A 58,788-nucleotide genomic window follows, 5' to 3' on the forward strand; every position below is an offset into this window, starting at 1 on the left:
TTCAAAAATACATCCTTGGATTTTTGATTAACACAGAGAATCAGTATAATCCTTTTGCAGAAACAACAGCAGGAAGTACTCAATGATTCAACCACATATTTTATATTACTCGTGGGAATGACCTACAAAAAACGGGATCTGCGTTGCAGGTGGACTTAGGCATTTGTAAGATGTGTGTGTAGAAGTTCAATGAAAATTAATCCTTGACCAGTTAAGCACAAGGGATCTCGCAGATTTCGTGAGGCTCTGCAAGTGTGGGCAATGGCAGATAAGTTACTGAAGATGATCTGTGTGATCTAAGGCTACTGCAAACACACATTATTTATGTCACTACCCGTTTTTCTTGTGTTTTCAGGTATCTCAGACCCAATGTGAGCCTGGTACAAAGAGACCAAAGTATTGGTTGACAGAAGGATGTTTCTTAATATGAACCGTAGGAGGATTATCAGTTTCATTCCTCCCGTGTTGAGCTGAGATAACCCTCTGCGTGGGCTAAGGCAGGTTCCTTCCCACTCCTTTGTGCTGCCGTGGGTGTAAAGCGGAGCGTTTGCGGGACACGGATGGCCATACAGAGGTATTTGTGCCCTGGGCAGCTTTCAGATGTGCCCAGACAATGCTCTGGTGGTCGGAGCACGTTTACGTGTGTTAATTGCAGTGCAGTACGAAGGGTTTAGGCATAGATCGGGTGCCCATTGTGCCAGGCGGCGTGTGAACACAGAGTGGTTCCTGACCCAAAAAGCTGGTGCCGTAACGATAAGGAGATGGACAATACGTGGGATAGACTGACAGGTCCTGTGAAAGAGGGGGAGGAGGAAGTGCACCTGAAAGATAGGGATAAATCCTGCTGAATACAGGTGTGGGCTGAGCAGGGCTGTACAGAGGACAGAGATTACGTGATGAATAGACAACAAGAGAAAAAAAGCTTCAGAGAGGTAGTAAAGGGAATCTTTTCCACTGACTCTAGAAGAAATGAACCCCAGAGAAAGACACAAATTTCCTCCTGGACTTGTAAAATGCGTAAGCTTTCTGTAGAAATAACCTCTGTGAATGTAGAATTGCTTATAAAGGAAAATTTCCGTTTTGGTTATAACTAGATAAAGTAGAAAAAAAGAAGTGATGCAAGAGAGGAAAATTAATGGCCACTTTTTAAGTTTAATCAGATTTGTATATTTTTGTCAGTTAAATTTTTTTTTGCTGACATTGGGATTAAGCCCACCGTTCCTTCTGAAATCATAGGAAGCAGCTTTGGGTCCAAAACTGCCTGCAAAATGGCTATTACTAAAAGTTAAACTCACTTAAACACTGTCCCTTCTGTATTTAAGTGCAATTTTTCAAAAATGTTTTGGTCTCAGGTGGAATAAATGATCAAATATTGAACGCTTTTTATTTTAAAAATACGTTTCAATTTGGGAAAAACGTTGGCATTTTAGTGAGAATAAATTTGAACATTCAAAATTTGTATTTAGAATTGGAATTTCAGACATTTTTTGCACTATTAACAAGTTTTTCAAAACCAGTATGGAATTATAATAAAGTATGAATTTTAAATAAAAGGCATTTTTGCCTGAAAATTTACTTGAATTTGTTTGATTGTATGTTTTCCTTAGAGACATGCTGAGGGATTGTTTTAGCCATTTTGATGCTTTTTCTAGCCATTCTTTTACATAATGTTGTCTGAAACTGATTGTTTTTCACAAACACTTTGTTTCCTGCCATAGAAGGATTTTGGTGAAGCATCTACAAATGTCTTTACTGCCTGTTGCTGCCCTGTTAATCTGACTGTTCCAGGTTGTTCTCAGTGCTGGATTTCGCCTGCATCGTGTCCAACCACAGTTTTTAGGTTACTATTTTCTCGCTGCTCTGGCTTTGTTTTCCCTTATCCTTAGCTCCTGGGGCATTAAGCCTAGGCCACATCGGGCCCTGGTAATGTGCGTCTGGTTTTCGTGGTGGGAGTGGAGCCCGACCTGAGAGGCGGGTGGAGGAATGGGAAAGGGGAAGCCAACGTGTTCAGGGGTAGTGAAGGGGAACTTCAGACTGTAGGTGCACAGCAGTGGTGATTTGTGCCTGAGGAGTGATCTGTCACGGAGGGCAAGAAGGCCCAGCCGAAAAAAGGGTTAAGCTGGCTGGAAGCAAGAATGCCAGAGACCCAGCTACTCCCAGTAAGGGAGTGAAGTGTCCCTCAGTGATGAGATAAGACCCAGCACCGTGTGTCTTGTAGCCATGCTGCAATGTGAGCACTCAGGGGCCACCTTTGGGCAGCAGGGCTGAGCTGGGGGACGGACCCACAGCCGGGCTGAGGTGCCCACGCAGCCGCTCTCGGGTCGGTGCTGGTGCCAGTGTACATAAGGAATGGGCTCCTGGCGATCCTTGCAGACCCGTCATGGAACCGCTTACGGTGGTAGGACTCTGCCCAATGCATTGTTCATTAAATATCTTTTAATTTTATTTAAGCATGAACACATGTTTAATTCACCTCAAGGTGTACTGCAGAAGTTCCCCAACAGTTGCCACTGTTCTGATCAGTGAGAGATTGAAAATATGTTTACAGATCATTAGATAACCCAAAATAGGCCCCTTTCTTACTAAAAAAGTTTTTAGTTTTCTGCTAAAACCTGGTGGTGTTCAGTTCTCCTACATGGCTCTGCTTCGCTCTCCTGTCGTCAGCTGGTACCTGGTTCAGCAAGTAGCATCGTTGGTTTCCAGAGCCAGATTTGAGGCAAGCAGCCAGAACACGTTTAAGTATTCTCTTGTCTTCTTTTCACCCAATGTTGAGAACCCAGTTTTTTAGGAATAGAGCTTGTGTTCAGGTTACTGGTCAATAGCTGATGGTCAGTTATGATCTCCCATTCATCTTTCCTCAGTGAATTTCATTGTGCATCTTCTATCACAAGTTTTCTTGAGGAGCTCAGAGGGTATTATACTAACGGTTCTCTTTCCACTTTCTATCTAAATTCAATAATTGAAATTACAGTTTAATCTAATATCTTATATTTTCTCCCCAGATTTTTAAAAAATAGTGTCTCTTTATCTTGGGTGGAAAACCAGCATTTATTGCAGTTTTCCTCATGGAACATTATTTTGCTTTCATTTCCATTGCTGGATCTGACAAAATGCACAGCAATCTAATGTAATTTTCATATTGAGAAATCTGACAGCTCTTTTCCCCTCGATGTCAAAATGCAGCTGAACTAAGATAATGGTAACTGTATAGTACAATTGCTTCAGTAAGGAGTATTCATCAGTCAATCTGCATTAAAAGAATGTTGCCAAGGCTCTTTTTAACTGAGAAAATTACCATGCTTTTAAAATAACTTATACCCTCCAAAAAAGAGGAAAAAGGCATCTGGTCTTCTGAAAGCAAAGATGAAAGCAAATTTGAGAGAATACAACAGGGAACATTAAGTAAATACGTATTTAAGAGGAGATGGGTGAATGCTGGAGGTAGTTCCATGGCACTGTAATAAAGTGGATGAGGAAGAGATTAATCTCTGCTGCTCCATTTATTTTCTGTTAAATATTTATAGTTTTTAGAGTTGAAATGGAGAGCACAACGTGATCAGAGATCTGAAAGGCTGAAGATAATGGGATGCGATGCCTTTTTTCTCCAGGCTCGTGTTGGACGCACAGTCTAGATTGTCGTTCAGAGGCCTGCATGAAGCAAGTGTAGAGTGCTGGCCCAGGGCCAGCCAACAGGTGTCCAGATTATCTAAAACCACTACAAGATGCACTGATATCCTCTCAATATCCTCTATTTTGATTGTTCGAATTTATTCTCAAATATTGTCAGCAGGGAAGCCCACGTTACGATAGATTTTGAACAAGACTGCTTCTCAGGCTCAGAGGTGGTGGTGTGAGGAACCTGCACACCAGCTTCCTGCCCCGTACCTCCTGCCTGGCAACCCGAACCCTTCCATGTCGGCAGCACTGTGTACGGCAGCGCGTTTCCCCCTCGTAGTTTCTCGCTGCGAAGCATCTCTAGCCAAGCCGCTTGGCTGGCTCGCACTACTGTAAAGCTGGTTGTCATCCTCCGTGTCTCCTGGCAACTTCCCGGCTACACCTCTGAGCTGATGCTATACATTTGTGGCACGTTGGGCTTGGTCTTCAAACCATCCTTTCCTGTTGGCCTCCACTTGCTTGTATGCTGGACCTTTGCCAACTTAGCCGAGACTAAATTGACAAAACATGTTGCCTCTCTACTGCCTTTTCACTGCCTTTTCCCACTCGCCCTTCTTCTCATATCAAAAATACTGAGCTCCTGTCCTCTTGGGTCCCTTCATGCACTCCAGAGGCCCTGTGCTGGCCCGGGTTGCCTGTGGGGAGGTGCTGGAGCCAGCAGCCTTACGGCAAGGCTGCCGCAGCCCCGCACCCACGAGTCCAACCGGTGAGGCTGAGCACATGTACTCAGTAGCACGTACACGTGTGTAGACAGCACACATACGTGTTGTGGGGTGGGAGAGGGTGCTGGTCTGGGTTCCCTGTCTGCTGTTGTTCCTCTGCCTTCTTTGCGTGCATGGAGTCGGACTGCGTGTCACACAACCTGACATTGTCCCTTCCATTATCCCTCCCATGAACCATCCTCTCTCCCTGCTCTTTCCCTCCCAGGTAGCTGTGAAAGGGTGTCTGTGGCAGGGTTTGCCTGAAGGAAACGAAAATGCACCTAGCTGCTTTGTGCTCTTTCCCTGAGAGGCGGCTTCCAAGCAAGCCGTGCAAGCCCCGTGCCGTTTAGCCATTGAGCTCCCATCGGCTTCCCACGTACTTTCTTACCGACTGGCTTTGATCCCTGTCCGCGGTGGGCTGTGACACGGAGGTGGGTGCTGACAGCTCCAGTGGCTGCTGTGCCTGTGGCCCCGCAGGGAGCAGACAGAGCGCTGCAGAGTGCTTGAGAGGGCGTGGGGAAGGGTTGCTGTGCCAGGGTGTGTGGCTGGTGGTCTTGCAGCCAGGAGAGGGACATTAGCTGAAAAAGGTCACGATGGGAGAAGCAGAGAGAAGGAAAAAGAGAATGGATGGAGTGTCCTTAAATTGCTTCATCAGATTAGCAGGATGGCAAGAAAGTTTTTCCTGCTGTAATTCATGTCATACCAGTTCTGTGAATAAGAATAGGTCACTATTTTTCAGAGCTTTTAGTCTGGCATCCCCCACGAGATCGAATTTACTTGAAACTCAGTTCTGCTGCACTACTTTCCGTGATGAGTAGATCCCTGGATGGTGGAAAGAGTCCTGTTGTGATTAGCATGGGTACTCTGTGCCGAAGAATGACCCACAGTGCCTCTAGTGCTATCCAAAAACATCTCAAGTATCTAAAATGCTAAGGTTTGGGAATGCTTAGGAAAAAAGGTGGTTTTTTACAGGAAGAGAGCAATAATTCCTTATTTCTTTGGATTCAGCTAATGGAAGCCTTTTGGTGTATTTTACTTTGGTTTTATGTGAATTCTTCATTGCCACACAATGTTGCTACTGCACAGCTATTTGAAAGTAAGCCTCAATATGAACAGGAAATTGAGGCTAACCAGCCTTATTTCACTATTCTCTCACCACAGAAATTACAAACATCAAGCCAAAGTACAATAGAATTGCTTTAAAACTGGAATAGCTCTATAAAACCGAACCAGACTGATTGTTCCAGGTATTTCTACAAACAGGTTCTGCAATTTGTGTCCCTATGATGCCAATTCCAGGAGTAGCCAACTGTTGTGCCAATGCGGCTACCAAAATAGCAGGTCCTTGGTACCTGTAGAAGTTATGCACATACGAAAATTAACATTGTCTGCAGATTATTAGTTGCATGTAGAAATGTCTAAACGACGTGCTAAAGCCCCTTTTTGTGTATGCACAGGCATGCTTAAGAATTTGTTTTCCTAGCACGAATCACTCCAGACAGTTAAAATGTGTTGCCATTAAGTGCCATTGCATAGATGGCTGGATTATAGTTACTGCTTTAATGTTTGATCTTGGTTTTGAAATAATGATTTCTCTTTTTTGAAAAAGTTTGCAACTATGTGTCAGTTGACCACCTTTTAGAAAATATGTGTACCCATTTTAGAAGTAATTTTAAACTTAAGGTTTCTTTTATTTGCAGGTGCACAGAGCAAGATCTGCGCTTTGTTGAACAGCACCGGGAAACGGTTTGACAGCTAGAATGACCTGCTATTCAACTTTGTCCAACTGGAATCAGATACAAAACCTAAAACTTCACCAGAATTTGTTGTTGACCTAAATGACAATGTGGGAGACTTCAGGGTAAAATGAGCAGAACGGGAAACATTTTGCACGACACAAGAGTTATCCCTGTGAGGGTGGTTGCCCCATGTTGATTTCACCAGATTCTGGCTCTTCAAAAATCAGTGGTTTACTGCTTGAGAAGCTCAGAAAAGCGGAAGTATTGCCCTCGTTTGAGAAAACCCGCAGACACTTGCCTAACACAGAAGACAACATGGATGTAAAAAATGTATCTAAAACCCAGGAGAATATTTCCTGCCTAAGGGATTTGTCGGAGAATGGTGATGACCTAGTTCATTTTAACAGCATGGTCAGTGTCGCTGCTGGAACAGCAGAGAAATACTGCAGCAGACAGGTGCATTCCCACCCTACAAATGTAATCACTTGTCACACAGGCAACTGTTGCCTTAGCACGGAAGACTCTGTGTCTGGTCAGTCTCTGGCAGATATCCAGGCGTGTAAAAAGACTGGGCTCGTTCGACCTCTAACCATGAATACCCTGTTCAATGAGCAGGCAGATACTCCCATAGTAAATCACAATTGTCATGTGAAAGATGATTCTGAAAATTCTGCTGCTAATCTGGAGATTAATACAGAGAAGATTCCAAGAGTAAGTGATGACTTTTCTGATGATGACCTAGAGTATTTTGAATGTTCAGATGTGCTGACAGCGCATGAAAATGAAATCTGGCAAAAGAAATTACAATTTTTATTAGAAAGTGATGATGAAGATGATTTAAAACTGAGTAAGGATTGTGATGGGTGTGCTTACTTCCTCAGTGAAATGCCTTGTCTGTTCCAAGTGTCAGATGACACTACGCCTATGGATACCACCATTGGCTTCTGTGGTCATCAGTCAAAATTCAAAGGAGTAAATGTAAGGAGAGACCCCTCTAGGTACAGCCAGTCGACTTTGCAGAGAGAGATGACTCTCACTGTTGGACACCACCGAGATAAAAGTGCTGGTGGGAAAGACAAAGAAAAGCATAAAGCGCCTCTTGCATCTGCAGCCATCGAAAATGAGCATCCCAGAACTGAAGAAGGAAATCGTGGAAGTGGCCACTCGGCTGCAGGTTTCTCAACCGACAAATCAAAGAACAAGGATAATATACGTGCCAAGGCGGACGCCTCTACGAGTTGCATAGGTGCTTCTTTGACAAGTCAGGCTTCGGAGATGATGACGGAAAGCAGGACGGACAAGGACTGGCTGGGTGAAAGCTCGCTGCTGCTGGAGGAGGGGGAAGGAAAATTGCCGGAGGGAAATGCAAGGCCCGCTGTCTGTGCCTTAACGGAAAGTCTAAGAAGAAACCTTTTAAAGTTGTTAAACCCTAAAGAGCTTTGCAGATATGTAAGTACCATTGGACAGTCTTTTCAGCCTGCAGCAGAGGTTAGGGAATGCAGCGCTCTGTCTCCCAGTCAGGAAGGTCTCCCAGTCGTTTCAACACAAACCCCCGCGGAGGCAGAAAGCTTGCCAGGGCAGGCTGGTTTGTGTCCTGCAGAAGGGGCAGATAAGGACTGTCATTGGGAAAGGAAAAGGACTTGGGGCCTGGCTGAGCAAAATCGGATGCCAAATGAAAACGTCTCACCCTGGGTAAGTAAAGTGTTTGTCGTTTAATAGAAAGAGCTGCTCTGCTGATTTGAATGTGTTTTATTCTTGTTTGTCACACAATAATGTAAAATATAAAGTACTTTGAAAGATACTATTCATGTACTTCTGAATGACAGCTATGGCTGGGAAGGAAATCTGGTTTTGAAAAAGGCCCAAATAAACCATAAGCTGTTCTAATTATAGAGTGAGACTGATAATAGTCAGAGGCGCTAATGGGACTCTGGACAGCTGGATAGGGAAATCCAATATGTGGGCTGTTGCACAGGTCTTATCAAAGTAATGTTGCTTTCAACCCAGAAGGGTTCTGAGATTCCTATCGTGAGCAGAGAATGTCTTGATTTACTTTCTTTTCAGTTTGTATTCAAAGAACAAAATTGTCATCCCCTTACGGTGCTGGAAATCTGAAAAAAAATCAACAGGGGTTTGCTCTGAATTTATAACAAAGAGAGGAATTTAATCCACAGAGTTCACGTTGCAGAGGTGAATGGAGCCTTGCTTTTTAAAAATAAAGCAATGAAAGAGTCAGATATTCCAGTTGAAATGTAATAAACAGTTAAAAATAAAAAACCTGAGGTGGTGCTCTCTGTATACTTGCATATTTTATGCTGTTGGTAGGAAATCAGCTAGGGAAATCAGAATACTTGTGCAGACTGGTGTGATGCTCCATCAGTTTTCATTAGTGGGAGAATTGGATCATACTTTTCGCACAGTAAAGAATCAAGATGCATACCTGGGTATCCAATCATGAATAATCTTATTATCACCGACTTTACTGATTTGAAGGTGCATAGTTAATTACAGAGAAAAAAATATTTATGACAAATGAGCACCAGCTTTTTCCAGTTCCACATGCTTTTCTTCATCTATATTATTTAAGCAAAAATGTGTCTCAGTTCTGGGCAGTAGACAGATGTTAATCTCACCACTGGGGTGTCTTAAGCAGTCAAAAATCACTGAATTCTTCTGCCTGGAAAACATCCATTGGTTTCTCTGTTTTTATAGTACATAAAATTCCAATCCCATTTTAGCAGCACATAATGTTCTGATGGGGAATGCCCCCGCTATTGAAATTCACCCACTGAGAATTTCTTGACAGTGTGTATTGCTGTGGTTTGCCAGAGGCATTGTTTCCTTTTTTCCAAGGGCAGTACAATAATTTAAGTCCCAGAACCCTCTTAGCAAAGAGCGCCTGTTACGTTACTGTAAGTGCTGTGGCCAAATTTCCGATTTGCCAGTTAGCCTCTTGCTGCCCACGGTCACTCTGTATTTCTTCTCTTTGTGTGTCCATGACCAAAACTTTACATTAGATAAAAATTAAGTAGGAGAGAACTACTGATGTACAGAGAAGGGCTAGAGATGAGCACCAACCAAACCCCTGGCTTTAAACACGCGTGAATGAAGATGAAATTTAGGTGTTAGATGGTCAGGGTGGGAGGCTCCTCTCATGACCTCATGGTCTAGCCCCAGATGAAATTCTTTATTTATCTAACGCTTCAAAGCAGCTTAATTAGTACGAGGTCCTAGAAGCCAAGTGTGCCAGCTGTATGATATGGCAGACGTACAGAGAGCCAGGAGGCTCCACGTTTGCAGTGTGTCATTCAGAGCCAGTCTCTGTGCAGTGTTCAGCCTCAGCGCACGGTGCTGGTGTCACTCCTGAGCTACAGAGCCATGGCCACGGCCTGCCGAATGCCAGCGATGTTGGTGGAGCCCTGCTGGAAATGGCAGGTTCAGAGGGATTCCAGGGCACAGGCAAAACACTTAACGTGTACGCCGATACCCTGGGGAGAATGGCATGTGGTGTTTGTATGTTCCTAGAGCCTTTTTTTTTCTGCTGATTAGATCTACTATTCGTCCTGCTGTTATTTTGCTTTGGCTCATGTCATAACAGCCTCTTCTTATAAAATTTGAGAGATACTTGTTTTGACCTTCCTGGCATAAATTTACATCCCTTCTAGATAATTTTAAATTTTATTGTACAAAAAGGAGAGCAGCAGAACTGACACAGGACTTCCAAGTAATTGGGTAATCTTGTTGTGCACAGAGAGTATTTTGCCTAGCACGTCATACCTGTGCTTTGTTAGGTTCCAGGGTAGCCAAAATTGCAAGGACTGCACACGCCAAGGCAGCTGTTCCTGTGTTGGGCTGCTGGCCCTGGTGAGTACGAAGATGGGAGCTGTCTGCTGTTGCGTGTGATGTCCTAGAAGCCACCATGTGTAATGAAGAACGCTAATTTAGAGTGTTCCGTTGCTGCAGCACTCTTAAGTTTAGAGCTTCCTGCTCTGCAGTTAGTACAGAAATGCAGGTGCTAGTTGTGCTCCCTGTCACGAGGGAGAGGCTGTGTGCTGGGAGCAACATGCAGAAGATGTGAGAAAAAGGTAGAAAGGCAAGAAGGGAGGTAGGAGTTGGGTTACACAACAATGGAAGAGCAAAAGGAAACTGTTTGAAAGGGTGTCAGAACAGTTATGACCTCTGCCCATGAGGAGTTAGACTGAGACACAGCAAATGGTTTCACATAGGCCAGTAAACAGCTGTTGGATGGGAACTGGTTTAACAGCTGGCTTTGCATACAGAATGGGTGAGGACTTCTGTTCCAAAACAGGAATGAGTAAGAATTGCTGTGCATGCCCAATACATAATTTTCAATCAGCTTATAAGTTGTTTCATTTTTCATTCCAATGTTTTTAAAGTACATCTCTGCCTCTTGTCTCCTTTGAGTGAATAGTTGCTGGGAAAAAAAGGAAGGTTTTCTGGTTATCTGAGCTCAAAACCTAGTCAGTTATAATTTTTTATGAGACATGTATTCTTGCTCCCTCTTGGTGCAACTTGCCACCACTCACCATTCTTTTGCTGGAATTTTGAAAAAGCAGTTTGCCTAAATCTGTTTCCTGTGACAGACAAAGCTGGGATCCAAATCTCCTCCAGCTTGGAATCTTAGCAGAAAGATAACATCCGTTTTTGTCACCTGTGTTATAGTTGGCTCCAGTCTTTCCTGGGAGACACACAAAAAATCCATCCATTGGAAAATCCTTGCTGCTTCAGAGCACAGACTCATGACAGCTGTGCGTGTCAGCCTGTTGCTCTATGTTGTTGTCAAAGGCAGAGAACTTGCTTTCTGTCCTTTGAAATACTATAGCTCTTATTCAGCTTCCTCTTTTTCGACCTCTCCATGTCTGTAAGTGCTTGAGACAGATGCCAACATGGACAGACACAGGCAGTAGATAAAGGGTCCTTGAAATTACCAGCCCACTTTGCGGTGGGCATGGGAGATCTGTGTATTTCCAGTTTCGTACCAACAGCAGGCAGGGACTGACTGGTCATGTCTGACATACTTAGGGAGAATTCCGCAGTTTTAGCGGAAGCTGTGATCGAGGCTGCTGTGGCTCTGCTTTGCAGAGTTTTGAGGGGAAAGTGGAAGCAGCAGGAGGAACACTAGGCTCAGACCAAATGCTTAGAGCTGACTGAGGAGAGGACTGGAACTGACTGTAGAGACACATCCAGGCTCACATCCCCCTTGACTGGAGAGGAGAGAAGGTGTGTGTCTAAACTCAAAGTCCCAGGGCCTGGCACCTTCTCCTGCAGAGCAGACTTGAGCAGAAGACCAAGGGATTGGGAATCAGAGGGGACTGCAGTTGTGGAGCTGAGGTTCCTAGGCTCAGAGTTTCTAGGTAAGTATGCACTGGCCAAGGAGTTTTGAAGACAGTGTGGCAACTGCATGGTACTTGGGGTGGGAATGGCAGTTAAAGTCATTGACAACAATTTTCTATATCTCTTCCTTCCCCATTGTCCACAGCATGTAGTCAGCTCCACATCCTACTCAAGCTGAATGGCGAAACAGAAAGGATGAAAGGAATTGCAGCTGAAGTGGGTGGCTTTTGCAGCCCAGAAAAGGAAAGCAATATTTACTACAGCCGGTAATCCTTTTGCCATGAACTTGTGGAAACTAAGCACCTAGTGTCTGAGCAGCCCCTGCCGCCACCTGAGCACAGAGCAGCACGTGGGAAATCCTTCACTACATATCCTTCCCTCAGTAGCACCACTTGCTGCTTTTCAGAATCGCCTCTCTGGCCCATGTGTCTGCGTCCGTCGCACCTTTGCGGCGCTGTTGGAGCCTGGAGGACTCACCCGGAGGGTACACCGCTGTGTATCACGGGTGTTCGTTTCGGCCCTCCAGCGCGTCATTGCGAGTCAGCAAGTAGCGATGGATGGAGCTGGGGCTCAGGGAAAAAAACAACACACAACAGTTATGAAGTTGAGTTTGGGGCTGGATAAAAGCTAAAAAATGTCTGCAAATATCGGTGGTTTTTAAACTCATTCTGATGTTTTTTAGCATTTCTTCATTTCTGCTGGGAGTAGGTGCAAAGCTTCAGACAACTGCTAGAAAGACACATGGTCAAACGTACAGACTAGTTCATGAGGTCCGTGTTGTTATATCCTGTTAATGTCTATTTGAAAGTAAATATTTTTTTTCAAAGGTTGACTACTAAATTGCTCTCTACTTTTACAGATTGTTCTGGCAAATGAATGGTATCCAAAAGCATAAAGCATAATTCGTTTAGGAAACAATGTATTTTTGTCTGGTGGAAAATTGTAGGCTTCTCCATCTAGGATTTACTATATGGGTGAAACGTGCTCACCACCTCCACGGAACTGATTTAGTGCTGAAGAGGACTGGAGAAAATCCTGGAGAACAACAGCTTGGCAGGGACACTGGAAGAATAATTTCGGAGTGAAGGCTCAGTTCTGAGGGGAATGGTGAACACTTTAACAGATTTTGTACGCCAGGCAGATGGCAGCGCTTTCTGCACCCCGCGCAAGCCCAGACATCAGGCAGTTGTTCTCTTTAATAAGGTCTGAACTCCTCGCATAAATTCAGTTCAGTTTCCTCAGTTAGTTTAATTGAGGAATGGATTGTTTCTACATAAAGTGACAATGTGGAATATTTTGATGTAGAAGAATAAAGGAGATGCAGGAGGAATGTGGGTTTTTACTTCCTGCCCCAGTTTTCCCAGCAGTACCCCTAAGGTTGCAATGCATGTCTCATTGCTAGAGGAGGGCTGAATATGCCTTATACTGAGCAATTCCTTACTACTGGGACAGAGGCAAGAGCTGGAATGATCTCTGGCACTCTGTTTGAAGCGAGACTTGTTACCTCAAGGAGTCAAGAGCTGAGCAAAGACAGATTTCAAAGACGGCCTAAAACCGACCCAGAGATGTTAATTTTCTCTGAAATACCTAGTGTGGCAGAGGTGGGGTGCATTCTCTGCAACTTTTCAAGGTTGATACATAGTAAGAAAGCATCTTTGTGAAACTTAGCAATGCCCATGATGGAAGCAAAGGGAAAGGCAAGCTCCCAAAAAACTGGTCTGAGTAGCTCCAGAACTGCATCAGTTTGAATTATGTAATAATTACGTAAGTTTGGTGGGATGCTCCGGCTGTTAGCAAAAGGCATAGATAGGATTTGATTTGATTTGATTTGATGTTATCTGTTTTTAACTAGCTGGACTATATCAGTCATTGATCCTCATCTTGATTAAATTTTATATTTCTCACCATTTGGATCCAGATCTGAAACTTACAGAGTTCAAGACTGTTAAGACCCAGGAGTTTGATTTCAGTCCATGAGGTTGATAGCTACAAGTCAGAAACTTGACTGTTGACAAATACTGGGAGGAAAAAAAAAAAAAAAGTACATTTCAAGCCAGGACTCTAGTTCAGGTCTGTGTCAAGCAGCAATTCTATTTTTTAATTACATTTCTCTTTTTTTCTTCTTTGTAGAATCAAGCTGCTGATCTTAAAGTCTTTACCCAGAATTGTGACAGACTTTGTATGGAGCCTGAAATAGAAAAGGAAGGCATCTTCATGACTTCTGAGAGTGCAGGAACTATCCATCCCGCTTCAGATATGCTCTGTACTGAAAAGACATTACGAGCAAAAAATGCAAATTTACAGACCTATTCTCAAGACCATGCTCCTTGTGATAAGAGAGAAAGTTGTCACCAACAAGTGTTCTGTGAACAAGGAATTAATATTATTAGTGATGGAAACAAATCAAAGAATGACGTTTCACCTTTTCCTTTATGGGATATGGACTCTGTTCCTGACAAACAAGAAAGTTTATGTGCTGTTCTCTCTTCTGCAAAGCTGTGTGATGAGCCAAGGGAGGAAGAGCAAAAATATAGTTTTGACTTCCAGAAGAGCAACGACACAGATATTCCCTGCAGTCTATCATGTGATGAGTCTCAGTTTGAAGCTAATCCCAAGTCAGTCCTGGAATCTGGAGAACCCGAGTGCAAAGGAGATGCTGATGTATCTGCAGTGCATGACAAGCTCTGGAAACTTCTTCGTGAAGATGACTCAGACTATCAAATCCCACTTGAAAACTGGGGGATCACAAGTTCAGAAATTAGGCCGACAGGTACCAAAGTCACAGACCTGAACTTTGTGCAGGAGATCTGTTCTGATCGTCCTTTGCCAATAAATGTGATAGAAGAGCAGGAACCTATTACACAGCCAGACAGTATACAAAGAACAGAGAAAGAAGAGAGCAATATTTCTGATATTCTGCTTAAAACAGATGAAGCATGTAATAGTGCATCCATAGGAAACATTCGCCTTGCACAAGTGGTAGAAACAAGTGGTCTATGTCCAGATTCTAGCACTGGAAACGCAACAGAAACACCATCCACTTGTGTTTCAGTGGATGGTATCATCCTAAATACAGGGGAGTGCTTGGAGCAGAAGCCAAATCAAACGTTAACTGACAGCAATGGATCTATCCAAATGACTGTTCCTTGGGAAGGAAAGCTTACCGTTAATAGTGCCTCCCAAACGTGTGGGGCAGATTCTCCTCCAAGATTAAAAAGTGCACAGAGTAGTAATTTAGCATGTGACAAAGAAAACCCGGCTTACGTGTCAGATAAATCACATGGGACAACTGGACAATTACTTCATACTGAGCACAACATATCTGTGATAAATGAGCCCGTAACCGGTAAAGGATGTCATTTTAGGGACTGTTATCCAGCAAGAAAAGAACTGGCTTATTTCCCCAAAGAGAAAGATGCTTGCCCCAGTGAAAATACCACTCAGTTCACACATGAAGAACACTCTTCTGTTAACACCATACACAAAAGTTATGAAGAGAATTTACAAGAAAGAGGAAATCACTCAGACTTGAATGCACAAAATGACACTATTTCTGACAGTTGTCATCTTTCAAAAAATAATGACTGTCAAGATTTTCGAGTTGTTTCTAATGTACAGAAACACAGTTACCTAATGCAATTGCCTGGTTTAATTAAGACTCCTGAAACCATAACACATGAGAATCTACCCCAAAACGTAGACCAACTGACAGAAATAGAAAAACAAGAAGTGGCATTCACCCCCTCTTCTGAGGATCCATTTTTAAGAGATTTTTGTGTAGATGTGCCCAGATATCAGTCAAGTAAAACAGGAGAACAGAGAGAGACTTGCATAGGTGATGAACAAAGGGCTGAAACTTCCTGTGACTCAGGAGTTAGTCATGTTTCAGGGAGTCAGACTGCAATTTCCCCTCACAATACATCAGAACAACATGTATTTTTTGTTGACAGCACTTTCAAGTCTGATGAAGAGTTAAAAACAGATTCTTCAAAAAAGCACACGTATGCATCTGGAAGTGTAACATCACTTAGTGCCCCACTGCCTAGAGAGGCTCAAAATGGGTACCACAGCAGAGCAAACGAGGGTCATAGAGGCATCACCAATCAGCCAGATATCCAACAACAGGCTGTAAGAGAGACATTGCCGTTCTGCACACCGGTGAGCCAGTCAGAGGGCCTTCTTACCAGTGTATCAGCAGTGGGGAATCCTGGCCCAGTGCAAACTGCATCCACACAAACTGCAGTCAAGGTAGAGGAAAACTGGAGTAAGTTGGAAACTTTCTGCAAAGCATTGCAGGATCAGTTCCATAGGGTACCTGAAGAAAATAAGGAGGAAGCAGTCTTGTGTGAAAGTAAACAAGAGATTCAAAGAGCTGTTGAATATAACTCAGATGAAGCTGAAACAAAGTCTTCTTTGCACACTTTAACTGGCTCCAAGGCTCAGAGACAGATTATGAACATTAGCACTAAGCCGTCCTGTCCTGACTTGATCTCTCTCAGCAAGCTAACTGAGGCTGATAAGTCAGTTAAGTCTGCTGAGGATGGCAAAGATGAAGAAGTCATGACATCAGAGAGCGTAGTAAGTGGTTTAGTTAATATGCCACCAGTTGATTCGGGGAGCAACCAGTATTTTCAAGAGCAACCACCCTACAGCAGAACTCAGCCATCCTCCTTAGCGTTGACCACGTGTGATCCATTCCCGGTCAATGTGGAAAGGCCGAGAAACCAAGAAAGGCCAAAATCCTGCCAGACATCACCAGCGGTTGCTGAGCCTGAGCCCATCAAATGTAAAAAAGACACAGCAAAGAGTGGGCATTTAACTACTGGGGCTAAGAAGAAATTGCCGCCAGCAACACTGTCCAAAAAACCCCGCCTGGAGGAGAGAGGCAATGTCAGCAAGGAGCCTGGCTGTGTTAAAAAGCCTGGGAAGAGTGAGGCAGGCATGATTCATAAAGAAGATAGAAAAGAGCAAAGGAAACTGATTTTGAAAAAGGAGAGCAAAGGTAGGAGAAAACTGATTTTCATTTCTGTCCTTTCGCATCGTTCTGGCTACAGGATGAAATTCAAACTTGTTAAGCATGCTTACCCTCACTGGTGCTAATTCCCAGTTCTGTGAACTTAGTAACTGGTGCTGTCCCCGTGCCACAGAGCTGAACTCTCCCTAACATCCTCCCCCTAGCTGACAAACATATTAAATTTAGGGAGTTTTTAACCTGTTTGAAATAGTTACTTTTTCATTTGTCTCTTCGAGTAACTTTTCATGGATGTGTAGGCTAATGGTCCCACGTAGCCACGCACCACAGAGCTCCTGCAGGCCCGTGTTGTTACGTTCCTGCAGGGCTGTGTTCCCAGTTATGCTCCAACACCGTGGCTCCCAGAAGCCATTACCCTCTCCTGGTTACCAGATGGCTTTATTACTAGCCCAGTGTTATTGTTGCTAGTAGAGTGCCCCGATAAACATAGTGGTTTGGAGTCCTGCCTGATGAGGGATGGCTGGTTCCGCGTTCCTTTTCACTCTGACGAAATGAGCGGTATTCAACTGGCATGGAAAAGGTGATTGAAGTGGGGTTCAGGGTGCTTGTCAGAGTCCCTAGGAGGTTGTGAACAGGTAACCAAGATGCAGACTGGGTAACAGTTAGACAGATGAGGTATTTGTGGTTTCTATGGATGCTTTGCAAGGACCAAGGTCTTATTTTTACCTTTTGACATAACATTTCATGTTCACATCATAAAATAATTTAATAGATCAGAACAAGACTGAACAGTGACTAAAGGTAAGCTACAGAACTGTGAAGCTCTTCAGAGATGTAATTACAGTGAGAGTTCTGCTTTTTCAATCGCATTTTAAAAAACCCCAAGCTTCTCTCTGCTCAAAGATGCGTCCGTTGCCAGAGAACCACACGTGTGGGAGGAGAGACACATTCCTTCAAAGCAGAGCAGGCAAATGGCAGTTCTGAGAAATGCCTGATCTTTTTCCGTGCACCTGAGGCTGTGCTTGAAGAATGTTTTAAGCATTCAGGCTTGCATCACAGAAGACTGAGTTTTCTTAACCTGCTTCTGATCTGCTTTGGTCTAGATGGAAATGAATGTATGTTTGTACTTCGCAGAATTGTGTGGACCTTTGCCCAGCGTTGTGGGAAGGTTGGTGTGGTTAGTCTGGTGTATGCTCAGTGTTCTCTTTTGTATTATTTTCAGCTGCAGGAGGGACAACTTTGTGGTTAGGGCAGGGAATCTGGAGCCGTTAGTTCTATTTACAGTTCTGTCACATACTTTCTGTGTCATTTTAGCCCTGATTCAGCAAGATTCTTAGGCCTAAGGACTTAAGTGACTACAAGTTAAACATAGCAGTGAATCCCAGGTGCCTGACCCTTCGAGATGGATCCAGCATTCCTTCGGCATTAGATGGGGAAAGTTAGACTGCTGGAATGGGATTCCCGAGGGAGATGTGTCATGCCTGCTCATTCAGAGTGCAGCAGCTCAGAATTAACACAGTAGTTAAACATCTTGCATTTTACATCCCTTACCTCCAGCAGGAGTGTCTCATTGAGCCCAGGGATATGTCATGATCCCCAAACCGTTCCCTAAGTATATGTTGGTTCCCCTGTTTTTCCAAGTACCCTCCATCCTCCCGCTCACACCGTGCCCATGTGCAGAAGACACTGGAGTGTTTTATGAGCCAGAAAACAAGTCTTAGGAGAGAACCAAGTTATGAGGAGCTTCCCCAGACTGGGCAGAGTGCTCCCTTTCTGTAACCTGAGTGATTCTTGGATTTTTTCTGCATGATGGTCAATGTTTAGCAAAAGAACCATGTCCTATGGCTGGAAAGGTAGGGACTTTCTTTAAAGGCAGGAAATTAATCCTTTTAAACTGAAGAGGGAAGCAAAGATCACCGACATTACCAAATGTAAATATCTAACCACTAAGTGTGGATTCTTCCCTCCAACTGTATTTTAAAGGAAATGGTGCCATCACTGCATCTTGCAAAGAATCTCATTCTGGCAGTGTGCATTAGATATGTTCCAAGAAGACCCTCGAGATGGAGCATCTCATGGGACTTAAAGTCTTTTCTCCCAAAGGCTGTGATCAGTTAAAAAAATCTACTTGTTACAAGTATTCAAGTGATATGACTTCTCATTGGGTAACTGTATGGCATGCTGTACCTTTGTGGTGTCTTTTTTTACTGATAAAAGCAGCTGGTTCTTTAGTCAGAGAGAAGGTGTTTTGATTAAGTAATTATTTTATGTCGATGCTTTTCAGGCTAGAACTTCCCTTGGGTCCTGTTCCATAACTTCAAAAAGTCTTTGCACTGAAAACATTTCCATTGGCTGTGTGGGGCACCAAATCAGTCTTTTAAAACCTCCGTATCAGAAGAAATCTTATTTGTCAGTGTTGTCAGATTCATATTCTTAACATCTGCGAATCATTCTGAGATTCCTTTAAAATGCCAAAACAATATCATTATCTTCTGATCCTAAACTGTGGCTCTTCTGTTTCAAGCTCCCAAGCTGCTGAAGAAAATCCAAGCTGACTTGTTCCCTGACTGCTCTGGAAATATTAAGCTGTGCTGTCAGTTTGGTGACATTTATGGCGACTCCACCATTACATGGACTAAAGATTCCAAGTTACTAGCTCGACTGCAGAGAAGGTGAGTGAATGTTTCTGAAGAACTGGTAGTTTCTGAACAGCTTTTGGGAAAATATGCCAGTGATTCCCTCTTGTACCTGTTAAGAGGATTCTTATGATAGGTGCAAAAATAAGTTTAAACAGAGTAATTAAGAAGTGTTATTGTCATACAGTGCATTAATATTGGTCATAGTTTCCACTCCATCACCAGTAATTCCTCTCAGCCTGTTCATAACCAGTCTCATCCAACTTTCAAGTACTGTAAAAGATCAAATGAAGTTTGAACCTCCCCACCCAGCCGTACAACGTGAACTCGCGTGGTTAACGTGGGAGGCTGTCTGTCCACGTGTGGTGGAAGGGAATTGCCAGAACAACTCACATGCAATGTAGAGCTTGGCATGATTAATGCACGGTAGGAATACAGACTGGCAGATGAATGGATTGAGAGCAGCCCTGCAGAGAGCAACTCGGGATACTAGTGGACAAAAAACTGGACATGAGCTGGCAATGTGCACTTACAGCCCAGAAATCCAATCATGTCCTGGCCTGCATCAGAAGTGTGGCCAGCAGGTCAAGGGAAGTGATTCTCCTCCTCTACTCTGCACTCATGACACCCCACCTGGAGTACTGTGTCCGGTTCTGGGGTGCCAAGTGCAAGAAAGACATGGACCTATTAGAGGAGGTCCAGAGGAGGCCGTGAGAATGACCCAATGCCTGGAACACCTCTGCCATAGGAAAGGCTGAGCGAGTTGGGGTTGTTCAGCCTGGAGAAGCGATAGCTCAGGGGACACCTTCTTCTGGCCTTTCAACATATAAAGGAGGCTTACAAGAAAGATGGAGAGGGGCTTTTTACCAGGGTCTGTAGTGACAGGACAAGGGACAAGTTTGAAATTGAAGAGGGCAGGTTTAGATTGGACATAAGGAAGAAATTTATGACGAGGGGAGTGAGGCACTGGACCAGGCTGCCCAGAGAAGCTGTGGCTGCCCCATCCCTGGCAGTGTTCAAGGCCAGGTTGGATGAGGCTTTGAGCAACCTGGTGTAGTGGAGGGTGTCCCTGCCCGTGGCAGGGGGGTTGGAACTGGATGATCTTTGAAAGTCCTTTCCAGCCCAAACCACTCTGTGAGTCTATGGATATTTGGTATCAAGTGGAACTTGAAGCTGATTGGATTAAACGAGGGGAGGTGTATTTAAGAAAGAATGATCTCTCCCCTCAACCCAGCCAGTTAACCTGACTCTGCGTGGCTAGAGGCACTGCAATGAGAAGAGTGGAAATAAAAGCTTCTTAAGGCCTTTATCAGGATCTTTTCCAGCTTTTATTGAAACTCCATTTCTATGAAATGAGTTATTTTCTTCCGGAGCAGTAATGACATTCTTATCACATAGCTCTTAATATCTGTTTATAATGTTTCAAAAATAAAAAATTAAAATTAACCAAAGCAAAAAAAGAAACTTTTTCCATCAGAATGCATAATTCTGAAAAAATTGAAAAGTTTTGTAGGAAGGCATCTTCTAAGGTGTTCTTTTCAGGGGAGAGAAAAAGTTGCATGAGTTGGTTAAACTTCCCGTGTCATTCTGATTCTTGTTTAACTATACTGATTTTGGTTATTGTATTAAAATATCCATTGTAATATTAGTACATATCATTACCTGCTAAATAATTTTGCAGTGTTGTAACAAATAAACAGTGCAGAGAGATCAAATTTATCAGTTTTTGCAGTCATAACAAGTAAAATATGTGATAACATTAAAATACTTTCATTTTAACCAAATAGAATAGATATATTTCGAAATGTTGGCCTGAAAGTGAAATATATAATGGAGATTGAGAGTAAGAGAGGTTCCTAATTACAGTTTTCACTTCAGAAACATTCGGTAGAGTTCAGCAGAGGTCTCCTTTCCACCACCATCACAATCTCACTAGTTGTTTTGTGTGTACCCAAGCACTGTTTTTCCTTTTGGAAATATACATCAATCTACAGAAATACATAACCTGGTGTGGTACATCTTAGCTTTCACTTTCAATAGGGGATGTTTACAGGAAATTAGGCAACAAATCTTTGAATTTTTATTGCCTATCGACACGTGGAAACGCATTGAAGAATGCACAGTGCTAGTAATATTAATGCCAAGGAATTTAATTTACAAACTGTGGTTGGATAAATACGTTCTCCAGTGTGCCACAGTACCATGAAACTTCACGCTGCCAGCAAGACTGTGCACACCTTCACTGGTTCCCTTCACAAAAGCTTAACAGCACAATGGGCAGGTCTCCATAATCCCTGCATGGATTATCTGCTTTGCTCATAAATACTTCCACGGACCCCGCTGTGGTACGTGTGAAAACTTTGGTGGTCTCAGAGGAGTTCTTGCTCAGCACAGCACAGTTTCAGCGTGGTTTTGTAGCTGCCAGAGCCAGCTTGGGTCTGCAGGTACTGTCACTGGCTTCATGTGTCATTGCATCCTGCTAGGAACATCTCTTTGGGAACGTGCACACGCAGACGTGAGAGAGCAAGTAGCCGGCGTGAAAAACGGGAAGAGCAAAGGAAGCTGACTGAGGAAGAGCACACAACATTTTGGGCATACAACAAATGGGGACATTTATGTGTTCGTACTGTATCTGTTTGGCCATGATATTGCTAGGAATATTAGAATGCCTTTTGGTGTGATTTGATTATTTTTAGATGGGATTGGGGTACTTTTCTCTCAGAGTGTAGTAGAATCATTTACTGTGAAACACATAACAGGCTGAATGCTTCTAGGAAGGGTGAAATAAAATATTTTGCCTACTTGCATCATATTTGAATCAGTCTTTGCAGAGAGTGACAGAAATTCCAGGGACAGGAGGAGAGATACATGGAATAATCAGGAAAGGTCTTTTGAAAGTATTAATGTGGAAAATTAACATATTCTGTTCCAGTGCCCAGGATGACTCTCCCGTCTCTTTGGCAATAGCTAAAGCCAGCAACAAAGACCAGGGAATGTATTATTGCTGCTTGAGTAATGTGTATGGAAAGGTGACTGCTGAGTTTAATCTGACTTCTGAAGGTAAATCCTAGTTTATAAATCTAATAAATAATAATGACAATGGCTGTTTCCATTCATATTTTTTTACTGTGAAATCTGTTTCTTTGTTTCTGTGTAGTATTGGAACATCTCTCAAGTTTTCAGAATTGTGAAGGTAAGTACACGCATCTGCTTGAATGTGTGCTCAAATCTTTGTTCTTTCTGATTTCCGAATGGACTAAAGGCTGAAAAAATATAACCAGACTGAGACATTTGGACAGTTATCCCATGGGAAACTATGGGAATCCCTTGAAACCATTGATCAGTATTGTCTTTCCCGTTGCACACTCACCTTTGCTGTACCATCAAACATAAAATTAGCTTTAATTTGTGGGAGTTTTGGAGGTGAAATACCCTCAAGTCAGATGGAATGGTTTGTGCAGGGTGATGGAGTAGCTGCTGTGACAAACTATTGATTTGAACTTGACTGTGTAGCTTCTTGTGAGCGTGATGCACCTGCACTTGACATACAGTAAACAGTGAAGCAGCGCTGCGTCGCATCCTGCAGAGACACAGAGGCACACAGGGTGCTGAGAGCTCTTTTGGCAGGAAAACGTGCCAGTGGTGTTTGAACCCATGGTCTTTGCAAGTCACCTGCTATGTAACTTTACTCCAAGAGAAAGACAGGCATGAAGATTTGGAATGCTTTCCCCATATGTTAACTTGTGTTTAATCACACTCGGCATATGTCTTGCTGTGCTGCAGCTAAAGATAGACATTGCATTGCAAATTGGTTTATCATTTCTGAACACACTGTGCTAACCAGGTACTTCATTCGGCCAATTGATTCGTCTTTCTTTTTCTAGAAGAATAAAATTAAACATTTAGTTCCTTGTTGAAGTGAAGACAGGACTTTTCATGTAACAGCACTGTATAACTTTTGATCAACAGAGACTTTTAGGTGGAGTTAAGGAGCCTTCTAATTTTAGCTTTATATGTGCACTGTTTCCTCTGTGCGTCAAACTGTGCAAGAGTGTGCAGAGTCCAAACCAGAGGTAGCTACAAAGGGGAGCTGGAAGGACCTCATTTCTGCATAGTGTACCCTTTTGTTCTCCTATTTATCTTTTCCACTGGTGTTCCTTGAAATGTTGTGATGAGAGAGACTTGAAGTGCAGCTAGAATTTTTTAGTTTCTCTCAGTGCTTAACCTTAACCACTTCTTTTTCCCCCTGTATTTTTTTTTCCATTTGTATTCCAGTGATCATTTAAAAGGGTGAAAACCATAATCCAGCTTGATTTCAGCTGTATCAAACTTAGGCACACATTCTTATGCTACTGGTACCTTCAAAATCCACAGTTGGGGGCATAAGAGAAATATTATTGTACCAGTTTCTCTTGAATATAAAGATCACTGGAACTGATACATTTGCTTTTTGATTGAAGCTGACATGGTCATTTATAGAAACGTGGGTCTTATTCAAAATCACTTATGAGATAAAAATCTTGTTATTTTCTTCTACCTTTGCTAATGAACCTGTTTTTAAGCTGGTGCTTGCCAGAATGAAAAGAAATAAACATTTTAACATGCCAATTTGCAGAACTGGAGCGAAGGTAGTGAATGTGGTTGGCACCACATGAAGAAAGGCACGCTTCCATCATGGTTGTACTAGACAGGATTGAGACCTTTCAGCTGAGTGCCTTTGCAAACATGTTGGCAGAATCTTTCCCTGAAAAGATTCCAAGCTGAAAGCTAAACCAAGCTCTGGTTGTACAAGCAACTTCTGGCTTTTCTGAAAAGACAGGCTAGCTTCGGAAGAGTGTGCTCTGAGCACACTGGGCTCAGAACTGTGTTCCACTTTTAAATTCATGTTTACATACCCTGCTGCACGTTAGCTTTATCACTGCCTCTGTCTTCCCAGCAAAGCAGAGCGGGCAGGATCTCTGTATCCTCTCAGTGCCTCCTAGTCAGCTTGACTTCACATTCATTTGAAGCTCCAATTTACAACTCTCCCAATAGTTTTAAAACCAGCTTCTGTTGTCTTTACCTCTAGTTTTTGTTTGCTACACTCTATTCTTTCCTTATGAACCTGAACTGTCACCTTTCTCCATGCTGCCTTCAGGCGGTACAGGCCACAAGCTGCATGTAGAGGAGCAGGGTCCCAACCCCATATTAACACAAGTGAGGCCACGTATTCTGTGACCTTGAGCATTTTCTTTAATACTCCATGGAGAGATGCATTTTTTTTCCCCTGTCCACCCCTTTCGATGTGACTGCAGAAGGACGTTGTGCAGAACAAAGTGGTGTTGTGTTTTAGGTGTGGAAGAAATTGAGTTCATGCAGCTCATGTTCAGAGAAGATTTCATCAGTGACAGCTATTTTGCTGGGAACCTGCATGGAATAATAGCTACAGAAGAGCTTCACTTTGGTGAAGGCATGCACCGGAAAGCCTTCCGAAGTAAAGTGATGCAAGGCCTCATGCCAGTCTTCAGCCCTGGCCACCCCTGTGTTCTCAAAGTGCATAACGCTATCACGTATGGGACCAAGAGTAAGGACGATCTAGTCCAAAAGAACTACAAACTAGCACTGCAGGTAAGCTCCCCTTGTCCTCTGTAAGCAAGATTTGGGCGGAAAAGCTGTCTTGCAAATGTTTGAAGAGATGACCTGTTAAATGTTTTGAGTAATATTCCATAAGCGTATCTGTCTGTAATATAGGAGTGCTATGTCCAAAATACTGCAAGGGAGTATGCAAAGATATATGCAGCTGAAGCTGAACCCTTGGAGGGCTTTGGGGAAGTACCAGAGTGAGTATATATACGTATTTTATATACATGTACACGTATGCGTATGTATATTGTCCTATGCCACAGCTGCCCACTGGCTGCTAGGAGTAATTACTAAAGAAGAAGAAAGAGAAATCCTGAGAATAGTGTTACAGCTGGAATCATCACCTAAATAATGCTGAGTATCAAGGTGGTGAGAGAGATTCCATTTCCATTAGAGAAGGATAATAAGGAGTAAAGACAGTAAATAGCAGGCAGAAGGCATGATTTTGATATTAATTTAGAGGAAATTATTCATGTTAGTGAAGTAACACAAGTAGGTGATACTACTAGTGTCATCCAGTAACTGTAGTAAGGAGTAAGTCCTATTCCAACTTCCTATTAAAAGTGAAATCTTGAGAGAAATCATGATCATTCTGAAGCTGGTATGAAGTCACTCCTTAGCCAAGTTTTCTGTGTAAAGAGAGGCTTAAGCCAGAAAGCCCATCTCTGATGCTAGATTTTCCCAAAGACTGCTTTATTTCATACCAGAAGTTTTTCATTTCCCACATACGTGTGCATCAGACCAGTAGCTCAGTACAGGTTCACCTCTGCCTCTGAGGCTGGGAAGTGGCACGGTGAGGATTTGGTAATAGATCTTTTTCAAAGGATTTGCTGTTCCAGTGTCAGGCTACTGTGTAGAGTTAAATTTGCAATGGATGGTTGAAATTCCATCTGCCTTGCTTCAAGGATAAGACCTATGTGCTCAACAGCAGGCTAAATCTCCTATCCCTGTTTAGAAGACACAAAATCTGCTCAGCTGCACTGGTTCCCTGGAAAAAAGGACCACTTAAAACACAGCCTCTGAAATGGTGCCTTAAAGCAACCTAATTTCAGGATTAGAAATAGTAATGGAGCTGGCAGTGAAATCGTTCATGGAAAATGCTTGTGCAAATCAGCTTCTTTTCTGGAAATATATTGCTCTCGGCAAAATTGGTGTTTGAGAGGTTTCTCCAGGCACGGGATATAACCTCTAGTTTTGGTACGATGAGAGAGCACGTACCTTACAAAGACCAAGTCTGGTGCCAATAACAGGCACACGGGAGGTTCAGATCTGGTGCTATATTCGAAACAATTGGCTGGAAGGCAGCAGCCAGGAGCAGAAAGAGATGATGCGCATATGCTTTTGGTTTGCTTCTTAATTTCAGAATTTTAAGGCTAGGTTCCTTTCTCCTAGCCAGCCCTTGTCAGATCAAACTTGTATTTAAAAGAAGTTACATTCCTTGTAATGTTTTATAAGAGAAATAAAGCAAGAGAAAAGTCATCCGCGTTCTCCAGAGTTAGTTTTAAAGCAGTACAAGTGTGTCTGGAAGTTACTACACAACCCTTTTGGCAGTGTTGCTCTAAGAGATCAGACTGTTTGTAAGAAAGCAAGTAATTAGAACCCCGTTTTGTGGTGCAGTCAGTTCCCCCATTTGCTCCGAGGTTCTGCTAGGAGCTCTCGTGAGCTCGCTGGTGAAATACGGTTGTGTTCTGTTACCAGCTCCAGCTGAATGGCTTTCCAAAATTACCTTATCTCAGAGCAGTATTAAATTCCACTCTAATCCACACTGATGTTACTTTTTTGCTTACTCTAAATTTTTAAATTTGGAGATTTATGCTGTAGTCAGAGTGCTGCCTATAGGACTGCTGAGTTGTCTGAGTACAAACAGAAGTCTGTCTGTGAGGCAGAACACTGCTTTCCAGACAGCAAGTTCATGTTGCCAGTGAGACAGACACTTCCTTCCTGACTATTCTCATTATCACTTCACATTCAGTCTTTCTCTCTAGGAAGACTATGAAAAAGCAAAATTTTATTTGAATCTGGATGTGAGTTTTTGGCACGGTGCATCTTTAGACATGATGGACCTAGCCTGTATTACTGAAAAACTTTGTAAGTGTCTCTGGCTAAGCTAGCTCAATTTCTAAAGGAATAAAATGAAACAAATGTTGTCAGATTTGCAGTTTCCTGAAAACTTCATAATGAACTAGCTGAAGTTTTCTGAGCTGGATCCAAACTTTGCCAAGGCCTGAGAATCGTCAAATTTTAGATTTTCACTTGGGCCAGCTCATCTTAAGAATCCAATACTCTTTTCAGAGACTTTCTTGTTTTCTCTTACTTTTTTGGTAAAGTAGTTGCTTTGAATTTTCATTATCAAAAGTGTTTGCTAATTTTGGATGTGTCAGGTTTTAGAAGTCTAGTCTGAGAAGTCCACAACGTAGACTGGTTTTGGGCAAAGCACCTTCTGGAGAGGATCAAATCTGCAGGTGCGTAACACCTCAGAAAGACCGAATCGTGTATCGGTCAGACTGAGCAGCTAAAGCAGTGATACTTCAAAATAAGCAAGCACTCTTTATTGTACAAAGTTTAAGTTTTAGGATGTAGTAGGACAACATTAGAAAGTATGATTTGAAAAAGTTTACATCTGAGTAAATAATCCAAAGAAATAAGCACATAGAGTAGAATGCAATTATGTTCTAGAGAGACCTGGGAATCTGAATCTTATCCAGATGTCTCCTAGCTTGGTTTAGACTTGGTGGCTGTTCCTTCACTCTCTGAGATCACTGGCCACTTTGTTTCTTACTCCTTCATTGACAGAACTCTCTGGGTCTCACTAGTTTTTATCCCTTGATTTCAGGATCATTCCTATTTTTCTTGTTCATCGCCCTGCCAATAATATCCCCTATGCTACAGTGGAGGAGGAGCTGGTTGGGGAATTTGTGAAATATTCTGTCAGGGATGGGAAGGAAGTAAATTTCCTGAGAAGAGACTCAGAGGCTGGCCAGAAGTGTTGCACCTTCCAGCACTGGGTGTATGAGAAGACCAGTGGGAGCTTGCTTGTCACTGACCTGCAAGGTGAGTTGTTTGAGTGGGGGCAATAAAGTGACTTTCTCATGATACAGACTCGTGACCACGCACAGTCAATCCCTGTAACTGCAGAACTTCCAGAGACTTATTTCTGAGTGATGTTATTCTTGGTTTTCTGTGTCCTCTTGGCGATGCGGAATGTGCTCCTTCCATAACCTGGAAGTTAGTGGGCAGAGTCTTCTCCAGATGCAGACAGTACCGTGGCTCTGTGCCTGTTTTATACAGCATCTCATGCAGGTCAGAATATAAGATAGGAGAGAGAGTTAGGTTATTTTACTTTCCAGCCTCTTTTAGGTGCACTGTGTTTATTTGTGTGTGTGTTACCATAGGGAACAAAAAACATTTCATTAATTGCCTACTGTGGCAGCAGAGGCAAACATGTATTAACCTGTGCCATATTATGATGTTTATCTAATCAGCAGAGAAAGGGAATTTTTACCTAGCTTATGTTCTTGTAAGAAGACAGCTGGGAAAAGAAAAAAACAAATCTTGCACTTTTAAGTTCTTCTGCATGTTGTTCTTCCACATGTCCCCTTAGTACATCAGGACACTCAATATGAGTCAAGTCTGGCTTATTGGCTCACCTCCCAGAGGTTACTGAAACATAAACTCCAAACTGCTGAAATGCTGGGCTGGTACCCAGCGCAGAACGCATAGAGGTGTTTGAAACCGAGGAAGACAGGCCCTTGTTAAAGAAACCCCAAAAAAGGTGAAATCTTAGAAAATATCCCATATTCTTTAAAAAGAGAAGGCAGGAAAAGTAGCAACAAAACACCTTAACAAGAGCCCTGAAGTAATTTAAAGGGAGAAGAAAGAGCAAAATCCTAGCCTGAGGGAAGCGCTGCAGCAGACATGACTGTGAGCCTCTGCGGTGATTGCTGCCACAAAGGCCAACAGCCGTGCTGCTGCTGAAGGGGAACACCCTTCCTCTCTGGTCATCTTCTCATCTGAGTATCTAGGCTGCGTTCTTCAGGTGCACCCGTTGAGATTTCTGAGAGTATTCGCCAAGGAAAATGGTCTTGAGACCCTTGTTTTCCTGTACAGAAAAAATTGCACGCTACAGGGCTGGATTTTGCCTATAAACAGGTCGATAAGGGACGGGTTAAAAACCCCAAATGTATGGAAATACTTAATCAGAAAGAGATTTTGGATCTCTCACCCAAAAAGTGAAAATAATGTTGATCTATTGCCATTTGATTAGCAAAGCAAATATGCAATTCCTGCTGATAAACACTGTAGTCCAAGTTTACAAAGCATCACAACCACACAACCCATAAATAAATATACACATCTCAGGGCAGGCGCATAAGCAAAGATTTTGTGTGTTTCTTAAAATGCAATAATGAAAGTGTAACCCCTCCTTCCCCCCCACTGGCTGTCTGGCACAGGAAACACGTTATGCTCTATTTATCACCTTGCTATCTGTAAACTACTGGTGTGAGACTGGCTTCTAGGAATTGGTAGTGATACAGAGCACAAACATCCTATTTTTAATTGGGGTATTTTAAAATGCTTGGAGAAAATGGTGACAATTAAAATTAAAACCACAAATCAATAAATAATATTTAATGCCTCGATGGTGCTCTCGAATCTGAAGATATTCCTATAAATTCAGTGTAACATAAGCTCTCTGTTTCCTTGATGCCTTCTAGGTGTAGGAATGAAGTTAACTGACGTTGGCATAGCAACATTGGCCAAAGGGTGAGTGAAAAATTATTTCTCAACAGCATGGTTTTGCTTTACGCATCAGTCTCTTCACAGTGTAAATATGTTGGGGGAGGGTGCACTGGAAATTTATTTTTGCTTTAACTTTGGAAGAAAACAATCCTCACCTGAGGCTTTTAACTTCTTTTTGTTCATATTTATGGGAACTCACCTACAAGAAAAACACGTTTATTCTGTTCTAAAAGGATGGGGCTGCACTGTAGATGGGGCTTTGCTTTACCTTCATGCCCCCCTTAGAACAGGCTTATTCAAAGGGCATGTCAAGAGGGAGGTCAAGGTCTTTGGTGACTTACAAGCAAGTAAGGCACTTTACTTGGGGGTACATCAGCTGGAGGAAGGTAAGGCTGAAAGGCAGGGCCGACACTGGCTCCAGCCTGGGGTACAATGAAAGGCCTGGTGCTTGTGCTGTCCAGAGCTTCTGACCACGGAGGAAATAGCTCAAACCCGGCACGCTCTTGCAGCCGGAGCTCCAGCTGGGCTTGCACTCATTAGCGCCTGCCCCAGCAAGTGCAAATCCAAGCGCTTGTTCCTAGCCAGCCCTGTTGCTACATCCTGCTGCCAGTAGCCAAGGTGACCCTTCTCCCCTCCTGCTCTCCCACTGGAGGAAGAGAGCCTGTCTACCACAGTACTGTGGGAACTAGGGAAGGAGGTTCGCTGAACGGGAACAAAATTTGTATTGCCCTTTTGGCAATGAACTTGCAGGGACTGCGTGAGGGAACACAGCTGAAGGCTCTCTTGCAGCCAGCAAAAATGCCAAAGCTTTAGAACACGTATTTATGGCACAAGCTTTTCTAAAGACTCTTCTCAATGGAGAACTCTATGAGTTAGTGTTTATTCCTGTAGCAGGCAGTGACGGTAAGCTTTTCTTGAGCTCGTGTTCTTGTCAGCTGCATGGGTGGAGGAAAGGTGTCTGTTTAGCTTTATATAGGCCACTTATCTGATAAAAAAGGAAATGTGTTGTGGGATTTGATGTTATCTCTTTCCCTTCTCTCTCAAAAGCAGTAATTCTGAGCTATAACTAAACATCTGTTCATAATATTTGAAGAGGCCTGTTTCCTAGTAGTTTTGCAATGGCATCAGGTCTTTTTGGGAGACAAGCATGTGTGTAATGTTCTAACTTTCTTCCACTTCTCTTAAGTTTCTGTTAATTAAAATTTCTACTTATACCACATGCCAAAAGAGCTGTTGATAGAAATAGGCAGTGGAGGCAGTCATTCAAATGTGGGAATGGGAATGGGCATAAATGCCTGTGACCAATGCTTTAAATTAATATTCTTTTTTGAGAAACTGGTAGAAAAAAGCAGATCCAAACACATGTATTCAGTCTTTATACTGAACTGGAGGTCGTCTATATACCCATGATACAGCAAAAAACCTCACACTATTTTTTAAATTATTAAAAATTTGACTTCAGAATATTCAGAGAAAATTCTTAACATTTGCAGGCTGGCATCCATTCAAAACTTACATTGATTTGCTCTTCTAGCTGTGGGTCCCAAGTGAAATCTGTTGAAATGAAGTTGCATCATCCTGTTATAAAACAAAGAAGTCATAAAACTTTTACTGAGGCAACACTATTCTCTGGAATCAGAAGATTTATAGAAATGCTTTAATAGATGTTGTTGTCCAGCTCACTGTGGGAAATTACTCCTATAAAAACACATGTTGGACTAGGGAAGAGGAAGGTGAAGTGAGAAAATGAATATGCAATGCAAGCTGTAGTAAGGATCACCACAGTCACATATAAGGGAATATAATCTCCCTTCATGAACAACCTCTTAAAAATACTGAGTATCATTTTGTTTGTCATTTAGCTAATGATATTGCTACCAGAGAGCAGATTTTTCCTGGTCCTGTATTTTTCTTTCATGCTCCTTTCCCAGAAAGGACACTTCTGCATTAATATCTGCAGTTTAAGTTTTAATTCCGTGAGCCTGGATGGGGAAAACAAGCAAGTACACCAAATTCATTTGTATTGCTGGCTATTGCTGCTTTTGGGATTGTGCAGCTATACCAATGAGAGACTGTCTGTCTCGGATGCTGGGGACAACATACATAGTCCTACTTAACTAAAAAATATAGGATGATACTGTTACAATTTTAACTGTATTGTTCGCGAAGGTACAAAGCTGATTTTTTGGTGTAATTGCCTATAGAAATTCCCGTAGTTTCCTCAACGCTCTTTGTGGAGGTAATGACCCCACTGATCACAGACAGGTCCTCTGCTTCTGTGCTTTGAAGCCTGGGCCAATCACATCAGGGCAAACCAAAAATATCTGTGATCCTTGATGAATAGAAAAACATTCGTATTGTTTCTGGTTGGAATGTAAATTAAATACAATTCTAATTTCACTCTATAAGAGATAAAATTTGTGATCAGAGGAAAAAAAAAAACCTGGAAAAAAAAATCCATCTCTGCCACCCCACCCCTGCCATGCTCGTCGTACAATCAAACTTTCAAATAATCAAATGTCGTAGTACAACTGTTATTGATGAATTTGTGAAAGCCAATATGGCAACTGTCATGAATTTTTCATGGTTGGTGTTTATCCCCCAGCGTTTCTGGCAAACCAAGTGCAATAAGCAGCATATATTAAAATTTTGTACCTACATTCAGAATTGCTCATTGCTGTTAATGGTGTTTTGGAGGGTCCAGGCTCATACTCCCAGTCTGAACAAACATTTCTGGGTGAGCGTTTATGTGTCCCGTGTCTTTATCCTTCCCCTCCTTATGGAGGCTGTGGAGAGATCGATGTTTTCAGCAACTAACGCCCTTCAAAGTCATTCCGATCTGTTACCCATTGTCTGTTTTTCCCGTGGACTGGACACCAGAGGAACCCCAAAAAGCTCTGCAGTAGCTGCAATACAGCTGCTGTCAGCAGAGGGCGAAGCCGAACCAGAAACCGAGAAGCCTGGCGCGTGGTTTTATGTAGCCACTGGGGCGCACCAGCGTCGGGCCATTAAGCCTTTGAATCAGCTCCTTAGTCGATTCTTTGGCCAACGTAAACAAAAATAATACAGCACAGTGCCTGGCTTCTGAGTGCCAGCAGGGAGCCCGTTGAGAAGCTGCGCACAAGTGCCCAGGTGTTCATCCAAGAGTGGTAAACACAAAGGAGTCAGGAGCACCGTGCCCCACGGTTGTGATGATTAGCAGGGGTGCTGTGTGCCAGACGTGGATCTGAAAGTCTGTCTGGTTTCAGGGCATTGACAAACTTAGTTCTACTCAGCCTGGCAACAAAAGGCATTGGGCAGTTTAAGCCTGCGGCCAAATCCAACATTCCCCCTTCAGGCTTAAAGATTTGGTTTGCCCCAACCCCCGGCTGTCAAGTTTGGGAGATGGAATTCTGTCTGGGTTTTATTTATCAGTCACCTAGTCAGTGAATTAATAGTGCACACTGTGCAAAATTACAGCTTCCTGTTTTTCAAGGTTTGGAATAGTCGGTAGTTTGGTGTGACTGAACACGAAACACACGAGTGCAATGTGGGCCATTTGTAAGCCATTCCCTAACGGAGACCTTCCCCCAGTTGCACGTAGCACAAGCTATAACAGCACAGAATGGTTTGAATTAAGCCCGCAAGTCCTGCCAGATTACAGCCGAGGTGTGGTCAGACGGTCTGTCCGGAGCCACGGATGCAGCCGGAAGCACACGAGGAGGCTCTGTGGAGGCAGTGACTAGCAAACAGCACGCAGCCAGGAGAGCTCCCAGCCAAACCTTTGGGCTCACAGCTCTACGCTGCTTTTCCCGTGGGCTGCTGTAAGACCTGGGGCTGTCTGCACACACAGAGCCAAACTGGGCTCGTTCGTGCCTCGCGACATCCAGAATGGGCAGGAGTGTTACCTCGGCCACATCTGTAGCCACAAGATCAAATGCAAACTTAATGTTTTAGGAGAAGGGAAATGAGGATGGCTTGATCTAGGAGCAAAGTTAGTAAAATAAAAATAATCATGTGTTTTTAATACAAATGTTCTGTCTCCTGTTCATGAGATATTTATGCTCACTTTTACTGCAAGTATTTCTGGCATTTGTTGAATTCTAAAGCTAAAGTTAGTTAGCAGAGCAGTCAGTTCTTTCAAAGTGTCTCTTACTCATAGTATTGTCTGAGCAACAGCTGCTGGTTTTGCTCTTTGTTTAGATGTTTGTTCAAAGACATACAGGAAGTGACAGGTACTAAAGACAGCCAGAAAGCTGCTTAGGCAGTCTTCTAATTACTTCTTGAGAAACGTGGATTTTTTTTCAGCTCAACTTTTTATTTCCAAGATTATTTCCACAAAGAAGTGAGTATTATCAGAATTTTATATCATGAGAAAAACACTTGAAGAAATTTTCTTTAGCTGCAACAACATGGCTACCTAGGAAAAAAAAAAGAAAGTGAGAGCGAGAGAAAGAGTACGCGGTCATTTTGCAGCCTCAGATTAAAATAGGCAGCAGTGAAATGCAGTGAAACTTCTCACCTAGTTGGTAGCCCTGGAGGTTACACCTACACAAAGTGCAGGAGAAGCGAAGCCTCGCAGTCAGTCTTGCAGCAGAAATAGACAATTTCAGAGAGCAGAGTAAGCGGGTGCTGCCCAGCGCTGCCTGCACGGAGCCTCGTTATCTCCTCAGACATTGGCAGCTGCATCTGTGTTCCACGTACTTCTGCAGCATCCAGCAGTGACACACCGTGACAGTGGAAGATGCTGTGACAGCAGCTGGTTTTGCCACTGGCACTCTCTGGAAAGACCCAATGGTTAATTGAATATTCATGATAAATTAATAAAAATGTTTCAGTCTAAGTTTTTGCTCTTTGCTGGCGATGCATTGCTCTTCTTTAGTTTCTGGAGTCAGGATCAATGCTTGATGCAAAGAGGTTTTCTTGCTGAGCACAGGCATGTTTGCCTGTCGAACTTACGTTCTGCTGATGTGTCTGGAGCGTGCACTTGATGGCTCTAGTCAAGGAGCTCAGGTATAAAGTCTCAAGTCTGTCATTTCTCCAAAGGAGTGAGAGAACAGTTCATTCTCTTGCTGAGCTCCAGGGTATAGTCCTGAAGTAACAATGGCACTCCTCTTAAACTTCCTTTGAGTAAACAAGCACATAGTTTACCTGGAGAGGAGAAGAAAAAAAAAGTAATTCTTAACCCTGTGAGGTTCATCTGGCTGTTTATCGCTAGCTAGCCGAGTGGTTTCTCTCCAGCAGGCAGGCTCACTACCTGTTTGATGTTTTCAAGTTGCTTATGAGTCAACAGTCGTACTCTGCCTCCTGTGCTGAAAATGAGTCTTGAAATCCCATTTGGCTTTTTCTTTTCTTTGTTGCTACAGATACAAAGGTTTTAAAGGCAACTGCTCGATTTCCTTCATTGAGCAGTTCAGAGCCCTCCACCAGTGCAATAAGTACTGTGAGATGCTGGGGCTGAAATCTCTCCGAACCACTCATCAAAAACAGAGGAAAGCAACACCCATGAAAAGCAAAAATCTGCCAAACTCATCGACTATCAAGAAAACAGTGCCCAAGAAAGCAAGAGAACCTAGAGACTTCATTTCTTCAGACCACTGAGTTGCACTGTCCCGTCTTGTGAGAACTCCTCTTGCAGATCCGCAGCAGTGACAGGCACCAGTGACCTGGGGGGGGATAACTTTAGTCTTTTGCCTTATGACGTTATCTTGAAGTCATCCTGATGCTGATGCCAGCAACAAAGAAAGGAGCTGATTCTATGGGCTTGGTACCTGAGATTTAACACCGGGGCGAGGTTTTGAAGACAAACCAAGACATCTGCCTGGAGTATTTTACAACCTTTATGTATTGGTATCTGCACATTTTGAGTCTTGGATGCTGAGTGTGCCGCAGGTCACTGGAGAGCATCTTTCCTTCTGTGTGTCTGTGCCTTCTGTGTGACTCTGTGGGTTCAGCTGCTACGTAAACATCAACATATTTAAGATGCCACTTAGTAAAAGTTTTGCACAATATTGTTGCTCAGGCTGCTATAGAAAATTTTTCTTTCCCAGATTTTTGCATATTATAATCCTACTATAATCCTATTCTTGTAGTTTGTTCTCCTGCTTACATTTCTTTTAATACAAGAGAAAGCAATTTGTGATTGGACATATCTGTTTTCTGCCCCCCCTCCCCCCCCCCCCCCCCCCCCAAATTAGCTAGCGTCTTTAAGGTCCTCTCAAAGTGATGTCATCAGCCTAAACATGAGCGATTCTCACGTTGTGTGATTCTCCATAGAATTCCTTGCTTTCCATGTAAGCTTCCTTGAATCTACAGTGAATCCCATGGCACAGTGCTGTTGTGCTTACTCAATCTTATTGTAGGATAGAGGTTTGGAGTCTGCATGTTCCCAAACAGCTGCCATCTGAAAGAAACCATTACACACGGAGGATATTTCAGTACCTTGCAGCATCTTCAACTGGGATAAATACAACGACTTCTCTGTGTAGCACAGAGTTGGTTTTTGAAGGAACATGACAGGTGCCCCGGGCCAGTACCTGTCTGCTAAAGAGTCGTGATTTATCCAGAACGCCTAGGCAGGGCTGGAACTGAAAAAAGGAACTGTATTCCATTAAACTTAAGTGTAATTTACGTGGAGATTTGCAGCCAGAGGAGGGAGCTGTGCATGTCGGAGGAGTACAAGTTACTGGAGGTGGCAGTGGAAAACCCAACCTGCAGTGCCTGACGCAGAATACAGACACTGGGCATCGCCAGACGTCTTGGCCCTGTGCGATTACTGAATAACAGGTGATGCCAGAACCCAGTACCTGTGTGTAAGAGTCCCCTCAGTGCTGAGGAAGGTAAGAGCAGTTTCAGACTAGGTTCTGCTTCATATTGATAAGCAGCGGGTGCCAAATAAGAGAGAAACTCGGGGACTAGCTGACACTAGGGACAGAAACTCATCTGACTGCAGTGTGGATGTAACATCCGGGCTTGTCATCCTGGGCTCCCTTTACGGTTAATGGAGGTCTTCTCCATGGAATTTAGAGCAAAGTGCAGGTCATCAAAAAACAAACCTTTGAAATAGGTTAGATTAACCGTGCCAAAACAGTGCCTATGCCTCGCCGTCGAGGGAGAAGGAAGCAAAGTGTCAGACAGACACCTGCCTTTTAGATTCCTGCTGTTACATGGGATGAAGTTCTCCAGAGTTGTTCTGAAGCATTTGAGTTTTTGATAGTTTTCTGCTAACTTAGGTGGAGGAGACCAAGTACAAAACGGTATTGTAGGAATTAGGATGGTATTGTAGTCCACGTAAAATTAAATGTATGAAAACTATTTGAAAGATGAGTTTTTAAATAGAAATTGGCAAAGGAAAGTGAAAACCCGTGCACAGTTGCTGGGAATCAGCTGCACACTCTGGTTCCAGGTTTAGATCTTAAATAACAATCTTAATAAAGTCAGTGGGTACAGAAAGCAGTCAGCCTGGTCCTGAAATGTGGGGACATATGACTGGAGTGCAGAAGAGTTTTCTCTAAAACTGGAAAATCGAGAAACTTTTAACCAAAATATCTGCAGTGTTTTTTAACCTGTGTGCAACAATAGATTGGTGCCACAGAAGTTAGATTATTCTTCATTTCAAGTTTTGAAATGAAAAAAGCCAGACTGCTAAGTTTTAGGATACGAATCTATGGCTGACTAGTCTTGGATGAATAGATCATTGCAGCACTGCGATACGTATTCCCAGTCCTTACGCATACACCAGCTTTACAAATTGCTTGGCCTCAGGTCTCCCGAGGATGCAACTTCAGAAGGCAGCTGATGCTGCTGAATGCTGTGCCTTGAATATTTATCCCCTTCAAGGAGGTGTAAGATGGAAGACCCCATTAGAAAGCAGGCAGTATGATTTCCAATCCATTCCTTATACCACACAACAAGAGAAAACTATGCAATTCTTATGGGAGAAACTTTTCAGTAAAACTCCTGCAGCTTAACTGCACATCACCTAACAGTGAACTGCAGGGATGCAGCTCCGTTATGCCTTAATTTCTTTTTTTTTTCCTCTTCAAGACAGTGTATCTAATACTTGTGTGGGTGTTGTAAAGGTCATGTTGCTCTACAATAAAAGCCTCAGTAAATAACTTTTCATTTTTGAATTTTAAGAGCACAGTAGTAAGAAAGTAGTAGGGAGAGAGAATTAATCGACACTGCTGTCCTGCCACAGAGCACCAGGGGAAGGTTAGGAACTGTTTGCCACGTGGATGTTTCACTGAATATTTTAAATGGGTTTCGTTTAATAACATTACAAGTAGAAGCTGGGGAGCCTGTACTGCCATTCCGCCACTGGAGTACCCGCAGTGGTGATTCATGTTTTGCATCTCTAAAAGAATGAATGATGTGGAATAAGCTGTGATGACATTGCAAATCATAGAGCTAGTCCAAAATGACAGGCCTAATCTCCAGCTCTTTCTGTTGGTATGGTATGGATATTGTGCTCAGCATACGAGGCGTACTGAGTGGGAGGAGAGAAACAGCATCAGTTCTTCAAATAAGAAAAATGGCAGTGCCAGTGATCAGGAGAAGGGCAAGCAAGAGTGGTACAAGGTCTCTAAAAAGCATGGCAGGCGTGGTGAGGGAGGGAAGGGACTTCATTTCTCTCTCAATCAAAGCTTGAGAAGAAAAGTAGCTGCTGCAAGAACATTACACAGAGGGCCTTGCAGATAAGGTCACTCTTGGTTTCCTCCTGCAAAGCCAGAGAAAAGAGAAAGGAGTTCCAGCTCTCTTGCTCACCCCCACTCCCCAGCTCACCTGCACAAAGATTCCCTCAGCTAGAAGCTCTTTCTCAGCAAAGACCTGTTGAAAAATAAACCATAATTATCTGCAGCTCTGCTGATTTCACTGTGAATCTGCCATCAAATATTGTGGGCGTGAAATTATTGTGATTTACTGAGTCTTGGACAACAGGACAATGTTTGCTTTGGGAGCCTTTCTGTTGCTGCTGGAATCTCGCTGTGTTTATGGATGACTGAGGTTGCTTGTTTTGCAGCGGTGGCAGAAGAATGTCTGGTTTTAGTGTACAATGCTTAGTGGTCTTATAGATGCCTGGTCTGTGCCAGATGTTTTGGATCTGGCCCACTACATCAGTCCTTCCAATTCATTATCTGCTCCTTTCAGGTAAAAGAAAGGGCCCAACCTTATGCCAGGGGGCAGCCCAGCCCTCACCTTTCCCTTTCCACCCTTTTCACAGAGTACCTGCAACCTTTTTATGCAACTCAAAGCTCACTGACCACGTGAACCGTGTTCACGTTCCCCCAAACGTGCAGTAGACGTGCACTTGGTCTTGTGACAGGGGTGCACAGGGGATCGTTTGATGAGAGCTGCGTGTTTGCCCTGGCTACATTCGTGCCGTGTGCGTGGCAGCACGTGTATCACAGCTGATGTGACACAGGTGATGTGACAGGTCCGTGTCAGTGACATAACAGGGATGCACTTGTCATCAGGACCCAGCAGGAAGTGGCGCACACCAAAAGGCTGGTACTGCTGCTACAGGAAGATGTTTGAGTGAGCTTCCTGTGTAACATAGGAAACATCAGAAGGGAGGAATAGCGTCAGGGTATTTCTGTCCATCCATTCATGCTTTATCTGGTAGCCAAGATTAACATTTACTGTTCCTGAAAGCAAAACTGGACCAGGGAAGAGGAGGCCAATGGGTGCTATGCATACTGGAAGGGTGATGTCAGGGAAGTGGGAGAGCAGTGGATAAGCATCTGGCACAAGTCTCTCAAAAGAGAGATAATGTCCCTCGGAACGATGTTAAAGGGATGGGGAGCACAGATGGTGTTCTCCTCTGTCCTCCCAAGCTGGAGAAAGCGGTTCCCGAAAAAGGAGACGAACTGAAGAGGTGAATGACTGGCTGTGTAGCTGGTGCCATGCTCAAGGTGTCCTCTTCCGATACCACTTGCTTTGTCCCTGCACTCACATGTCCGCTGTCACCCTCCCACCTCTCCTCCACCTCCTCTACCATTGCTCCTGCTGCTTCCCCTGTCCCGTCACTGTGCCTGATGTTTATTTGGGACAGCAGGGTTGGAAGTGGAAAAATAGCAACGAAAAGTCTTTCTTCTTCCTGAAGGCAGTGAGCTTTTTCTTCTTCCTTTTGCAAGAGCTGCTCTGCACTAGTTTATCAGGAGGCTTCTGGATTACTCCCCATGCAGTCACCTTTTATTGCTGTATGAGATACCTGCACAGAGGGGCAGTGCAGGTTTTCAGAATAGATGGTCACAAAAGAAAATTGTGAATGCAAAGAGTGATTAGGATACGCTTAAGGTTTAGGAAACCTCTTCTGGGTTCCTCTGTGAAGAGCTGTTGTATTAATTTGAAGTGCCGAGAATTCTCTTAAGAATCTCTAGACTGGAGCTCAATTTTAATATACAACATTGTAGTTCTTCCGTTAATTTTCAGCAGTACGCATTGCTAATGACTGTTCCACGGCAATAACTCATGGAAGAAAACAAGGTTTAGGGAATAAAATTAACTAACTCATTGAAGATTTCTGTTGGGAAACACTGTAACGAAATTGGTTGCAAATGGAAACAGTATAATCTACAAATGATAAATTTCACATATTCATCTATGCTTTCTTCCAGCAGCACTCTACACATCACAGCCATAGGATATTCATTATGCATGCCTGGTTACTTAGCAGTGGGAGTCAGAGTAGTCTGGAACATGCTGATGAATATTAAGGTTATCACTCTCATTGCAAATCACAGAGCAATATTCTGGGAGTCTAAATCGTGGATTACTCAATGGCATTTAGGCTTCTCAGCGCAGTGTTAGTGCCTGGCTTTCATTAAGCCCTTTGGAAGCTTCTACAGATTCCTCCTATTCTTCACAATTGTTTTCAGAAGAGTTTCTGTGAGGAAATTGTGACCCTTCCCGACACAGTAGGTTTAGAATATACGACAATGGCCTTGAGCGTGCTGCTCAAATCATATGTGCAGTTGTGACATGGAAGGGAACAAAGCTGAAAGCATTTGAAAGCTGAATAAGTGATGTTTCAAGTTAGAGGTAGTAGCTTTTTATCAGAATTTTGGAAAGTGTTCTGTTTGAAAAATGTCATGAGCATCTCAGTCAATTAATATTCCAAATGTACGTTTTAATTTGATGCCAGAATAAGAGCCAGAGTTTCACGACATCAGCTAATTGGCTTCAGTGTTCTGTTGTCATGGCCAATCCAACGGGAAGAAGAAGATCCCAAGCTGGCCTTGTTTTGCAGAGGTAATCACAACGCCCTTGATTGCCATGAAATCCACATTCCTAATGATGCCATTGTAATGATGAGTCCTTAAGATGACTCGTGCTTTAGGACGGGAATCTGGAAGTGCATGTAGCAGCGTATGTATTTCCCACATATTATGATCAGTTTACTTAGAAAAGAAAGAGCAGAGTCATGCTGACATACATGTAACCAGGTAATTTATTCCTCAGCACAGTGGGAAAACATAGTGCTTCAGTTCATACACTTTTCCGAATTCAGTTCACGTACTTTTCCGAATTGAAGTCTTGTCTACCAGTAGCTATTTAGTGTGATAATGGCGTTTGATAGACTGGACACAAACACCATTGTCACACTCCACAGCTCTGGTAGCAGTAGATCATTAGTCTGTGGAAAAGGCAATACACACATATTGCAGACTTCAGCATGGGGACCTCAGAGATCTGCAAAACACAGAGAAAAGACCATGTTTATGCATATTTATACGTGGCACATCAGGATTCTCACCAAGGAAGTGAGGGACAGGATTCTGAATTTCTTTGAGGTGAATATTTTGTCTTGCTTAACTGTAGTAATCTAAAGGCTGTGTAGCATCCCCTTTGGATGCTTATAGCTACTTAAAGGCACGCTTAAAGCATCCAAAGGGGATGGACAGGCACCTTGAGACAGTAATCAGTGCTGACCTAAGAGACAAATTTATGAAGGGAGAGATGAGCCGCTCACTGCAAGGACCTGTGTCTTATTGATGGAAACAGCTCAGAGTAAGTGCCTGGCTTTTGCAGAGCTATGTTAGATATGAGGGATCATATTTAATCAATGGAAATTCTTCTATGATATGCCAACACCTGTGCAACAGAACAGTGAATTAAGCGGTGGGACAAACATACATATGACTATAGTGTTTCACTTCTTCCCAGTTTTTTCAGTTTAATAGGACAGAGCGTGGTTTTGTGTTTGTTTAGCCTGCAATAATAACATTTCTGCAGGTTCTCAGTGAGTATAAAGAAATCCCATAAAAGATCCTGTCCGTCAGGAGTGGACTAAGAGCACACAAACTGCAACGGAGGGTCACATGGTGCACAGTGAGTTCTTAAGCCATGGGAATTCAGTAATGTGTCATCATCACATCTGAATACTGCGGTGATGCAGAGAAAACAGAGAAAGCAGCACAGGAAAGGGGGGAGGTTAGAAGCCAGAGCTTGGGTGAATAGTAGTAGCTTTTGTATCTTACTCTTCCATGTATCCACTTTTTCCTCAGTCTATAAAGACTCAACTAGGGGGATCATCTGGGCAAGATCATATTGGATATTAACTGGAAGAAACACTGACGTGTGCAGGTAGAATGTAGCTTTGTGAAAGTGCAAGCCAGCTAGTGAATGATCATTAACAGGAATAACAAAATAATATTAGTAACTAATCAGTAACTGTAATGAAGTCTGCTAATTTCAAGAAGGGGGAAAAAAAAAAGAGGCAGACCACAGAGTAGAATTCCTTTATGCTCCTGAAATCGGTAAAAATCTTTCAAGGAGAGCAGAGTGCATTAAACATTAATGTTCCATTTTGCATGAATTTGAGTATATTTTGTATATGCTGAGCACAGAAATGTTTTTTGTAGCTACGGAAAACTTGAATTTCTGACTCAAAAAAGAGTGCTGTTTGGACTGGTTAGAAGCACCATGGGAGGGGATAGAGTTGTCTTTTTGTGCCAAGAGATGAGGACAGAACATCTTGCTATAATACTTTTAAACTATCCATCTCTTTTTTTCATTTTAAGCTCAGTAAATGCATTCCCATTTTTATATAATTGGGAGCATTTGTTAGCCATTTGTGATAAAACTAGACTCTCCAATAGTCTGGCTCTGGTTGCATTTTAGCAGAAGACTGTTAAGCAGGTTAATGCGTTCAAAAGGCAGACTCGCAGATCCTCAGAGAACTCCTCCTGGGCTCAGCCCTCCTGCCAGTCTCCTTTTGATCTTTGCTAATTCCCTGCCCCGGTGCTGTGTCACTCCCACCCAGGAACAGCCTTCACGCCTCTGCTTTATGCTCAGTCTCCTGTCAGCACTCCCATCGTGCATTCCAGCTGAGACAGAGGCAGAAATCTCTATCCTTAACTGTAAAATCTGAATGTTTGAGGTACGTATGCTCAATGTGCTCAGCTATGGAGGAAAATCACGTTTCTGTACTTGTTGTTGAGACCAAGTGGTCGCCATTTGAAATCCCAGCTTTTGCAGGCGGGAGAGGCAGTGCCTAGCTTGAACCAGGGCATGCTGCAGTTGGTGAGCAGTGCCTCGCTGCACGCCCCGAAAGAAGAGAGGGTGTAAGGGCCACTGCCACTAGGTCAGCTGAAGCACTGGAGCTTGTGGGGAGCAGAACATGGCTCTCTGAGGGAATTGATCCAGAACAGGAGCTGCTCTCCAGATGAGATGCAATGCAGAAACAGCAGCCCTGGTTTGAGACAGTGGAAGGAGCTGTAGCAAGAAATGATTAAGGATAAGGGCACAGGGCTCCCAAATGCAGATCATCAGGTGGGGAAATTGGGCTCACTCTGTTCTACAGCATCAGAAGTTAAAGTGCCAGCAAGAGAGGAGACAATAGCACACACACACTAGCTGGCTGCTTCCGTGTACGGAATACTTCTGAACCACCAGCATACTCTGCACAGTGTGACAAATGATTTCCTCTGCAATCCTTACCTTTCCATTGAACTTTTTGTCTTTTCTGGATCTTTTTCTTAAATGTAATCTAGTTCAACCAGTGCCAATGAGTCAGTGCAGACTCACTGGGGCTCTGGACTAGTTTAACTGCTGATCTGCAAGTACATCTAACCAAACCTCAGTGAAAGCACGAACTGGCAGTACGAGCTGGAGTCCTGAGTGGCCCTTGGCTGGTAAATAGCAGGGAAGTGAACCTTCACTGCTTGGTTGCCGGGTCAGACTGTTTTGTTTTTCAAACGTGATTATTACAACTGCTCTGGCATTCTCGTCCTTGTCAAGGAAGCAAGCCTATAAATGCTTTGGCAGGGCTGAAATTTTTCCGAGTGCTTTTCATCTTTCACTGATTTTGTCTGTTTTTTGAGTCTGCACATGCTGCAGGGGGAAAAAGTTGTGCATTTGAAGGCGTATACAGAACTGTCAGGCAGGTTTGCAGATCCACAGGTCAGGCCACTGTGAACTCGCAGCTACCAAGCAGCCATCTCAACAAGGAGGTCAGGAGCTGCAGCACGCTCTGCGCATCAAAACGGCACCGAGGTTTTTGAATTAATGATGGCAAAAGCACAGTCACACCCAGGACATAATTGTGTCTAGTTAGGATGCAGCTCGCAGTTGTAGACCTGAGGTCCGTGAGGCTATTTTTCATAAATACACCTATGCCTATAGGTGATAATGAGAAATGGACATCAAAGGGATGCCGGTACTGTGCATGGCTGTCTGTTGATAGTGCTTTTCCCCTTCCCTTTCCCCACGCACGCCTTACTCAGCTTTCTCTCTGCAGCAGAGAAGCAAGGTCAGGCAAGATGTTACTCTAATTAAGCTCTCTGAGGAAAAGTCTGAGAATTGCTGGCAGGTACAGTGCAAAGTGCATCAGGGCCCTGGCAGAAGCACCTCTGGATTAACTGTGAAATGTATATGAGGGTAGATAGCCAGGCAAGCGATGCAGCTGCAAGCAGGCAGTTTTATAGTTCCACAAATACACGGAAGCTTCCAGCAATTCAACAGGAATACTTCCAAGACAAAAGGTAATGAAAGAAAGAGAAATGGCCACTAGTTTTCAGTACTGCAATGGAGAAAAAAGCCTGAAACAAGAGCAAAGGTACTGGACAGTACAGGGAGAAAGCAAAGTATAAACAGGGAGAGAAAAAAAAAACCTTTTTGCTTTTCTTCTGCTAGACATTTGTATAATGAATATTATTGGAATGTTCCAATTGAGAAGATTATTGTGAAGAACAAGAGGGTTTTTCAAGAAGTGTCTTGATGGATCACAGAACCTGTCCTTTTTGTGTATTGGGACTTGGAAGCATTGCTGTAACCCCGGTGAAGTCTAAGCACGCTTACTGTCAGCTTCCCCGCCACTCCTGGTTTTCCTGCAAACAATAAGCATCGCGAGCGGCTTGCCCACGGATACGAACAAACGCCGGATCTCTTTTCAAGTGCAGGCAGAGACCTCTGTGTACGAGACATTCAATCCTGTTAAATTACACAGACAGGCCGCAGGCATTTGCGGATATTTTAGTATGCTGAAGTGCTCAGAATTCCAAATTCACCTGCACTATTTTATTTCTGTTAGCACATTTTAGCATTTCCTTTCCCTCACACGAATCAAGCACGGGGAGGCACTTACCATCTGACACAACTGCCAAATGATCCTCTGGGGTGTCGTTAGGGCTTGTCAGAACTGAGATTCTCTTGCGTGACATTTTGCCGAATATCGCCGTATTTGGATCTTTGGAGGTCTTGGTTTTCTTTTACGAGTTCCCAGCAGTGGTCAGCTGTTGAAAGCCTCTGTTTCCAGTGGACACCTTTCCCTCGCCCTTTATGGGATCCTGAGGTTTTAAAGTAAACAATTCATTCTCTTTCTGATAAGTCATATTAAAATATTGATCTGGGGGAGGGAGATGGCCCTCACTGCACAGAGCCAGAGTCACCTTTAGTCAAACAGACTAAGGAATGGGAAAAAAGCTCTGAAATCTCCATTTTCTTTGTCCCTTCAGAGAGAGCATATGTGGGTAGGGGAAAATGCAAAGTATAGGGTTTTTTCAGCTGCCCATTTTGCTTCACCCTGAGATGAAGGATCTACTCTCTTTTCTTATTAATTACTTACTTCTTCCAGTGAGACTGATTTCATCAATTACTCAGATCATAGTGCTAATTTTACTATTCACTGCTGGATCTTACCAATCTTTTTTTTTTTTTTTTTTAATTTTGCTTTACTGTCTTTCTGCACAGGAATTTTCAGAACTCTCAAAATGCCTGTCACATTTTTAATAATTTTTACTTTCCGGTACACCTATGAGAAGGGAAAAAATCTGACTTCAGTAACAGCAATGGTAAAAGCAGGAATTAAACACCCATTTCAGGACCTTGTCCAGATAATCAACAACTGGACCATTGCATAAACCTCCAGAGTTAGGGCATGATAAATTTCACATTTTTTGTGAAGGCCAGTATGGGATTTGAGCCTGAGATTTCTCCAAGCAGAAATTAAAGTCACGACTTCAGTACGATAACCTTCCTGATAGTGAACTAACTAGTATTTCAGTGCTTACTTCCATTACCATGCTTCTATTTCAATAGAACATATGTATTTTGTAACAGTCCTAAGTAAAAGTAGGGGTTTTTTTTTGTTTAGAAAAAAGAAAAGTTGTCAATATAATACCTCACAAAGGTGAGGAACCAGGTCACTGCACTGGTTTTGGCTGCATGTCTCCATCTGGCAGCAGCAAACCACTGCGAAATCAAACCTGGAAAAGAGTCTGTCTTGCTCTCTCCCTGCTTTCCAGCTTTGGTATAACTGGACCTTCGATAGAACACAAATGCAGCTGCTGTCCTTGTTGAGGTGCCTTCCCACACCACTGCCAGGCTGTCCTTTCGTGAGAAGGGTCCTGCATGTGATCGATTCAAACACATAATGCAATACTGTGTAATGGAAAAAAACGTGAACTGCAAAGCCACTAGAACATCCTCATCTTTACCAATTTATGGCATGCCTTTCCTCCTTTAGGTTGTCATGTACTTGGACTGCAAATTTGTCATAGCACGAACTATCTCCTACTGTTTCCTAAAATGCTGTTTCTTAAAATGCTGTTTTCTAATCACAGTCTAGCTCCAGACTCAGGTACACCAGTAATACAAATAATAATATCAGCAGTCAGGAATAAAAGAAAGCACTGAACTGTGCTTTCTATGCAATAATGACGCAATATTTCTAGGTTATTAGCAATCTTATTACTGCATATATAGTACAAGAATAGTTTTTTCTCCATTTGAAAATAACTTCAGAATTTATAATTCTCAGGGATTTAATCACACATTTTTATAACCTTAGTTGTAAAAGCAATGTTAGTTGCCTAATATAGATGATCCAACTGCTTCACTGTAATCTTTTCCAGTTTTGTTAAAGAAAAAGATTTTCATTAGCACAAAGCACAAATTAATAATGCTAACAGGTGACATTTAGTAGGGAAGTAGAGAATTAAATGCCACAGGAAAAGAAAAAGAGCACATGCCTGAGTTTTAGCTTTCATATTCTGTGCTATGTGACAGGGTATTGGAGAAATACAGTGAAATGAAGAGTTTTGTAAGAGCACAATCCTAGTCACTTGATTTGGGTGAAAAGTGCCAGTGATCTGTGCTACCTAACTTCAGGTGTTGGACACGAAGGGAGGCCACAGCCTCAGCTGGCTGTGTGGCTGCTTGGGGGCACTGATACGGTGTCATTTCTTATCCTTACAAAGACATTCACAGGAAGATGACTGGGGAAATTCTGGAGTGAATCACCATCTGGCTGATGGCAAAACCAGGATCTGTTGAAGTCAAACGTTTCCGCTAACTGCTGCAAGATCAGGAGAGCATCTACAGCGCTGTGTGTCAGTGTATTCTTTGTGTGTGCAGTGATCGTTACTGCTAATGGACTTCCCGTAACGTTAGCGAAAATATACCCCCAGTTACAGCTGTTTTCTGCTTAGAGTCCCAGTGGCTGGGGCTTTTCGGTGGTGCTCGCAGCCTCGTGTTGCCTTCTGCCTTTGGTGCGTTTAGAAAACCCTCCTGAGACAGGCACTGCTTTTCATTTGGTCTTGATACTGCTTGTTTTTTGGTGAAAAGTGTCTCATTTGGGACTTGTACGTGCACACAGTATAAAGATGACAGAATTACTAATAGTAGTAGTAGTAGTAGTAGTAGTAGTAGTAGTAGTAGTAGTAGTAGTACTAGTTCATAGTGTGCCCATAATAGTAGAACAGGTTTGGGGAAAGTATTTATTTAAAAATTAAATCCTGTGTGCAAACTCTGTATGCCATTCTGAAAATATGGACGTGCATTTTAAGTCTACAGAAGGTGTCCAACAGTTTGCTCAATCATAAAAAGAGAGCAAAAGATCTCAAATTTAAAAAAACCCCAAAATGCCACATGTCCAAAACCAGCAGAGAATGACTAAAATGTGCTACTTTTACTCTCAGAGAAAACAGTACTTACTTGGTATTTCTGGGCTTGTATTTCTGCGAAAAAAGCTGTTTTCCTCAAAATGGCGATCTGCAATTTTAAGTGCTGCCCACTACACATGGAGCCACTGGTGAGAGGCTGAAACAGCATTGCAACACTCATTACTGTTGCAGACTGATTTGCGTTCAATTCTTTGAAATTAAATGCCAAATTATTTGGAAATTCCTGAAAAAAAAAAAAAAGGAACTGGTTTGCTTAAATGTTCCTAAAGGTGACACAAGGACAAATAATGCAATCCACATTGCACATTCATCTGAGGGCCAAATGCTTCCCTTGAAAACATGTAGATATGACCCCAACCAAAATCATCTAACTTTGAAGTTGGCACCGCTCAGACTAGAGGACTGAGTCCTGTGACCTCCAAAGGTCCCTTCCAGCCGGAATTGTTCTGTGATTCTGTGCTTCCATTTTGTGTGCATAGCTGCTGTTGACTAAGGTGTTGTTACACAAAAGACCAAATTTGATCCATACAGGAGTTCTTTCCTATAATTTTTCTTGTCTAAAATGTGGAGGATACTAAGAGTGAAATAGAAGTCTGAGGAATGAAGTCTTTTCTTGTGGAAAGAGTGAAAGAACAACTCCAAACCGGAAGGAATAATGACTTACCACAGGGGCAAAAACAGGGCTCTGTTAGGACGTTTTTCACACTGGGAAGATTTAACAAACAGTAAGAAGCTATGGTTTGGCTCTGCAATACCTTAATTATGAAACTCTCCAACTAAGAACAACAATTTTGGCAAAAAAAAGGGTTAAATATTCTGTGCATGAAGATCTCGCTGGTGGATTAGGAGAATTGTTTTATCTGTTTTGAAATTACATGGGCCTACAAAGGTTTGTGAGTGGTATCAATCCCTTTGGAAGAATAAACCTCCTTTGCAGCTGGTTAATGTTGGTCATAGATACGTTATGTGTTCACCAAAGCTCATTTAGAAAGCCTGTTTAAAGGGCTTAAAAAACCCAATTACTTCGTTTATTTAGAGTAGATTTCAAAAGCCAGTTTTACCATTCAGTTCAAACTGAAGACTTTCAAATCATGGTTCATTCACATGACCTGAGATGGGCTCAGCTGAATCAGTTCTCATTCTTTTTTTTTTTCTCTACACTTAAAATCAGAATAGTCTGAACTTCATATGAAAAGAAAAATAACACAGAGAAGGATCATGGTGCTCATGTAGAGTAAGCGAGGAGAAGTGAGTGGATTGGGAAGGGCTTTCTCTTCATCATTCTTGTATTATCCAGATAATTTATCACAAACCTCAGGTTAAAGTCGGCTGCAGTTATGAGAGAGACAGGAAGCTAGACCATCAGTTGAGGAGGGAGTGAGAGCAAAAGATTCTGATCTGTAAAATCTGATACTATAAGGTACAGAGCTTTAAAAGGGAATTACTGAGGCACCAGCCCCGGGAGACCCCAATTCTGCAGTCCTCTGGACTCTGATATTTAATGATTTCCCTTCCCTGGATTCCAGCCTCAGAACCTGACTGTTGCACTAATGCTCATTCACGGGAGAATCTGAGTTGCATCTTTATGGCTTTGCTCCAGCTCTGTCGTTAATGAGCATATAATCAATACTCTGAAACCGATTTGGGGTTGGCTGTTTCACCAGTGAAAAAATCCTGTTGCAGTATGCCAGCTGTGGGCATGGCTTGCTTGGTTTAAAACTTTCAGACAGATCTGGTCCAAGATTTAGGCCGGCCAGATCCTTTTCTGGAGAAAAGTGACACATATCCAACAATGAAACTGAATTTATCCCTGTGCTACGACCTATTAATTTCAGTGAATCTATGCTGACTTACATCAGTTTGGGCTAATGACCATATAGTTTTTGAGAGGAAATTGCTACAGGAGTTCTTGGGCCCAAAGTGGGCAAAGCTGGTGTTTACACGGCCGTATTCAAGCGTGTCAGCCTTCACAGACATTCAAGGAAGCACATCTGCCAGGGCTAGCACCACAATGTCACGGGCGAAGGTGAGGCGTGTGTCGTGGTAGGACAACTTGGATCACAGAAGGGAGAATGTTGTGACCCTTGTAAGTCAATGGCTGGTGGTTAAAGGTTACCTGTTCTGGTCGTTCTGACTACCAGATAGCGAAAGATTAACTTAGAGCAGGATAAAGTAGAGCAAAGGTATTTAACCTGGAAACCATGATCTCTTCTGATTTCTACTGGGGCTCAGTAAACGAAATTGATTTGAGTTTCCCAATCATCAAACGCATTACATCAGTTCTGGATCATCCTGGCATCCCCCGTAACGATTCGCCATCTGACACAAACCGTTCAGGCTGAGGATTGTCTTCGGATTGAGGGCGTAAAGTCTGACTGACAACGTACCGTCCGTGAAATTTCCATTTCCCCAGCAAAATAGTTGTGCATGGAATTTAAGCAACTTTGATGTAAGCAGGTGGCTAACAGATAAAACTTAGGTTTAGTTACCTGCCCACCCCCAAGAACACACTCCCTCTGCCAACACTGTTAGTTGGCTCCGGAGCTCTTGCCCAGGCCGGCCGTAGGGCTTACATCAGCCTGGGCAATCAGCGGGCCAGCCGCGGTCCCCAGAGGCGCCCAGCTTCATTGGCCTGTCAGCCATTTCTGCAGCCTCCACGTCTCAGGCAAGGCATTAATCCTATCGACCCACGCGAAATAAGCTACTTAGTAGTGGGCATTTGCAAAGCACATGAGGTATTTGGAACTTCTCTCCCTTCCTACGTTTCACCGGGCGGTCGGGTGGCCTCCCCCTCCGCAGCACTGAGTGACGTGGCCACAACCTGCCCTGCCCCGCGGTGTAGCACAGTATTTTTCTGAATTCAGGGCAGTTCGCTGTGCCGCTAAGTGATTTTTTTTTGTCTGGCAGCCATTAAATGCATGGAATTTAGTCCATGTGCCACAAACGGTTCTCTGATCCGAGAAATGTGTATCCCAGTGGGCACACCGCCGGGACCGGAGCCGAGCAGCCACTGCTGCTCTCACACACGGTGCCATGGCGCAGTGGGCACACCGCTGGTCTCACACACGGTGCCACGGCGCAGTGGGCACACCGCTGGTCTCACACACGGTGCCACGGCGCAGTGGGCACACCGCTGGTCTCACACACGGTGCCACGGCGCAGTGGGCACACCGGTGGTCTCACACACGGTGCCACGGCGCAGTGGGCACACCGGTGGTCTCACACACGGTGCCATGGCGCAGTGGGCACACCGCTGGCACCGGAGCCGAGCAGCCGCTGCCGGTGTTCAGTGCCGCGTGAGCTGCACGTGGAGCAGGGCGGGCTGAGCACAGCACCGAGGGCTTTGAGCACACGGGGGTGAGAGACTTGATTCATTTTGTACATTTGCAAGTAAAAACTGTGTAAATCTTCTTCTCGGGACTGGAAGAGACTTTAGTGGCCTGAAATCCATCCATCCTGAAGTCCCACAAAGGGCAGCACCACCCCTGAGACGCCATCCTGCGTCCGGCGCCTGCGGGACAACGGCCTTGCTGAAGCGGGGCGGCGGGGAAACCTTCCGGAAGGGACGGGGCCCAGACAGGGCAGCAGAACCTTCCGGAAGGGGCCGGGTCCCTCTGTGCCAGCTGTTCCTGCGGGTGCCACGTTGGCACAGGTGGCTCTGGCTTTGGCACCCGCTCACCGCGCTGGCTCAGCCGGCGCAGTGTGCTGGTGGGGCCGGGCCGGCAGCGCGGGTGCTGTGGCTGCAGGGCCAGCCTGGCCCCAGCCCCTGACACCAGCATGTCCCTGTCTGGAAAAACAGTGGGGCGGTGCGTGAGGACGAAGCATCGCAGAGCTGAATTCAGCGGCGGCACTGACGCAGTTAGTGAGGAGACTGTGGTGGCCAGCGTTAGAAGTAGGGTGGGGAGGGCGCTCGGCCCCTTTTGCTTGCCGCAGCCAACTATAATTAATCATTATTTATTTCAAATTCTCAGTCATTGGTGAAGCTCATTCTAGGTGTGAGTAGTCACAGCGTGCTTTTCCCCTGCCTCCCCTCGTGCTTCAGGTGGAACCTTTCAGCTTACACAATTAAAAAGGATTCAGTATAGACTTTCACACACTTTTTATTGGTTTTGCTCTTTCGAGAAAAATTACAGACTTAGAACTTGGTTTGGTGACTTGACAAAATCATGAAGACAATGTTTTTATAACTTCATGTTGAAACTTTAACAGATTTTTCCTCTGCCAATTTAACCTGGCTCTGGCCAAACGGTGACTGGAAAAAGAACTCCTTACAGCAGGCCTGGATAATGAAAGTGCATAAAATAAAAGCCAAGAAGTAGCCAAGATAAGGCTACTTAAATACAGTTTGGTAGGGTGAGTTTCTTTTCGATATTCCTCTGCACCTGGTTCCTCAATTAAACAGAAAAATAATGTGGCTATAATATCAATGTTTTAGAGACAAAGAGTAGTGACAAATTAAAAAAAATAGTCATCAAGTGTTTATGTGACATTGCAGACACTCTCCTTGCTAAATGTAAACTTCACACAGATATCACATTTAGTCTAATCAGATAGTTTACTAAATAATTTACTGTCCTGTGCAGCATGAAATTGAATTTCACATGGTTATTCCAGTCCTGGATGCCATGGCTCTGCTGAACTGAAACATTTTTCACAAAATCGTGATTTCAGAACCTGAGAGAAAATGAATCTGCTGTTTCTTTTTCTAGTCTGTCTCTGCGGGTCATCACCTGTTCCCAACACCAGTGTGCCTGCAGGGCAGGGTGTAGGCATCGCAGGTGCAGCTGGGCTTGATTTGCTCAGATTAATGCCGGTGCTGAAATGTGCTTTTTATGTGTTAAAAAGAGATTTCTACAGTGAAAAGAGAAAGAGGACTAAAGCAGGGAAAAGGCAGCTGGTCTTGTAAGAGTTGCAGAGCTCTCTACCTCTTTCAACAAGAAAGGTTTGTTTGTTAATGCCATGGAAAGGATTTTCTTTCAATATGCAGAAGCACATAGAAACAACAGGAGAGTGAAATATGGATCTTGAGCTTAAGATAAAACGAAGCAGTAGCAATTCCTGGCCTAGAACTGAGAATTACAATATTATTTAACAAAAATGTTGAAAGGGGAATTTTTAATCTGCTTTACAGGCTGTAGGAACAGGGTTTGGGAGTTACACAGGTGTTTAGATGAACAGCAAATTAGTAAGCCTTCATTACGATCAGGTGTGAGGGCAGCTCAGGGACCTTTGCAAGGGCTTTGAGTCAGTAAAGTGATACTCCATGTGGCTGGGTTGGAGAGCAGAGCAGTCTCTTGGAGAAGCTTACCTGTTGCATTGGGTGTTAAACTTACTGGATAGTAACAGCTCTGGACTTCTTGGGACTGCTGGTCTGGACCAACTTGGCTGGAGTGAGTGAGCTTACGACTGACAAGTAAGTAGACTTTTAATCTTTGGTTGTAATGGGGTGACTCTGAGGTTCCTGTACTCAGCAGTTAAAACAGAAGGTGGTGTTCCTTTGGCATGTGTTAGATTTGATGCTCTATAGAATGGACATCTGTGGAAAATGAGCTGGATCAGAAGTAAATCATTAGAATACTGCTGCCCCCCCCCCCCCCCCCCCCCCCCCCCCCCCCCCCCCCCGCACCCTGGCAACTATTGCTGATATTTCTGAGGGCAGAATTAAAAAAAAAAAAAGAGTGGTTAATGAAGTCAGAGGTGGCCTTGTGATTTGGCCTGGGCAAGTGTGGTGGGGCCTGGGTCCCTGCTGCTTTGTGTTCTGAAAGGGAGGGAGGCTTTCTGGGTGAGGCTGTTCAGGACAGAATAACGGGCTTTTCAGAATCGGCTCTTGGAAACTGGTGGCTTTGCAGTCTACTAACTAAGCAGCGTGGCACAGAGCTCCCAAAAATTTTTTGCTGAGGTGTGATCCCAAAAGTGGTGTTGATGGACTAGGCTAAGGCTCTCATATCCCAGAAGTTTAAAAGGTCTAGGCCTTACTAACCACCCATGTGACGTTTGTGCTGGCATCTGCAGCGCGCGTGCTGATGGAAGAACTTCACTGTATGTGCAACAGGAATGCTGGCCCTGGAGTCTCGGTAGCTGAGACAAGAGGTTGTCCTCTCTCTTGTTTGTGAGTCCTCCTTGAGTGCAGACCTTTTGTTGGAAGGCTGGAGGCTGGCTGCAGACTGCCGGGTCTCATGCAGGCGTCAGGGCTATGGTCTGGGATGTTGTGATGCTGAGGAAGAGGCTGGATTTAGCTGCATTCTGCTGAGGAGCTATTACAGCCCATAATATTTTGAAGACTGGGAATCAAGGGTGCATCAGGCAGCTGTGTGTCCCTCTGGCTGAGGCAGAGCAGACTCGTATCAAATGGCAGGGGCTGCTTGGAGTGCTGAGGGGCATCGTGCTGCCCTGCAGATGGTGAGACTCGTCTAGCAGGGCAGTGTTAGTGGTGTAAGGGTTAACCCCAGGGGCTTGTTACCCTGCCCAGAGGGCAAGGGAGGGGTACCCTGTGTGTAAATGCTGTTTTGGGGTAGCATCCTACAACTCTGGAATTTTATTTGTTTTTAAAGTGAGTGTTCTCAGCAAAGCTTCAGGGCATGCTTTTGCTGGCCTTTAAGGAAAGGGAACATCCTATCCACCACCTCGCCATGGAATATCTGCCATGAAAACAAAAACATTAATAATATGGTTGTTCATTGTGCATGTTCTTATAATTCACCATCGATATGTGACTCTGTGCAAACGTGGGCTTGTTTTCAAAAGAAGGCTCTTGAGCTCAGTGTAAAAGGGAAGAATTTCGCATTGGGTGGGGAGGGGAGGTAAGTGATTGAATACATGAGCTCTTTAAGAAAAAACCTCGCTGCTTTAAAGCTATTAGGAATTGGATGCAAATAATAGGAATCAGCTGCCTATGTAATCACATGCCAATTCATATCACCAGAGCTTTCCATCTATTGCCATGACCTCACTAGTGTTCCAGGCTGTACGTTGTGCTCAGAATACAGCTAAAAGAAAAATCAATTTCAGACTTTTTTTTTCTGTGCTCTGCTTCTTAATACCTCATTGCATTGGTATTAGCATTTGAAAGAGCAACTAGTTTGCTGGTCAAACTAATTTTTTTTTTTTTAATGGAGACATTAAAGGGGGTGAGGGGGCTGGGGGAAGAACCCACCCAAAGTGGAGGAGGAGAGAAAAAAGTTCTGTTTGGTTTGCAACAAACACCTACTTTATATGCCTATGTCCTGAAAACACTTTTGTTTGGAGATACTGCTGAGATGTTTCAGTAATTTTTTTTTTGACCAAGGTGTCTGCTGTATCAGTCTAGAATAGTCCCTGTAAAGATGATATTTCCCAGCCACTGTATAGTCCCCATAATGCAGTAGGACACCCTTCTGTTGCTGAATCATTGCTGTCACCTTGCTGTAGTTTCTCAGAACACAAAGCATATACCCAAGCTACAATTTTTCTCTGCCTCATGAACTTTTCAGCTCAAGAAGCCTGAATTTTCTGGGTTTTAAATTAATTTTAAAAGCTAAAACTTTCTACTGACACTAAAATAAAATAAGTTTCCAGCTTCTTGTTATTTTTCTATTGTGTTGGAAACCAGTTCAACACATGCAATTCTTGTTTTAGTAATCTCAGTGAATTATTTTTTACTTTTTAAAAATAGAAGATAGGCTTGAGTTCATATAATGATCAAGTAAAAATTAGTTATTTTGATGTCCAAAACTCTTGAAAGAGTCTTTCCAGACTCTTGAGAGAACTATGCAACTTGCAGTCATTTCAACCTTATTTTACTTTCAAGGCTTATCCAGGGATTCACAGATAACTTTATGCTTGCAGGATAAACCCCGTATGAAATGAAACTTGGAACTCACCTGCTGTTCCTAGAATATTCCTAAAAAGTTGTTTTTCTTCTGAGGAAGTTTATTATGACGAGGAAAAACAAAACACCACATACACAAATCTTAGTCTTTATCCCCAGTGGAAAGTGGGTTATTTCCTCAGATATTAGCTGATGTTTTTCCAGCTTACATCAGAACGTTATCCTACTGTGTCATAGCTGCCTTTAACGTGGTGTGGTAGGAAGGGCACTGTACAAAGGTGGCATTTGTATCTGCAGTGCCAAAGCCACAGATGGCATGTGCTGCTCTGGGCTCAGAACAGACCCTTCTGTGGGGTTTGGCTTTGTTAAAGATTACTCAGTCTGAACCGTATCAAGCACAAGCCTTCTTTTAGATTCGATTGCTACTGCGGGTATTATTTCTCTAGGACTCGTCAGTCTGGACAGTTGGTTACTCTTGTGTTTCTCAGGGTGGCATTTGGCATGGTCTGTTCTCCAGACGAGCTGGTTGGGGTTTCCACACCTGTCAGCAGGCGGGTCACTGGGAGCCTGGTGTGCCACAGCTGTCGGAGGCCGTGAGGTTTTACGAGCACAGTGCTGTTTGGTGCCTCTGGGATAAATGAGGCTGTAACCCCGATGCTGGGACTCCCAGCGGACTGACGGTGTGCTGAACTGGGGCACACGCCGATACTGTGTGGTTGCAGGTGCAGAGGGGAACGTATGTTTTAACGTTGTGAAATGTGCCTTCTGGTGGGGAAATGCACATGTGTTTCCAGTGTGACTGGTGAATTAAGGTACAATAGTCTTGGGGGTAGCTTGGAGCTATTTCGCATACGTGAACTTGAGAATGTTAAATATTAATTGTTCCCATCAGCCCTCTGTGAGCAGTAAGCCAGTGCTGTGTTTTAACTTGGGGTAAATGGACAAACACTCTAGGGCAATTCATGAAACTGGGTGGTTTGTGTAGCAAGATTCAGTTTGTTTCACAATTCTTAAATGCTAATGGAACACAGAGTTCTATTTTAATTTAGAATTGGTGAGAAACTCAACCAGACACAAGTACCGTAGTGCTGTGACAAGCAAGTCTGGGAAATTCTTGAAGTTCGCTGAGATAGTTTCTTGTCACAAGCACTCAGTGAGCCAACCAGGAAAGATGCCCTCCTGGACTTGTTTGTGAATAGAGGAGGACTCGAGGGGGTGTGATAGGTGGCTATCTTGGCCACAGTGATCATGAAGTGGTAGCATTTAAAATTTCTGATGTAATGGGAAAAATGTCAGCAGAGTTGCTACCCTGGATTTCAAGAGAGCAAACTTGAAGCTCCTCAGGGAGCTAGTTTAGCAGTGTCCCCTGAGAAACTGCTTTGGAGGGCTTAGGGGTCTGTGAGTGGTGGTCTGTGTTTAAAAGGCTGGTTCTTAAAGAGCCTTGAGCAGGAGCAGGCAACTCCATTGTGTCAAAATTCAAGTGAGTGGGGCTGAACAGGGAACTCCTCTTATGTGATCTCTGGAAGCTGGGCCAGCCTTTGCAGGAAGGTTACAGAGCTGTGGTTTGCCAGTGGTGTTCCTCAGGGCTCAATTCTCGGGCCAGTGCTGATCGCTGTTTTTGTCAATGATCCGGATGCAGGAGTTGAATGCACCTTTAGCAAGTTTCCTGATGATGCTGAACTGGGAGGTGCTGTTAACTCAGTGGACAAGAGGCCTTGCACAGGGATAGGTTGGAGCATTGAGCAATCATTAGTGGCATGAAATTGAACAAGTCCAAGTGCTGGATTCCACCTGGGACAGAGTAACGCTGGGCACGAATATAAATTGGGAGAGGAGTGGCTGGGGAGCAGCCCTGCAGAAAGGGATCTGGGGGTGCTGGTTGGCAGCAGGCTTGGTACGAGCCAGCAGCGTGCCCTGGTAGCCAGGAGGGCAAACCGCATCCTCTTGAAGCAATGAGAAAATAGCATCGCTCTATCAGCTGGCAGGACTATTGAGCATTAGCTGCACAGTAAGATCATATGATCTTAGGATAATTCTGGTTGGAACGGCTGTCAGGAAGTCTGTGGTCCAGTCTCCTGCTCAAAAGAGCTGGCTGTAAGGTCAGGCTAAGCTGGTCAGGGCTTTACCCAGTTGGATCTTGAAATCTACCCCAGATGGAGACTGCACAACCTCTGTGGGCAACCTGTTCCCTGCTTGAACAGATGTGATCTTGTAGATCAGCTGTGTAACTACCAGATACCAAACTAACATCAGATAAAACAGCTCTTTGACCTGAAATATTCCCTAGGAAATTAGTGACACAGTTGCCTATTTTTGGCCCTGCATGCAGAACTTCAGTTCTTTCTTTCAACTTTGATACGTTAAACCATTTCAGGTGAGCTGCATTGTCCAAGAGCAACCTACTTAAATTAAGGGATGCTTTCTACAGAACGTAGCAGGCGCAGAGACCCTTATTCTGGGGGTCCGTAAGAAGCAGTGGGCAGTGGCTAAAAGGTCTGGGTGACCAGGAATTGCAGGCTTTGTTCCACAAGATGATCAGTTTTGTGGGCAGGTAGCACTGGCTGATGCGTTCTTCTGTTTATCAAACAAAAGCAGACTATCTGAAGCTTTTGCAGTGCAAATGATGGTTTCTTCTGTAAGGTTTTTACAGTCTCAGTAAAAAATGAATGAGAACTTGATGAAGAAGCACAAGGAACTAGGAGAATTTGCGTTCATTTAAATACACTAGCAGCCTGTCTGCCTGGGGCCTTGTGGGTTTGGTTTGTTTGGTGGTTTTGCTTCTGGGTGGGTTGTTTATTTTTGTAGCTTCACAAAGAAAGAGACAATTCAGAGGATTTTGAAGGCTGCTGGTAGATCAGCACTCTCAAAACCTGAGTATCTGTTCTATCAGCTGTGAAAGAATGGAAGCACTGCATTAAAACTGGAAGTAGGTGGTGATGGGTCCCCTTGCAAAGAGTGGGCAGAGCTGCCATCTGGGTGGCGAATGGGAGCAGATAGCCAGCGTGAGGCCAGGCCACAGAGGCTGTGGGAAGAGGGAGTGTTTAGACTGGGGCTTGAGAAGGTTTACAAAGAGCAAGATGATGTCACCAAAGAGAAGCAGTTGAAACAACATTCAGCATCAGTTTTTCCTTGACATTATTTCTGAAACCTGCTGT

General features: G+C 43.6%; 1 protein-coding gene across 1 annotated transcript; it reads left to right on the plus strand.

The window, feature by feature from the left end:
• Window positions 1-6,313: 6,313 nt before the first annotated feature.
• Window positions 6,314-35,020, plus strand: ALPK2 (alpha kinase 2). Its single transcript, XM_009992733.2, has 10 exons — window positions 6,314-7,807; window positions 13,601-16,472; window positions 18,967-19,114; window positions 22,011-22,138; window positions 22,236-22,271; window positions 24,411-24,685; window positions 24,809-24,897; window positions 27,534-27,751; window positions 29,416-29,464; window positions 34,786-35,020. Exons 1-10 carry the CDS (start codon window positions 6,431-6,433, stop codon window positions 35,018-35,020), a joined length of 5,427 nt encoding a protein of 1,808 aa, XP_009991035.2. The 5' UTR covers window positions 6,314-6,430.
• The last annotated feature ends 23,768 nt before the right edge of the window (window positions 35,021-58,788 follow it).

The sequence above is a fragment of the Tauraco erythrolophus genome, chromosome Z (assembly GCF_009769465.1).
Source record: "Tauraco erythrolophus isolate bTauEry1 chromosome Z, bTauEry1.pri, whole genome shotgun sequence".
Lineage (NCBI taxonomy): Eukaryota > Metazoa > Chordata > Aves > Musophagiformes > Musophagidae > Tauraco > Tauraco erythrolophus.

Bases quoted from the DNA above. Each gene is read 5' to 3' on its own strand.
- ALPK2 (XM_009992733.2), top strand. From the start codon at position 6,431: ATGGATGTAAAAAATGTATCTAAAACCCAGGAGAATATTTCCTGCCTA. The intron at 7,808-13,600 runs GTAAGTAAAGTG...TCTTCTTTGTAG, and splicing joins ATGAAAACGTCTCACCCTGG to AATCAAGCTGCTGATCTTAA. The intron at 22,272-24,410 runs GTAAGTACACGC...GTTGTGTTTTAG, and splicing joins AAGTTTTCAGAATTGTGAAG to GTGTGGAAGAAATTGAGTTC.